We start from the raw sequence: 72089 nt of genomic DNA, 5'->3' as shown, positions 1-72089 counted from the left end.
TCTGTTATAAGATATATAGGATTTGTAAAGTCACAAATAACGTATGCGAAGTTGCTACAATTATGTTACAATATGAATGATGTGAGTATATTACTAAATTTGAGTTCAAAATTTTTACAGTAATGATACAAGTAAACTTCAATTATTAAGGTATAATACTATGACATGATCTAAATTACAAAAGAATGATCTGAAGTGTACTACTGTTGCAAAGGATATAAAGTATGTAAATTATTCGAGATATGCTAAAATATGTTATAGTTATAATGTTGTCACAACAATAATCTGAGTATACTACAATATGTTTGTGATTCAAGTCAGAGTATCTAGATATGATGCAAGTAAGCTTTGGGAATTATTTGATCCGAGCTACTACAGTATGTGATTCAAATTACTACTAGCATATAGTTGTTATATGTTGCAAGTTACTACAAGTATGCCACATTGATGTATGGACAATGATTTATGATAAAATGACAACAACTTGACAAAAATTGATATGTAGCCCTAAGACAATATGTTTGATAGCATCACAGGGGCTTCACTAAGGGAGAAATACTGTACCACGTGGGTTCATATTGGAGGATATTTATTGAGGAAAAAATGACATAATATATTGGGAGATATATAGGGGGTAGAGGTTTTTTATTTGGCAGGTATAAAAAATGGAGCCCAAAGTTGATGGAAAATATAAAGGGGTATTAAAAAATGTTAATGAAAAAATGGATACCTACAATATCTAGTGAAAGTAGGGGTTTTTGAAATGGGAAGGTGTATTTGGTTTATATTGGTAGGCGGTTAAATAATGTGATTTTTACAGGCATTTTCCAATATGTAGTCAAATTAAGGGTATTGTTTAATATGACACAAACGCGCGTGATATGTCAAAGGTTCATTGAGTGAAGCCTTCGTGGATAGCATAACAGTGATCCATGGATAACAATACCAATGGAAGAAACAAAGAAGGTCCTTTTGACACATGAGATTTCTCTTTCTATGTGAATATGAAATGTGACTGTGATACATAACAATGACATTGATGGTATTCTTGGCATATGACATAATACAAGTTTATGAGGTAGAATAACAATGACATATGATTTGACGAGACAATGATATATCCCTCCAAGACAATGATACCTTATGTCAGAATAACCTTGTTCTACGATTATGGCAGTGATATTTGAACAAGCAGTGATTGAAATGGACATCAACCTTGTGGTCTATATGACATCAAGACCATGATCTATTATGACAATTGATGTTGTATATGGCGGTAACTTTATATATTTGTGAACTTGTGATATATAACAAAACCCTCATGTCAATAGCTGGGCAATGATGATCGAGCAATGAAAATATTATAATTGTGATGTGTAGTAGTAACAAATCTAGCTGACAATAATATGGCTACAGTACCCGTGTGACATAATATGGCTATAAACCTTTGATGTATGGCAATTAAAATAATGATCCACATAACATGGAGTCAGTAACCATGACGATAATGAATCTATGATCCAAGTATCAGAGGCATGAATGTAATCTACATAATAGTAACTTGGAGAGTATAACCCTTTGTATGACAGAGATGGACTGTATAACGACCATGAGACTTCATTTATATACAATGGATCTCACCATGAAGCCAACTTGTTCGATTATGAAGCAATGAAGGACAAAGGATCTGCTCTTTGAGGTTTGATATCTAAAGGTGTGTGGTATCACGAGACATGACAATTTATCTTTGCATGGACAAGCTTGAATGATGAATAACTGAGGCACCTGTGTTAAAGAAAAACATCTCATGGAGAATAATGGCACTTGAAGAAATATCGGATCATGGCAAATAAAAAGATAAGGTAAGGTTGCAGAGGTATGTACAATTTTTATGTGCATTTCATGTTATGTGTCAAGTTTTGTAAATCGTGGTGATGTTCTGCAATAGATATAGATATAAAGGGTCAATAGGGTTTTGCAGTTGATCCTTTGCATGTTTGGAGACCTTGAGAATATAGGCTTTATAGGACTTGCAAATTTGTGAAGTCTTAAATACTCTTGATAGTTAGGGTTTTTCAACCCTAGGTTAGATTGGATTAACCCTAGGAGAAAAAAACCCTATTTAATCATGTTTAATGTTAAAGTAATACCTAACCCTTGATGTGAGAACAAGTTTGGTGAACACGTCTTCTCAAAATATAAGACTTATCTAAAGCTTGACTAACAAAAGGAAGAAGTGGAAGAATGTGGCAAAGTATGAAAATGAAGAAAGGAGCTATTTGAAGTTTTCATCAAATAAGTTTATTAAAGGGCAAGAAGTTCACCTACCTCAGATGGAGAGAGGGAGATATAATTTTTTTTATGAATATGCTATTAATTGAAGTATGTTATAAAGCCCATAGTAGCTTGTGATCAAAAGAAATGGTTATTGATCTAGGGCAATGTCCTTAGGAAGGTGAAAAGTTTTGATTTATTGATGATTAAAAACTGAAAATCATGAAGCATTACTCTAAAAAAGGAATGTTGACCTTAGAAGGAACAAGCAACAAAAATTTACATTGATTGAGCAATTCTAATGATGATTTTCTTGAGATATTATTTGGCTCCCTGATAAGACATATTGCAGAAGTATGTGAAGAAAGACATTTGTTTGATGACATTGTATCGACAATTGCTTGATTTGATTTGGAAGCACGTGGATTGAGTGGATGAAATTGATGATGGCATGAAAGAATGTGAAGACCAACTATTGTTATGCAAAAATGGAAGGCCTGTGCTATCATCTGTTTGGAAGTTTGGCTCCTTGAAGATGAAAGAAGAACCATTTGATGACAATGTTATTTGATTGAAAAGATCCAAAAAGCTCAATTTTTTTATGACGTGATATTGTTAGAGGAGCTGAGAAACCTTGTCATGAAGTTAAAATGTGAAAGAGTTTGGCTCCATAAAATGTTTTACATCCAAAAAGGTCGAATTTTAGATATGATATGATGATGAGAGATAGGAACCCTTGTAGTTACTACCATGATTTCCACAGAAGAACAAGGCAATGAAGAATGATACAAAGAATGAAGCATATGTTTGAACTCAACTAAGAATTGCAATGATGTCTCCCTAGTTGAGAGGGAGATATGATCTACTCCCTATTTGAAAGGGAATGAGAGTTACATCCTTGATGGAGAGGGAGTGATATGGGAAAAAATACTCTCCATGTGTCATGCCCCAGGTCAGGACTAACCACCATATGTCTAGTGTATGGCACTAGGAGGAGAATGGAGAATTGGATAAGCATCTGGGATGGTACTCCTTGAGGATTAGGAATCCAAGATAGGAAGTAGTCCCGTGGACCAACACTCTTTGAGGATTGGACATGGTATCCAAATAAAAGTGGTCGAATAGGACCGATATTATTTGAGGATTGGGAATCCAAGATAAGAATAGTCCTGGAAGGACATACCAGGTGAGCATCCGGATGGGGTATGTGCCTTGAGAGGCTATGGTGGTGTCCATATGTATGCCTTCCAGCATTGTGATCTAATCTTGTGGAGAGATAGAGCTTTTCAAGTCAAGGCCTTGCTATGTTGTAATTTGACAATGTTGGTTATGATGTTAAAAGTCTTATCAATCTGACCCTTCTTATGAGAATATTTCAATTTGAGAGTATCCTTGTACTGATTGTGGATTTACGAATACCTCCCTAGTTAAGAGGGAGTGTTGGAAAATGTAACTAGGTTCGATCTTCATAATTTTTATTGTACTTGTATTATTATGTAATTTATTGAAAAGCAAAACAAGAAAATAAAATTTATTTTCAAGCATGGATTTCATGCTCAAGTCAAGTCAAGCGTGTTCTTCATGCTTCTAGGTTTTGTTGAGTTAAAGATTCAAAGTCCTATTTTGATATTTGTAAAGAAAAACTTTTTTTTTTTAATTATATTTTGGATAAATTCATCTCAAGAAGCCAAGTCAGCCCTCCAGATGGACAGTTGCCCAGCCCAAGGGACATGACCCTTTGCATAGGTAGACAAGTATAAATTGGCATGCGTCCTCCACAAAAAGAACAAGAAATTTGGTACTTATGTGACAAGTTCTGAGGCAATATCTAAGAAGTTCATAGGTTGCTCCCTTGCTGATAGAGAGAATTACTCCCCTAGGGCTTTTTGGGTTGAAACCCTAGCAGACTGAAAGTTATCTATTCAAAGAAACATGCATTCATACAGCCATTATGCTATTGTAAGCAAATTCTATGATAAGGGTACGTACCTTTGGTCCTACGTTTGAGAAGGCCTTTAGGGTCCAAACCCTTCTTGGAGTTCCCTTCGTCTCTTTTGTCCTGCAAAACAACCAATTCAAAGAACACAGTAGTATATGGAAAAAACTTATAAAGAAACCATCTTCATGTTACAAAGAAAGGTAGTTAGTTATGAAATCCAAACAACCTTTTATATATGAATTCTAAGCATGAATATCATTAACATAAAGAAGATTCATTTCGGGAACCAAGACATGTGTTTCTTTTATTATAGACAAATAAAGTACATAAAAAGGAATATTTTCACCTGAGTCACCTTCAGCAGGCTCCAAGCAAAGCTTCCTTCCGGATCCGTTCCAGCCTCAAGCCTCTAGCAAACTCCTTCTATGACTCTCTCCATGATGTCATAAATGGTGGATGAACATCAACACACAAGGAAACAAAGGTTTCCTGTACAAAATGGGGGAAGTGCAGAAGGCACAAGGGACTTCAGACCTGGTCAACGGAAAAATCTCAGCATAACCTTTCTCTCTCTTCTCTCCCTCCTTTAGGCCTTCCCTTTGAGGTCTTTTTATACCATCTCCAAAGTAGTTTTTTAGTTAGGAGTTGGTTGGGAACAGTTGGGCCACGGGCACTAACAGGTGATCAGCAGGTAAAACCCGCGATCTCCGCCCAAAAATAAGGAGTTTTATATTTTTTTAAGTGTTTTAATACATACAAGCGGGTTGGATATACACATACCCGCGTATACACGCGTTTAACTCAGGGAAATGTCGCGTATAAGGGATAAAACACTGTTTTTTAAATTTTAGGACCAGGTCTAGAAGGAGGGGTTGCCCTAGGCCATGAGTACAGCATCACAAACCATAAGAGTGAGATTTGGAGCTATAACACTTGCCAAGATATGCGAGTTTTTATGAGGATATATGTTACCTACATATGTAAGTTCTTTCTAAGGTCAAGTGTCTACAATTAAATACGAACTAACTAAGATAGATATCTAATACATACAAATTTTAGAATTTATTTTCAAATGAATATTTGTGTGGGCTTAAGGTTGTAGGTTTGGAAAAGAAGTGCAAGCTTCCTGGGTTAGATATTACGTGAATTTCCTGGGGTAAAATTGATGGATTCCACATGATGAAACATATTTTGGAGGGCTTGACTTCGCTTCTTGGAGGATGAATTTAGGTCTTGGATTTCTCACTTTGATATGATTCTAAGAGAAGAATATATTTTTTGGGTTTTCCCCTTGGAGGGGTTTTACCCTGGCTTGGAGCCTATATCTTGTGTTCTTTGTCTTTTATGATCTTCGTGTTTCATGTTTTGGTAATTGCTCAATGAAAGAATAAAAACATAATAATAAAAGAGGCCAACAAATTCACAAGTAATTATCATGATAAGAGAAATATACACTAATTTCTTAAGCCTGTTGATTTCTCAACACTTGGTGCATTTTGCCAGGAGTTGTTTAGATTAGATGGTGCTAAGATGACTCCTAGTACTAGTTATCACACTTAAATGGATGGCCAAACAGAGACTGGCAACAAATGGGTTGAACAATATCTACATAACTCTGTGTTAGGATAACAAAAGGCTTGGATTAAGTGGTTGCATCTAGGAGAACATTGCTACAACACCACTTACGACATGTCCATTGGTATGACCCTGTTCCGAGCATTGTATGGCTATGATGCTCCTTCATTTGTGGATTTAGCGTTTGGGGATAACATGGCTCCCAAAGCCGAAGATTGGATACATGAAAGCAAACATATTCATAAGATCTTTAATGGAGACTTGCAGGATACCTAGAACCAATAGAAGATGTATGTAGACAGGCATAAGGCTAAGCACAATTTTGAGGTAGGAAACTTGGTTTTCTTGAGGTTGCATCCACACAGACAATCTTCTCTAAAGAAAATTGGTACAAAAAGTTGAAACCACACTCTATGGTCCCTATAAAGTAAGCAGGAGAGTTGGGGAAGTAGCCTATGAGCTTGAGCTACCAGAGAGAAGCAATGTTCATAATGTTTTTCATGTATCATGCCTCAAGAAGGCATTCAAACGTATTATTTCAACATAGTTACCCCCAATAGACGAGGAGGGTTAGCTAGTATTAATCCCTAAGGAGATTTTGGAAGTCGGGGAGTGGAAATTGAGGACTAGAGTGATCAAGGATTATCTCATCAGGTGGAAAGACTTGCCAATATATGACGTTATGTGGGAAGGATAACATATTTTACATCAACCTAGTTTATAGTTTCTTAAGGGAAAATAATCTTGGGAAGAGAGGACTGTAATGTCCCTCTGCTAGGATTAATGAATTTGGGGTGCTTACGATGAAACCATTGAGTGAATTAATTTTGTTGGTGAAACAAATCAACCCTAGCTGATCAAAAGGAAAGATCACTTAGATCGTTCACAGATATTTTTTTCTATAAAGATTCATCACATTTCCAGGTCATGGGTATAACCAAAGATCATGGGATTTTTGGGAGGTCATATTTTCCACCTATAGTTCGTGTAGAAAAAAGGGGGTTATTTCACTCATTTCCAGATCGTGGGATCACTCGAGGATGTCGTACCAATTATTATTACCAAGTTGAAAGATTTTTTGTGGGTAGTTTCAGCCTAGAATTTTGTTTCCCTATCCAATGCCATTATTTATTCTCAATAGTTTGAGCCACCATTTGTTGGGTTGTGGCATTAAAAAGTAGGGTTGAACCGGCCATCGAATCTACTCTAGTATAGTAATTTACAATAGTGTAAGGGGACATTTTAACACTTTCATCATCTCCTGTTTTCCTAGCGAGTCATGTCGTTAGCCATGGTTGTTTTCGAGCTTCCATAAATATATTTATGTAACTCAAAAGGCCGCTCCAACATGTAAATCTAGGTTAGATTAATACAAAAAATCAAAATATATTGGTTGTTTGTTTTGTTATTTTTTCTCGTGGTATGATGGTTGAGTTATTTGTGCAGCGAGAAGAAATTTTACATTGGTATTAATAAACAAATTTTTTATATTGGTTGAATTTATTTGTTGTCGTATTTTGTTTTTGGTATATTGGTTGAGTTGCTTGCCTAGTAAGAGGGGATTTTACATTTATCTACTAAAAAGTTGACTACCGTGTACCCTTATTGAGTCGAATGACATAATTAGGGCCTTGCATCCATGAACTTAAATTGTTTAACTATTTTCTAAAAAAGGGAAAGACTTTGCTAGAGTCCTAAAGGGACTCCAAAAAACCACCCCTTTCAACGTTATTTCTTTTCTAAGGCCATGTATTCTCAATAGTTGTCAATTTCCCCTAGAGCTTCAAAGCCTCCCTTTGACATTCTAAGGTCTTGTCCTAATGTTTCTCTTGCTTGCTTGTTCACAACAAGAGCTAATGATGTATGGTGGAGGACACTCCAAATTGAATAGAATTAAGAGTTATAAAAATAAACCTCTACGATAATAAAAAACTAGCAATGCTCTCAACTTACTTATGGATTCCCAGGTGGGAGATATATAATGTTAAACTTTATTCATTAATCATTAAACGAGGAAAATGTGAGTAATACCATTAACAAGGATGAAAAGGCTGAGAAATTCCATATGCCAAAGTCACGAGGAGAATTATGGGGCATAATTGTACTTAATGTCAAGTAAAGATCTTCAATAACTAATGATATGTATATACAAATACAAATGCATCAATACTCTATTCTAAAGAATTAACATTACATAATGGACCTTGGTAACAATGGTGTTGTCTAACTATTTTATGTTTTTTTTTTTGGGCTAGAATCCGGTGATACAATTGTGGGTGAGGTTGTGATCTTTGGTTGTTTAAAGTGCATTTTTGGTGGTATAAATGGATTCAATACCTTGAAAAATCTTTGGAGCACATGGATTGTATAACTTACACAACTCAAACTTGTGATCGTAACAAATATCTGCTATATTTTGAGCAAAATTGGCCAGAAAATATGTCCAAAAAACTCCAAAATCTATAAGAGATAGACTACAACAGTAATAATTTACATATTTCTAAATATTATACCAAAATTTCATAGAGAAATTGTTGATCTTCCATAGTATTTTTATGTGATAATCAAGACTCTTAGTTGTAGATGTGTGCAAACAAAGCTGCATAGCTAGCGTTCCTTGTAGCTTAATTTAATAAAATATTTTATTGACATGATGTGTATGTACTCCAAACAATAATAAAATTGTAAAATGGGTTATATGAATATTTGTTTAACCTTTTTTTATTAAATTTTTAAATATAATTAAACATTTTTTTGGTAGATAAACCTATATATATATATATATATATATATAATTGACATTGAAGAGAATGATAACAAGTTAATAATTATTTATTTAATATTGAATGATGACAATTTTTTAATTTAATGCTCATATTATAGTACACATGTCATGTCATTAGAGTATAGATTGATATAATGGGAGTTGTACAAATTGTACACATGTTATTTTTACATATATATTTTTCAAATTTATATTTTTTAATTTTTTTTTTGTAAATTAAAAAATAAAGCCCATTAAAATTGTCTATTCAATACTTTACACCAATGAGAAAATGGAATTTATAAATTTAATTACAAACCATTTGTGTTTATGGTACATAGTAATGAATATATAATGTTAATTATTTATATTTATTGTACATAGTAATTGTCAGGCCAGGGTAACTCCAGAATAGGCAGAAGAAAACTGATTGCTTAATTCATTAGCTAACTATCATTTATATACAGAGATAGGACGGATCAGTTCATCTTCTTGATGACTGATCGCGTTCCAGTTCACCCATCCGTTGAGCATTAGGTGTCAACATTCCCCCCCTTAATCTGAAGGGATGTTGGTGAGTCCAAGCATCGTTCTGAATCTTTCAAGCTTTTCTCTTCCAAGCGCTTTGGTGAAGATGTCTGCAATTTGCTCGTTTGTGGAACAATGACAGAGATGGATTGTTTTGGCCTCAACATGATGTCGGATCAGATGATATTTAGTATTGATGTGCTTAGCACGATCATGGAACTTTGGGTTCTTGGCCAACTTTATTGCAGAGGTGTTATCAATCATGAGTGGAGTTGATTGTATTTGTTTTACCTGCAAATCTTCAAGAATTTTCCTGAGCCACACAATTTCTTTCGTTGCTTCAGCTGCTGCCACATATTCTGCTTCTGTTGTGGAATTTGCTGGTACTGATTGTTTGCGTGATCTCCAGGAGACAGCTCCTGATCCAAGACTCATAGCATATCCTGAAGTAGATACCCCAGTTTCTTTGTCTCCATCGAAGTCTGAATCAGAGTATCCAATCAAGTTGAAGTCGTCCACCTGTGTATACTTGATTCCAAGGTCTTGAGTTCCCTTCAAGTACCTTAGAACTCTTTTTGCAGCAGACCAATGTCCCTCACAAGGCTTTTGCATAAACCTGGAGAGGATTCCAACAGCAAATGAAATGTCTGGTCTGGTAGTAGCGAGGTAGATGAGACTTCCTACAAGCTGTCTATACTTTGTTGCATCCTCAAATTCCTTTCCTTCAATAGATGTGAGCTTCAAGTTTTGTTCCATTGGAGTAGAAAGAGGATTGCACTCTGTCATGACAAATCTGTTTAACAAATCTCCAATGTATTTCTTTTGAGAAAGAAATATGGATTTTGGATGTTGGGTTACTTCAATGCCAAGATAGTAATGAACATAGCCCAAATCAGTCATTTCAAAAAAATTTCCTAATTCTTTCTTTATGGATGCAATATAGCTTTCATTGTTCCCTGTCATTAAAAGATCATCTACATATACCACAAGATATACAACTGTTTTGCCAACTTTCTTGACAAATAAAGTTGCATCATCAAGATCAAAATGATTGAAGTTGAGTTTCAGAAGATGCTCAGTTAGTTTTTCATACCAGGGTTGTGGTGCTTGTTTGAGGCCATACAAGGACTTCACAAGTTTGCATACTTTATGTTCATGTCCTTTCACAGCAAATCCTTCAGGCTGGGACATAAAAACATTCTCTTTTAGATCTCCATTCAAGAATGCAGTTTTTACATCCATTTGATGGACTTTCCAACCGTTCTGAGCAGCTAGTGCAAAGAGTGTCCGGATGGTGGCCCATTTTGCTGTGGGGACAAAAGTTTCCTCATAATCGACCCCTTCCTTCTGTGCAAAACCTTTTGCCACAAGCCTAGCTTTGTGCTTGTCAAGTGAGCCATCAGCTTTGTATTTGTTCTTGTAGACCCACTTGCAGCCAATTGGTTTGGTTCCAAATGGAGGATCAACCAGCTTCCAAGTGCCATTCTTTATGAGGGCATCATACTCCTTCTGCATCGCTTCTTTCCATTCATCATGAGAAGCATCTTCTTTGAAGGAAGTTGGTTCAAAATCTGTAGACAAGTTCAATTCACAATCATAAGTAACATCCATATCAACAGGTGAATTAGAGTTATCTACATCACCTCCATCTTGTCGGTTTGTATTTCTGGTTCCTGTTTTTCCAATTTCATCAGGATGAACACTTTCAAGTGTCTTTGTCAGCCATTTTGGGGGACCTTTCTGAGATGGTCCAGGCTGCTCTGTTGATTGAGTTGGGTCTGAATCAAGATTGAGTCTCCCAATTCTATCAATTACATCACTTAAAGCATCATCCGTTGTTGGAGTGTCATGCAGGGGAGACTGTTCTTCAGAAGAAGATTCCACATGTTGATCTAGTATAGGAATCCCCCCTTCAAGATGTGGAATCTGATTATCAAACTCTTGAAATGATTTTGGTTTTGTGAATCTATCCAAGCGATCAAGTTGCCGCTCAACAACACTGTCAGATTTGGATGATTCAAGAAAAATGACATCTCTAGATACAACAAACTTTTTATTTACTTCATCATAGAGACGGTATGCTTTAGATGTGTTTGAATACCCCAGGAAGATACACTTACGACTTCTAGCACCAAGTTTGTTTCTATGTACCTTTGGTATTAAAGCATAACAGGTGGAACCAAAGATCCTGAGATGTTTTACCGAAGGAACATGTCCGTACCACAATTCATAAGGAGTCTTGTTTCTTATAGCACTAGATGGACATCTATTCTTTATATATGCAGCACATAGAACAACATCAGCCCAAAACATTATCTTTACATTTTTGAAGAAAAGCATGGATCGTACCATATTCAAAATTGTTCTGTTCATTCTTTCAGCTACACCATTCTGTTGAGGATTATAAGGCACAGTTGTTTGATGTTTAATCCCATGTTGGCGAAGATAGTGTTCAAATTCATTTGATGTATATTCTTTTCCATTATCAGTGCGAATAGACCCAATATGAGATTGTGCATCATTTTCAATCCACTTATGAAAATTCTTGAATGTTTGAAAAGCATCAGATTTGTTCTTCAATAAATAAACCCAACACATTCTGGTGTAATCATCAATAAATGTCATGATATATTTATTTCCATTTGCAGAAGGAACAGGCATTGGACCACATAAATCTGAATGAATGAGTTCAAGCTTCCTATGTGCTCTTGAATGTGAATCATGAAAAGACTGTTTGCTATGCTTTCCTAGAATGCAAGCATCACATTGCTTATGTTTTCTAGGAATTGTAGGCAAACCAGCAACACCATTTTTCTTCAACAAGCGGAGACTATCATAGTTTAAATGTCCAAATCTAGCATGCCATAATAAACTTGACGGAAGTGTACCTTCTTCATGATGAGAAATATATGAGAAATGTTGTGCATGAGCAGAGGTTCCTTGCAGTTTAAGAAGTCTTTCTTCTTCTATACCCCTCATGACAAGTGAGTGGTCAGATGCCTTTCTTACCTCAAGCTTTCCATCAAACATGTGAATGGAGTGACCTTGCTGGCGGATGTGGACCAGGGACAGCAAGTTTCTCTTGAGTTGTGGGAGATATAGAACATGATCCAGAAGAAAGTCTGGAAGACCAGGCAGTTTAAGCCTGATTGTGCCAAGCCCTGATGGCTTGATTTTTGACTGATCTGCAAAGTATACTGCTCCATCAACATTGTCAGTGAAATCTTCAAAAAAATCTTTCCTATGAGTCATATGACAGGTTGCTCCTGAATCAAGCAACTAGTCATTTTTCGAAGAAGCAAGTGAAGCATTAAACAAATCTTCATTTACTCCAATGTTACATTGTGCCTCAATATAGTGAGCGGATTCAGGTGCTTTACCTTTGTCTGTGTCATCAGTTTTACCTTTCTGCTGGTTTCTTCTCTGCTCAATTTTGTCCCATGGTAGCTTGCATGTAGAAGCATCATGTGATCCATTTCGTTTGCAGCGAATGCAATGCAGATCTGCTTTTTCTGCTTGAGAATGTCTGCCCCCCCTGCCTCTGAAGTATCTTCCTCTTCCTCTTCGTCCACCTCTTCCTCTTGTAGAATCTTGAGCAGGATGCTTTTCTTTATGAGCAAGGCAAAGAGTCTCTTCAGAAGATTCAGGGACTGTCTTCTTTCCAAAGGCTTTCTCTCTTTCAGCAAACTTTTTCACAAGAGAGTCAAAGGTTATATCTTTAAGATTTCCATTTGCTTGTAATGACTCAAGATAATTGGAGTAGGTAGGATAGAGTGCTTTGAGAAAGGCAATAAGAGAGATATCCAGCTCAACCTTAGTGGATTTAATATCATGCATTATAGACTTTATTTCAGATGCAAGAGCAAGAGGGTCATTATTTTTCAGTTCAAGAGTGAAGAGTTTAATCATGAGCTGAACAACTTCAAGTGCAGAATGTGTATCATAGAGTTCTTTCAGCTTTTGTAGAGCTTCAAAGGCAGTGGAATAGGATGAAATATGACGACTTACTTCTTCATTTACAGATGTTGCGATCAATGCATAGGCTTTGTTGTTCTTGTTTTCCCAAATGGCGAGTTCTTTGTCTGATGTAGGCTGCACAGGGTCTTTTTCTTCTTCTCCGACACACACTCCCTTCCACAACTCATTGTAGATGAGGGTGTGTTTTACCATCCGAGACCATTCAGAATAGTTCTCCTTGCCAGTGAGAACTATTCCTACCATAGAAATGATTGAATGCATTCTGTAAAAAAATACTCTTGCTAAAAAAACTTCTGCTGATAAAAAAACTTTTACTGATGTACAGTGAAATTGTACTAAAAAAAAAGCAAATGCTTTACTGTTTCTTCAAAGCCCTCCAAAGATCCTCACCATATTACATATGTATAGACTTACGCATTCAAAACTCAAACGCTGGTTGATATATATATGTTGTTCAAAACACTGGCTGGTTAATATATATATGTCAAGGTACTTTCACAAATAATGCTTTTAGCCGCTAGTACTTTTTTTTTTTGTTACATGGCAATCAACTCAAATTTTCACAACTCAAGCTACACAAGTGGGAGTCTTTATTTATACCACTAAAGTTACTCTTCGTATTATTCATCGTACCAAATGTACCAAAAAGGGGCTGAAGTTTCATGCCACAGGCCACAGAAACTCTCTAAAAATCCACAGATCTGGTGCAAAAACTCGGGAAAGGGGCCCATATCAGATCATAATTTTCCACAGAAAATACCAGAATTTTTTCTAGGGTATGCCCAAAAGGACTTCTGCCCAGAACTCAGACTCACCTTAAAGATGCCACAAAATGCCTTCGTAAAAGTTTGCGTTAGAGTCCAGAGGCTCTATTAGAAATAGGACCAAAAAAGGCGCTCAGAAACACTGTTCAAACAAAACCCAACGGAAACCGTCCATCAAGAAAAAATAATTAAACCCAATATGTGCCTCAAATCTCGGCCCTCTTCAAGAAAAAAGAATTAAACCCAATCTGTCTCAAATCTCGGCCTACTTCTTCAGTTAAGCGTGACTGAACAGGGCCTCATACAAACTCAACATGCTATTTTGTGATCGAAAGATTGATACCATGAGTCGGTCGCAGAACCCCTCTCCAGCTGTCGGTCGCTCTCAGTGACGGGACGGAGGGAAGCACTTATTAGCGCAGTCACGACGGCGTCCGAGCACACGATGCAGTGACTCTGAGATCAACACACCACAACTAGAACCGCCACAGCATTTGGAACGAAGATACAACGTCTAATCGATAGACCAGCGTACTAAAAAAACGTTAATCTATTCAAAGTCAACAACATTCATTTTATGCAACAGCAATTACATTCACATACCTCTAAGATCACACTATTCACTGAATCTTCATTAATACCAATCTCGATATTTCCGCTGCTCGGCTTTGATTGTCATAGCTTTAATTACCTCCACCAACATATTCCCCAAACCCAGATTTAGTCTGTTCATAACGTCCAGCAGTTCTGGTCAATCCGTGACGCTGTCAAGAGCAAACCCCGCTGCCTTCAATGGGAATTGAGGCAAACCGTCTACCGCCTCAATGAGCGTTAGGTCCAACGCATCTCTGGGCAGCGACAGAGGTGGTGCAGTGCACCTTCATTTCTGGGCAGGCAAACGTTCAGGCAGAGGCGCCAGGCAAACGTTCAGGCAGAGGCATTATTAGAGGAGTTACAAGGAATCTGGGACCTGCGCTCTGATACCATGTCAGGCCAGGGTAACTCCAGAATAGGCAGAAGAAAACTGATTGCTTAATTCATTAGCTAACTATCATTTATATACAGAGATAGGACGGATCAGTTCATCTTCTTGATGACTGATCGCGTTCCAGTTCACCCATCCGTTGAGGATTAGGTGTCAACAGTAATTAGTGATATAGTACATACTAATTAATAATGGAGTACACAAAAGTCAATTCTTGTCATCATTACACAATAAGGGGGGAGACATTTCAACCAATCATATTTGAGATAAATAGAAATAAATTTTATTTAAAAATAATAAATTTAATTTCATAATGTTAAACTTTGGATAGATTTTAAATTTTTTAAGTCAAAGAAAAACTGAATACGTTATACCCTGTCAGCGGTAGGTATAATAATGTTAACTAAACATACACGACAGTGGTGTTGTCTAAACATTATATGTTTTGGAGTTTTTCGCCAAAATCGGACGAATTTTTTTGGGGCCAAATCTTGATCTTTATTGTTTAAAATCGATTTTGGCTTGTTGATTTTTCTACAAGATGCACATTAGAATACTATTTTCCACCAGATAATTACTTCCTAATGATTTTCACACAATATTCTTATGCCATCGATATCAATGAGCTATTACACTTTAGAAAATATCAATAATAAATACAACACAAACAATAAAGATCATAGAAAGACAACCATGCACAATAGAGACAATATTTTTACTTTGGGAAACCCAACCTTGGGAGAAAAACCCAAAAACTTTTCTTTAGGAGAAATTATTCTTCAGCAAGGTTTACAAGTCAACAATTTGTTTAGAAATATGTGTCAATAATCCAAGTCAAATACCAGTCAAATCTGGTCAAAACTCTAACAATTCAATGATGGTCAAACCAACCAAAAGTCAAATATGTGGTCAAACTTCAGCCTTGTCAAACTCGGCCCTGTGGTCAACAACCTATAGTCAACTTAGACCTACGATGAACTATGCCTTGTTCTACAGTCAAACTTGACCTATTTTTTGATCAACACTTAGTCAAATTACTCGGTCAAACAATTGATAAACTCGATCTTCTTTCTCAACATGTGAAACCAAGAGAGAGAAAGATAAAAATATAAAAGATAACCTCTAAAAATATATCTCATACTTGCTTTTCATTGATAAGAGAATGAGGCATCACATCATATATGTATACTTATCGAATGAGGATGAAATAACCCAAGGGACACACCCCTTCACGAGTCGCACTGACTTGATGCTCCAAAAATCAAATTTTGTTTTAATTTTTCATAATTCTTTTAGGTTGACTTAGGCATGTGGGAATACCTCCCAATGCTACATAAAAAAATCAACACTCCTTCTTAGCAAGGGAGGTATTCTCCTTAGCTGCAAACAAATTTCTCCTTAGCTGGAACTTCTCCTCCACGAGAAAATTTCATTAGCTTGCTATGTTGATGTATTTTATTTTCACATGCATGTTTATAAATCACTCCATGTTGGAGTAGGCAATGTGACTCCTCACATTCATGTTTATAGATCACTCCATCCTGGAGTAGACAATGTAAGTATCCTAAGCCAAGTACCCCTAGCCAAATCAACATGGCCCAACCAAAGTCCTTTATGCTTCTCAGGTAAATGTATCAATCTCCAATGGTCAAATCAACATGACCCAACCACGCTCTTTCATGCCTTCTCAAGAAAGGATCTGCCCCCGTACCATTCACCCTTAGCTAAATCAGCATAGCCCATCCAAAGTCATTTATGGATTCTCACGTGAATTACATCAATCTCCTAAAGTCAAATTAGCATGACCCAACCAAATTCCTTTGTGTCTTCTCAGGAGAAGATTTGTCCAATCCTGCAATTGCCCTGAGCCATTCACCCTAGTCAAATCAACATGACCTGATAAACATCCTCCATGGCTTCTCAAGTTAATGTATCCATCTCCCTTGGTCAAATCAACATGACCCACTGAAATCAACATGGCTTCTTAGGAGATGGTCTACCCCAAACCAATAAAGACATTAACACTCCATTTCAACAAGGGAGACATTATACATTACACTAAGTTGGTCTTTGAAGTATACAAATTTATCTCTAGGCAAAGGCTTGGTGACAATGTCCACAATCTGCTCGTCTGTGGATATCTAGTGGAGCTTCACTACTCCTCTCTACACCATGTATCAGATGAAATGATATTTGATCTAAATGTGCTTTGACCTATCATGAAAAACTGGATTCTTTGAAATCTTGACACAACTTTGATTATCACAAAATATTAAGGTCGTCTCAAACTCCTGATCAAGTAGCCTTGCAAGTAGCTTCCAAAGCCACACTGCTTCCTAACTTCTAGCATTAGCTGCAATATAATCTACCTCTTTTGTGCTGAGCATGACAGAGTTTTGCTTCTTGCTAAACCAGGATATCATAATTGATCCCAAGCTGAAGCAACACCCCAATATGCTCTTTCTGTCCTCTACACTCCCCACCCAATCTGAATGTATATATCACTACAACCTCACTTCACTACCTAAGACATATCTCAAACCATATCGAGTTGTACCACACAGGTACCTCAAATCATGCTTTGTTGCAACCCAATGTATTTGTCTTGACACAACCATATACTAGCTTAGGGTGTTCACTACAAAGAAAATATCAAGCATGGTGTTAACTAGGCACATCAAGGATCTAATCAACTGCTTGTACATCATGTCCACCAACTTTGAATCTGAAGTTGAATCACTCAACTTCTTCATATTAGTCATAATAGGTGTAGTTATGTATTGATAATCCATCATATTGAATCTCCTCAAAATCTATACAATGAACTTCCCATGTCTGAGGAAGATCTCATCAAATCTCTACCATACCTCTAATCCGAAGAAATAATGCATCAAGTCAATATACTTAATCTCAAACTCTAAGGCTAACTCCCTCTTGCACCCAACAATGAGTCTCTTTGCCCCTGTGATGAACAAATCATCAACATACAACACCATCATCAGAGGATCACCATCAACAACCATGTAGTAAAGGTTTGGATATGCAACACTCTTGGTGAAGCCCAAACTTGTCAAGTATCCATCAATTCTTGAATACCATGCCTTGGGTTCCTACTTGAGTCCATACAAAAACTTCTTCAATTTGCAAACATGGGACTCCTTCCCATGTACCTCAAATCCTTGAGGTTGCTCTATGTACACTTCCTCCTCAATTATACCATTAAGGAATGCAGTCTTTACATCCATTTGATGTATCTTCCAGCCCATAACAAAAGCAAGAGAAACAATAGTTATAATAGAAGTGTACCTGGTGACTCGAGTAAACGTCTCCTCATAGTCCACTTCCTCTTTATGGGAGAACCCTTTCACCAAGAACCTCGCTTTGTATTTCTCTGCTTTGCCATATGTTGCATGCTTGATCATATAGATCCACTTGGAAGTCACCACTGACTTCCCTTTTGGTATCGAAAGGATCTCCCACACATCATTCTTCATGATGGATTGATGCTCCTTCGTCATGGAATCCCTCCAAACTTTCTGACCTGCTACCTCCTCATAATTGGAAGGTTCAAAATCAATGATATGGCTCATCAATGTGACATAACTCGAGAACCTCTAAGGTGGTTTGCTTTCCCTAAAAATACCTATGGGAGGTGCATGCTCCTTTGCATCCTGTAAAGTGTCATGAAGGCACAATAACATCTTCCTCGTCATTACAACATCTCCAGGCATGTCCATTGGCTCTGTTGATTCTACTGACTCCTCCTGATAGTCCGAAGGATATTGACTGGAACAAAAGGACCTGTACCTGCATCCTTTGGAGCCTTCTGCCCGTCACTATAAATCTCCATGTGGGACTCTTTGGATTTCCTGAAGGCTATACCCTCATCAAAAATAACAACACGACTAACCTCAATCTGGTGTTATCTTGGAATGTAGATCTTGTAGGCCTTCGATGTCTTGTTGTATCAAATAAAAGTACCCTTCTTCCCAGAAGGTTCTAGCTTCTTCCTCTTCTCCTTGGGCACATGAACATATACTGGACACCAAAGATCCTTAAATGAATGACCTCTGGCTTCACTCTTGTGATTGCCTCCTCATTATTCTTGCCCTCCAATATCCAATGAGGATTATGGTTTTGAACATAAACAATTGTGCTGGCTACCTCTACCCATAAGAACATGGGTAGATCTTGATCATGAATCATCACCTTCATCGCTTCCACAATAGTCCTATTTTTCCTTTCAACAACTCCATTATATTGAGGGTTGTAAGGAACTATCCCTCTTGATCCCTGCCTCCTTGCAGAAATCACTGAAGTCTTTAGATGTATATTCTCCTCCATTGTTTGACCTCAAAACTTTGATCTTCCTTCCTGTCAAGTTCTCTGCCTGAGCCTGGAATTCCTGAAACTTGCTGAAGACCTCATCCTTGGTCTTAATAAAGTATATCTATGTCTTTTGGAATAAATCATCAATGAATGTTACATAGTACAAGTAGCCACCCAAGGAGGATGCAATCATAGCTCTGCATACATCGATTGAATGTACTAGATCCAATATCTCCTTAGATCTACTATCACAACTCAAAAATGATCCCTTGGCATTCTTACCAAGTGCACAACCCTTGCAAATGCCATCATGTTCTGCCTAGAGCTCTGAAAGACCTGTAACCATCTGCCTCAATGTAAGTAAAGCTTTGTAATGCAGATGAAGAAATCTTCGATGCAATAACTCACATAAACTCATATTATCATGTACCAATGATTGGGTTGGTCATCCTATTAATTTGTATAGGTCTTCCTCTTGAACACCAATTACTTCTGTTGAGTCCATGCTTGAGCCCTTAGGTCATATAAGAACTTGACCATCCATAAATGCAACTTGATAACCTCTATCTTCTAGTGCTAGGATAGATAGCATATACTTTTTCAATCATGGTACATGCAAAACATCTGTCATGTGTAGTGAATCTTTGGATTCCAGCTGAAACGAGTTTGACCCAACTCCTTTCACTGCATACTTTGCATTGTCTCCAAGTTGCACCTGTAATGTTGAATCCCTCTTTGTCAAATTAGTGAGAGAATCTTGAAAACCTGTTATGTGCTTAGAAGCACCACTATCCACCAACTAGATATCACTACTATTGGTAATAGTGCAGGAAAGAGCAGAAACAAAGACTCTCCTCAGCTCCCTCTGGTTTTGGAATAACTTCCTTCTTAAGATTGGTAACACTCTTCAAACTATCTTCCATTCTAAGGCTTGGCATCATTTGGAAAGAGATCAAAAAATCTAGTCAAACTGCTAAACACTTGTCTCTTAGGCTAACTTCAATGGTTGCTCTTTCAACAAAGCTTTGATACCATGTTGAAATTTCTACATGTTGTATACTAGAATACTATTTTCTGCTAGATAATTACTTCCTAATGATTTTCACACAATATTCTTATGCCATTAATATCATTGAACAATTACACTTTAGAAAATATCTATAGTAAATGCAACATAAACATAAAAATCATAGAAAGACAACCATGCACAATAGAGACAATATTTTTACTGTGGGAAACCCAAACTTGGGAGGAAAACCCAACAACTTTTCATTAAGAGAAATTATTCTTTAGCAAGATTTACAAATCAACAATTTGTTTAGAGATTTGTGCCAATAATCCAAATCAAATACCAGTCAAATTTGGTCAAAAATCTAGGAAGTCAACGCTGGGCAAACTAGCCAAAAGTCAAATGTGTGGTCAAACTTGACCTTATGATCAACAACCTGCGGTCAACTCGGACCTGCAATCAAACCTATGATCAACTCTACCCTATTTTTGTGATCAAACTCAACTTGTTATGTGGTCAACACCTTCAAATCACTTAGTCAAACAATTGACAAACTCAACCTTCTTTCTCCACAAGTGCAACCAAGAGAGAAAGAGATAAAAGTAGAAAAGATAGCGTCTGAAAACAGATCTCAAAATTGCTTTTCGTTGGTAAGAGAATGAGGCATCACATCATATATTTATACTTGTCAAATGAGGTGAAATAAGCCAAGGGACACACCCCTTCATACACTGGGCCGATTTGATGCTCAAAAAATCAAATTTTATTTTAATTTTTCATAATTCTTCTAGGTTGACTTAGGCATGCAGGAATAAATCCCAATACTTCACAAAAAAATCAACATTCAACACCCTAAAAAACCCACAATACACTTAGCTTATTAGCTTATAGAGAATTCACAACTCAAACTTATAATTCCAAAATATCTTTATGAACTTCTAGACTAATTAATCTAGAAAATATGTTAAAAACCCTTCAAAATATATAACAAAAATATGTGGAAAAACCCTTCAAAACTTATAACCAATAGTGATAGACTACGAAATAGTGTTGGCGAATAGGAATTTGAATGCGGAAGCGCGAGCGCTGAAGAGTCAAGGTCGCGCTCGGTCCCCTTTAAACGCAATTCCTTGTTCTTATGAAAGCTAAGTAAGAGGGATAATTACGATTAATTAAATTAATTACCCCTCGTCTATGCTTCCTTTCCACATTTCAGGTCAAAGTCTGAGGACGAGGGATTCCAGCTCTGATGACACGTGGATGCTCTGGAATGGTCACAAAATCCTTCACTGCTCCTGATTGGTTAGGATTTAAACTTCCACGTCGTAGGAAATGTGGCACGCCTTTAACTTTATAAACGCCCCCCCTCCATTCCTCTCGGCAAGGATTATGCAGTCTACCACAGCGTTAATCGACGGAGACACAGACCAGGCAGCCTAAACTACAAGGAATACAATAGCTTGATCATATATTCCGTCAATTAACAGAGGTTTTGAATCCGAAACCCCCAATGAGGCTCGCGAGGGGTCTTCTCCTGCTGTTTCTCTTCGCAGTCTCATACGTAGACAGATCCTTTGCTGGGTATGTGCATCTAAATCTAAAGCCTTAGTTTGGTATCTGATACTGACTCTCCGAGAGTCGGACAGAGAACCCATAATGTTGATGTTTGGTATTCTGTTTTTGTTGCAGGAAGAATTTCTACGATGTCTTACAAGTTCCGAGAGGTGCTTCGGAAGATCAGATGAAGAAGGCATATAGGAAACTGGCCTTGAAATATCACCCAGACAAGAACCCTGGAAACGAAGAAGCAACAAAGCGCTTTGCAGAAATTAACAATGGTATGCATGTTTCTGTGACTTAATTTGCCCCTAAAAAATAAATTTGATCTCATTAGGGTCTAGAATTTTGTGGATCAAACCCATTGAAATCTTAGTTTCTGTCTATTGATGGAAAATAACATATGACTGGGAATTAAATCCACTGGCATTATGCTATCTGACAATTGCCAGAAAATGACATCGTGTTGTGTTCTAATCGAATATTTCTGTCAAAGAATCTATTAAAAACCCTCATTACTAATCAATTTTGATCAGTGTTACCAGATTACTGGATTTGCATATTAGTAGGCTATTGAAGTGATAATTATTTTTTCTCGACGATCTTTTCGCCTATTTACTATTTGTCGGGCGAATATTTCCTCTTTTATTATCCGTTTTTGCCTTTATAGGGTCTCTTGATCTAGAGAGATCCTCTGGACCAAGTAGCTCTCAAAAGTTGTTAAAAGATAAACATTGAGCATTAAACACATGTACCTCCAATCCTATTATTTTCAGATCTGTGTAAATTTTCAGATCATGGTTTTTTAGCTTGAACGCTTTTGTTTTGAAAACAAGAACAACGGGTTACAACAACTGTAAACATAGTCTCATCATTGTTTAATGCAGCACTTCATTGGGCAGGGCATGTCCACTGGGATTTGAACCCAGGTCATTGAACTATCACTAGACTGCAGCCTAATGGATCCGGGAAATTGATTGTGGCAACTATTCATAGCAGACAGTGTTGTCATTTGATACAATTGTCAGTTAGATAGACTGCACCGGAAATAGATAATAAGGAAAAATATAGATATCTTTGCAGGAAATTGTGAAGGTTGATGAGAACAAAGGTGGCAGGGTTTTGTTTCTGACAAGAGATAATTTCAAATTAAATGAATGTATTATTGTTTTTTGGAAGTTGGTTCAAGAAATACATTCCAAACTTGGGAGCTGCACTGCGTAACATATACTTTCTTTGACATTGCTTCCAGATTTGAGGGGTATCTTGTCCGCCAAAATTGCCTGAGACTTGAACCTGGCCTTTTCCAATTTGGAGATGCTATTCAGGTGGGGAAGACTACAACAAGAATAGAACTGTGGGGCACATCATATCAAAGGAATGATTCAGGGTAGGCTCCACAAACAAACAAGCCATCTTAGACAAGTCTAAGCCCAAAATGTCCCAGGACTCCCCATATTTTGGGGTTAACTTGATATTATAGGAAGCTTACCAAGGGGCAAGTCTATTAAGTTATTAACAAAAAAGTCATTCATATGGGATGGGTAAGTGAGCTAGGCATTTGAACAACTCAAGCTTTCAATGTCCACAATTCTAGTTCTATCCACCCTTAATTTTAAAAACTCTCTATAATAGATTGTGATGCATTTGGTCAAGTCATTGAGGCAATACTTATGTAAGAAGGAAGATCCCGCAAATTTGAAAGCAAAAACTGAATAATGTGGAGCAATCCAAGTATACCTACAAGAAGGAGACTTGGCGATTCAACGTGCTCCATGAAAATGACATCAACACTTGTTGTTGCATCATTTAAGGGTTAAAATTGATTGCAATAGTCTTAGATGCTTCTTAGATCAACAAACGCATATGGAGAACACAAAAGTGGGTTGCCAAAGTCCAAGGTTATGATTCTGAAATCATTTACAAAAAGTGGAAGGAAAATCTTCTTAGTCTGTGCCCTATTGCAAATGGAAGAAGATGCATTTGTAACTCTAAGTAGTGTTATCAAGACCGGACCAGCCGGTTCGGTACTGAACCAACCATTTTCACCGCTCTGGCCGGTTTGATATCGATTCAGTAAAGCCGCATAGAAAGCAACAAGAGGGGCTTGTTTTGCTTTTTTTCCTTTTAATTTTTGACTTGGTTGGGCACTAGCTCACAACAAGTGCCTAATATACAAGTCTATGGCCCTACTATTGCTATGCAATTCATGACAATGTTAAATTCTTAAAGTTTACTTAAATTTTTAACATTACCATGAAATGACTCAGGATGTTTGAGAGTGGTTTCGACCTTGTTGGATTTCATATGGAGAAAGTAGAACTTTAGATCTCACTCAAAATCCAACAAACTTTCAAAATCTAGCAAACTTGACAATTTTTCAGGATTTCAGTATTGGGGGGATTGCAATGTTTCCATTGGATTTTGTCGTGTTACATGTATGAGGTTATCGAACTAGCATTTAATCAAGGGCCCAATCCCTTTGTGTACGTTGATGTTAGTGGCATTGTTTGGTGAACTCCTCTATCATGATCCTACTAAAATGTACCCTTCACACAAACAAAATCTTGAATTAACATGCTAAGCATTTTTATTTCTTTTAATGCTTAGAGGGTGATATTGATGATGAAGATCCCAATATAGGCAAAGATTTTGACAATATGTAGGTATTTGTTGTAGCATTTTTTTTAAATTTTTTTTATTTAATGCTAGAGGCCATTTAGGTGTTGTTTTTTGATGTATTTTCGGTTCAAATATGGATTGCACTCGGTGTTATTTTGGTTATATCCACCCTTACATGCTCTATAAATGAGAAATTTTGCTTATTTGTGTATAAACGGTTTGGATTCATATGGATGCACATGAATATATGTGGTTTTCTTTAAAACTTGATTATTTTATGTGTTTTTGTTTACTGGATTCCGTCTGATTTTGACCAGTTCCCAATCCGTGGGGTCTCTCGGTTCGATGGCCGGTTCGGTTCCGATAACTATGACTCTATGGTAGTTCGTACTTGAATGGTTGAAGCTTGAGAGGAATGGTAACAATGCCCTATAATAGAACAATGCATATGAAATGGACATTGAGAGTTGAGAAATTTTGCTCTAAAAGTTAACACTTTGTGCTACTAAGTTTGGATTTGCTTAAAGGTTTTAATTCCAAAATGAAGGTGATTCTCCAAGAAGCACATTTTCTTCTCTTGGTACTCTGACTTTCTCAAAAGCTTCCATTATGTAAAGTAGTTCTTTTGTTGTGAAGGGATGGAGAAAGATAATTAGAATTATGTTGCAGGATGGGAAGTATGTTGTTGAAGTAAAGGAGAAATTTTCAAAACCCTATGATTTCTACAATTGCTACCCATTCTCAATTAGAGGTAGAAGGAGATCTCTATAGTTGGCATCATCCCTTTTTCTAAATTGAAAGGGAAGGGGGCCATATTGGTGGTGGTCGACATGCTAACCAAATAGGCATACTTTTGTAGCATTCATTCAACATATGATGTCTTAATCAAAGTAATATAAAAGTAAAAGTTGCAAGCCATGCCCAAGGTGATTGTTAGTGTTTGTGACTAGTTTCACTAGTAATTTTTGGAAGGAATTTTATTAACTGTTGGGTACCACCAAATTTACCATGTGCCAATGTCTAGACTCTAGACAAAGGTTGTCAATAAATGCTAGAACTCCCACTAGTTTTACTTTGTTATTGATGAGCAATGGCAATGGTACAAATGGATTTTGTTGGTTGAATGGTGGTATGATACTACCTATGACATGACCACCAAGATGACCCCATTTTAGGCCTTATGGGCATGGGCCTTCTAACATCGAAAGCTACCTATTGATTAGTTCCAATGCATAGGTAGTTTTAGATCATATACAGCAAAATCAAAAGATCCTTGAATTTTTCAAGGAAACCTTATAGACAAAACAAAACACAATGAAGTAAGAATCTAACAAGAGACGTAACACATGGTAATTCCAACATGGTCACAAGTGTATATTTTGTGTATAACCATACACGTAAACATCCCTCAAAAATAAGGGGAAGACAATCTAGCGCATAGGTTCTATGAACCATATAAGTTGTTGAATAGAATTGGGGAAGTTGTCAATTCTTTCAAATTATAGAGTGCCTCCAAGTCTCATATTTTCCATTTCTCACTTGAAAGTAGTAGTTAGACAAATTATTATCATTTAAAGTTACAAATTGAGTTACTTGAATTAGATGAAGGGTGGTTGCACCTTGAGCTAGAAGTAATCATTGAAATTTGCTCTAGACCCATCATTGGATATCTTGCTAAGTGGAAGAAACTATCATTAGAAGATAACACATGGTAGAATGAACAATTTATACAACACCCAAATTTACACAAGCTTTGAGAGAATTTTGGTGAGGGGTGGACAAGGACTTGTTATGAACTCACCTACCTCTTTTGAAATATTACACATATAGTAGTTAGAACTAGTCTTAGTGGATATCTTCTTTAAGTAAAGAGGAGGTACATGATACATCCTCCAAGATCATCAATAAGTACTGATGTTGCAAGTGAGCACTTCTTGGGGTGATACCTTTGTTGTTAAACTACATTTTCATGCAATAGTGTTGTAAGGTTTCTCTCTTGAAATGATCCTAATCGACATTTTCATTTGAGATGATTGGTTGTGCTCCTTGAAGTATTCTTGGGAGCATGGTCCCTAGAGAATAAATGGAGTGATTCTCAAGGTGTTTTTGTGCACTCTAGGTTGTGCTCTTGGATGCTCTTAAGGTTGTACTTGGGCACTCTCAATTGAGAAAATGTGATGAAAAACTTGTGTACAAATGCAAGTTGAGTGTGTGGGGGTGTTCAAAAATTAGGAGTGGATGCACAATGTTGTTTGATGTAAGTGTAAGTTAGTTAAGCATGAAGTTTCTAGGTGAAAAAATATGTGACAGTGCACTAAAATGCATATGTTGACATGCTAGTGTGTTGGGATTCAATCACAACATGTTGTTTTAGATTAAATCGTTAAGTAGTTATGGCATGGTCCAAATTAAATAGTGATCAAGTCAAATATTAGGGAGCTAACATACCCAACCTTGAAGGTAAACTCAAATTCAAGGAATTGTTATTGAAGATGATCAATGACCCATTTGGATTTGAGCACCAAATTATCTGTCTATTTATGGAATATGACATTTCAATTTTTAGGTTTGATGTTGACAATTATTATATTAAGTGATGTGACAAGATTGTATCATGATTCATAATGAGATAGACTAGAGAAATTATATCTTGCAAGCATTTGAATTTGTTTCTTGTGAGTAAAAGAAAGCTATTAGTTGTTTATGTGAGGGCCTCGATCCATATAGTTTTAGATTGGAATGTTAAATGATAATTTGTATGTAACTGTATTGTACATTTGTATTTTTCCAATAAACAAAGTTGACTTTTCTACATATCTAATTGAGATCTAGTTGATTATTGTTAGTTTTCTTAAAACTTATCTAATCTGTGAATTTTTTCTAAGCAAAGAGCTAAAACTGTACTTTAATTTTAACCCACAAATATATTGTGTTTACTAACTACCATGCAACAAAAATAAAGAACAAATGAAGACAAGCACACCATAAAACCAGACACAACAAATTTACCTAGGAAACCCCAACTTAGGAAAACATGTAATCTTGATGTTTTTATTATTGGACTCAACAAATCTTCAGAAAAATGATTATGACTGTAAGGGAAAACTTCCCTTTTCCTTTGCTAATCCTCTGTGCTAGAGATCTGTGCACTTCATACCAACTCGGTCTCCCTTCTGCACAAGGGAGACAACTTCCATATGATATTGAATTAGTAAAGTTTGAAGCTTGTGATGAGGATGCACAATACATTATAAATTTACTATTTGTCTAATCATAATTGTCCATAGATCATGAGATTGATAGTTCTCACATGAGATTTGGAGTTTGGACTACCTTGTAGTTGTATGAAATCTTCAACAAAGGAGGATATTTTTTTTTAAGGAATTGGTTGTATGCCTTCAAGGCGACTAAGGTGAGAATGCCACTAATTATTTGACACACATGAGAAATGTATGTTATCAACTTGGTAGTTGGTGGCAATATATATGCTAAGACCTTATAGTGTTATCCATCAATGGATTGACTAAAGTATATTATCCTTTCCTGACTAATTTGAATGCCATTGGCAAGGTTGTGAGATTGACACTCATTGAGTTCAATGGCATGTTGCTATAGGAGGAACAATGCATAAACACATTCAAACAACAAAGTTCATATCAAGGGTTACTACCAAAACATGTAAGAACACATGTGTAGGCTAGGACTAATTGAAGCATGTAGAAACCTTAGGGGAAAGATTACATTTGTTATTATTCTAACAAGAAAAGACATTATGTACATGATTGTTTTAAGTGCAAGTGTGATCAATCACAAGAAATGGAGCATTCGAATAATGTTATAAAGAAAATATCCAAGAAATGGAAGGAGAAAGGCACACTTATTATTCACTTGTAGCCATTGAAATTGTTAAAGATTCTTGTCATATGGACTCTAAGACAATTAAATACATGGCTAGAAGATGAGATTGGTTTAGGAAGCTTGAACTTGAAACTCTTGGATCATCAAGTTTGGCAATGACAAAACATTAGAATCTTTAAGTGAAGGTGATGTACTTGAGTACAAGGGATACACTAGACTTGAAAGAAGTTTATTGTATCCTTGGTGCTTAGAAGATTTTCTTTTTGTGAATTAGATGTTGAAGTTGAATTCGACGGTGGAAAATGATTCATAAGAGACTAGATGAAGAATCATGAGAGAATAGTGTACGGCTATGGAGAAGATGCCCTATTTCAATTGGATACCAAGATGGGGAATGCATGATGGAAGCAACACTTGATTAAATTAGACAAGGGAACTTGAGGTATGGACAACTGAATTTTCATATTTTGAATTTGTTGCACGAGCTTAATATGGTTTGTTGGTTACCACAAATGCAATTTTTTAGTGTTTTGCGAAGCTTATATCTTGGGCAAGCAAATGTATGAGTGATTTCCTAAGGATAAGGCATGGTGCTCTAAGTTACTCTTGGAGGTGGTTACTTGTATAGTTATGTGAGTAAAACTTTGAAGGATGCAAGTTGTATTTCCTAACATTCATTGACAATTACAATAGAAAGGTATGGATTTCCTTTCCAGGGCATAGACAAGGTTTTTAAGTATTTCTTAGAATTTAAAGCACTTGTGGAGAAACATATTGGGAAGTCACTAGAAATTGTTAGATCTAATGGTGGTGGAGGGCACAAGTCAAATGAGTTTGAGAATTATTGAAGGAAGGGGGCATTAAAAGGTAGTTTGCAACCTCTTTTAACTTTAGTAGATGTTGAAGTATAAGAATTTAAATTTGGAACTTTGGGTAGAAGCTTGTAATTGGGCAATCTATTCAACTAATAGGAGCTTGACCAAAGCACTGTGGACATCATACTAGAGGAAGCATGGAGAAGCATGGAGTGGGCGTAAGTCTATAATTGAAACATTTGCAGATATATGGAAGTACACTTTATGTGCACACTCTAAAGGAGTAGTCATTAGGGTATTTACTGTTTTCTTAAAGGCATATCAATTATGGAACCTAATAGATGAGAACTTGGAAAGAAGTGTCTTGTTATATTTGATGAAGGATGTGTAGTTATGAAAGAATCAAAGAATTATCATAGCATCTATGAACATGTTTCCTCAAAAATTAGAACCAGTTGAAGATCTGGAGAAAAATGAATAAGAGTTTGAAGTTGATCACCCTAGTACAATGTACAAAATGCCTGTGGTTAGTGAAGTCACTTCAAGACTTAGGCTCATAACTGAGAGTTTTGATAGTGTGAGATCATAAGACAAAAATAGTTGGAGAACATGCAAAAGGGAAAAACGAAGTGCAAAATTTGATGGTATTCTAGATAAGTATAAAGTATTGTTGGTCGTCAAAGGATATATGTAAAAGGAATTGCTTATGAGTATCACCTCTGTCCCAATAGTGAAGATTGTGAAAATTCCAATACCAGAATCCTATTGCAGCAACTAGTATTATTTCTCCAAACTGATAAATTAATTATTTAGTTTATTGCTACGAAAACATCAAAACAAACACACTGCAACCTTGACAAATAAAATTGCAGAAAATAAATAGTGTTGGAACTGAGAAAATACTAGCACACACACATAAAAATAACACCGTTATTTTTGGACAAGTCCCTAGAAAAGCCCAACTTGGGAAAACTCGTGTAGCAACGAGGGTTTTTATTATTATGCAGCAGTGAAAATTTGAGTACAATTTATGGATGCCCAACTGGCAATCCAATCAACAGGTATTCGATAGAAACAATTAGAGAAAAAAATTCTCGCCCCACAAGCAATCCTGGCACTAGCTTCTATAGAAAACTGGTCGCCCAAACCACAGCATGAGCCCTTCTGCACTGTCTCTCACACGTGTGGCTCGATATTGCCTCTGAGCAAGCTGTCTAGCCTGTCTTTGCTGTTGGAAGTGACTCTCCGACCCTCTAGAAGACTTTCTCGACCTTTGGAAACTGAATCGACCTCCTCCTCAACTAAATCCAACTACTCTGCGTCAGCCTCTGCGCAGTCTCTCTGCTGCTTCTGCGTGGATCACTTCTGTCACTTGCTACTACCTCTTCGGATTTGTAAAAGCTCCTCCGGTCTCACTGTCCCTGCCCCTCACTCACTGCTTCGATCTCTGGCTCTCACAACTGACTGTTGCTACCTTGGAAATCGATCTGCCAAGGAAATCGAATTTCTGGTGCTCTCACACAACACTCTGTCTCTGTATCGTTTATGTTACGCTACGGATGTCGCGCTACTGCTGCCCACCAACTATTACGCAACTCTGATGCTGCGTTTGTGGTGCTGTTGACACTGCCATACCGTTGGCAACACTGCATTTGCACTGTAATTACCTCTCATTTGTTGTTGCTGCAATTGCAACATCTGCAACTGAAAAGCATCCAAAATATTGAATCAACTGTGTTCAGTATAATGCATCTGTCTCTCGAGTCCCTGCTACTAGCCTTTGCACTGTCTCTGAATAATTTGCGTTGTTTCTGACTCTGCACTGTGCCACTCTGCACTGTTGCCAACTCTGCAGTGAGCTCTTCAGCATCTGAATGCAACTAGTTTGCAACTGTCACTCTGGAACTGACTGCATCAACTGCCACTGATCCATCCTGCTACTGTATATTGTGGGCCCCTGTAGCAAGGTACTGATCCATGAGGTGGACGACTCAAGGACCATGCCCAATCTCTGTAGTTCTTTGGGACTACAATACCAAATATCCCCACCTCACTCATGGAGGTATATCTGTGAACATCGCGAAGTCTTCCTCCAACCTGGAGGTCAAATTGTTGATCTTGGCTGATGCTGCCTACTAGTCTCGCTTCTTCGACTTGTCCTTCTTCCTGAGAGGACATTGCGTGTTGTAGTGACTGAGCTACCACACTTGAAGCACTTGACCTTTGACATGTCCTTCTTCTTTCTCTGCTCACGTTGCCCTTGACTGAGACCCTTTGATGGGAGGGCCACATTCTCCTCCTCCTTCCCACCTTCGGTTCGTTGCTACTGCTGCCACTGATGGAGCTCTTTAGCAAAGCTCGCCCCAACTCCTCCTGCTGCAAATTGGCCCACATCCTATCCTAATGTGGTAGCTTGTCTCTAATACTTCGGACAAAAACTTGCCACTCCTTAGTGCCAATCTCACTAGCTCTGTTGGTTGAGGCGGTGCCCCAACAACTGCAAGCTGGTCTCGAACTTCTTGAATCTTGGTGAGGAAGGGATCTCTGCCTTCCCCCTTCTGCATCTTTATGCATCTTAGCTTTTCTTCCAGAAACATCTTCCGCTGCTTGTAAGTGCCCTGATATAGCGTGGAGAGAGCATCCCACATCTCTTTGGTAGTATCCTTCCTAGCTATGTGTGAGACTATATGGTCCCGGACTCCATCTAGGATCAATCGCTTTGCCCGCGCCATCGCCTTCTTGTATTCCTTTAGCTGATCCGCATCCTGGGGAGCTGCCACAACATTGTCTATGTAGAGCTTCAGGCCGTATTCATCCACAGGAAGGACATCTTAGCCTTCCAGATGACATAGTTGGAGGAGCTATCCATCCTATCCTGCTCTCTAAGTCCTACTGTGGCCATCTTTGAAGTTGTCGAAAACTCCCTCTTTCCCTGTGCTCGGGTGCTGCTCTGCTATTCACACTCCCTTCTGGAATGCATGGATCTACTAGCTGCTACTGCCAATCTGCAACTGGAAAGTCGAACTCCCAAGACTCAAAGTTCCCCGAGGAAAATTTTCCCCCTTTGTGTGCTTTTCTCTTCCACCCGATGCTGATTCTGCTGTTGCAAAACCCTCTACGTCCAACCAGAAATCTGCTCAGCGAAAATTTGAGTTGTTGTTGCTCCCTCTGACTGTTGGAATCACTGAATTTGGCAAGTCGAATTTTTCTGCAACCTTGCAACTGAAAATCGAACTCTTGCCCTGCAATTTGAATTGCCAATCTAGGTACTACGCAACCTTCGATAATTTCGGCCTGCTACTCCCACTGAATGCCGAAATTCCCTTCTCCGGTTTTGAGCTTCTTGACTGATCACTCATGCTCTAATACCATGTGAAAATTCCAATACGGGAATCCTATTGTAGTAAGCGGTATTATTTCTCTTAATTGATAAATTAATTATTCAGTTTATTGCTACGATAACATCGAAATAAACACACTGCAACCTTCACAAATAAAATTGCGAAAATAAATAGCGTTGGAACTGAGAAAATACTAGCGCACACACATAAAAATAACACTGTTGTTTCTGGACAAGATTCCCCGTAAAAACCCAACTTGGGAAAACTAGTGCAACAGTGGGGGTTTTTATTATTATGTAGCAGTGAAAATATGAGTACAATCAATGGATGCCCAAATGGCAATCCAATCAACAAGTATTTGACATAAACAATTAGAGAGAAAAATTCTCTCACCCCACAAGTAATCCCAGCACTGGCTTCTACAAAAAACTGGCCATCCAAACTCCAACATGAGCCCTTCTATGCTGTCTTTCACATGTGTAGCTTGATACTGCCTTTGAGCAAGCTGTCCAGCTTGTCTCTGCTGCTGGAAGTGACTCCCCGACCCTTTGGAAGACTTTCCCGGCCTCTCGAAACTGAATCGACCTCCTCCTTATCTAAATCGAACTAGTCTGCATCAACCTCTGTGCAGTCTCTATGTTGCTTCTACATGGATCACTTCTGTCACTTGCTGTTGCCTCTTCGGATTTGGCAAATCTCCTCCAGACTCACTGTCCTTTCCCCTCACTCACTGCTTTGATCTCTGGCTCTTTGACAGTTGACTGTTGCTACTCTGGAAATCAATTTGCCAAGGAAATCAAATTTCTGGTGCTCTCAAGTGTATTCTCAAAGTGCCCATCGACTTCCTCTTACACTCCACTGTTGGAACTCCAACGACCAAGATTAAAACTTAATCAATGGCTAGGATCATCTTGGAATCGATCTACGTGAGTTTCTAGATGATTTTCACCTTGACTTAATTAATACTGATTAATTAACTAGTTTTCCTAAGTTTAGACTTAGGAAACATAAAAAAATTGGTTAATAATCTAATTAAGTCACTTCTAGGTGGAATTTCCAGAAACGATTTCTGGGTCTTGGAGATCTCATGTATTCTAGCCTCTCCACCAAATTTCGTGGCTAGAACACATTCGATGCTACAAAAACTAACAAACATGACTACCATTAGGATAATGGTAGCATTGGTGACTCAGTATGGATGGACAATTCATTAAATGTATGTGAAATGTTCTTTTTGAGTGGTTGGATTGCAGAAGTATAGGTGGAATAGCCTCTTAGATTTGTGTCCATTGTCTAGGAGAAATTGGTCTGTATATTGCATACGTATTATGGATTGAGGTAAGCATTGAGAGATAATTATGCGATGCTTCAAGTAAGCGATGTTCAGGAGAAATGACTTATATTTGCTACTGCTTATTGAGCATGTTGATGATTTGATTTTTGTAGGTAGGAAAAATCAAAGTAGTTGAGCATGACCTACCACATGCTTTTAAGATGAGATTGCTAACTTTTAATACAAGGTCTAATTTATTTTTCTCCCACAATTATTTTATACCCAAAAATTATTTTTGCTCAAATGAAATTGTGAAAACTATTAATAATAAATAAACTGATATTTTTAACTTTCAGAAATAAATTGCAGCAGAAATCAAATATGAAAATCAACAAAAATTTATGCCCAAACAAACCTTCCTTCACTTTATTAAATCTGGAAAATTAGGGCCTTGACCCACAGAGAAATACCTAGAAAATGCAACACTCTTTGACCCTGGAATTTGGCCCATTGGACTTTTGGCCTTTGGAATTTCAGCCCGCTGGAAAATGCTCGACCATGGTAAATCTTGGATTCCACCTATAAAACATAGCCTCCCTTCCTCCACGTGGACTTGGTTGGAAACTTGGCCTCTCCTCACAATTTCAGCTTGCACAGTAAATTCAACCTCTCTCTCCAAATTCTCGGCCTCCACAAATTTATCTTTGGAAAACCCTTGCTAGGCACCTTTTCCTTCTCTTAAGTCGTTGAGCATCTCACTCCCTGAGAAAATCTCTTTCTCAATCACATGTCTTTCACTTCCCCCTTAGGCTTATTTTATAACTTCATCTTGAGTTGAATCCTTGAACCCCAATCTTCAAAGTGATAGATCACTAGGACTAATTCCTAACCCACATAGATCAAAAATAGATTAGATTTAAGTCACTTAAATAATTAAATTATTTATCCTTAGAAACTTAGCCCAATAACCAACATTAATTAATTAAATTAATTAATGTGATTTTCCCAAGTTAAACTTAAGAAAGAAATCATAATAATCACTTACTCCTCAAGCAAGTACCTAAAGAGGGAATTTGAGATCTTATGCATGCTAGACACCAAGCCTATGTAGAAGTACCTGTCTGAGCTAATAACATCAACACTCCCTCCTAGCGAGGAAGGTTTTTTGCACTACCCCCCATCTTATCTCGGTAATACACAAACTTGCCCTTCACTAGGGGCTTGGTGAGAATGTTTGCCACCTGCTCCTACGTGGAGATGTACTAAAGCTTCACAACTCCCCTTTGGATCTTGTCTTTAATGAAGTGATACCTGATCTCTATGTGATTGGACCTATTATGAAACATTGGATTCTCCGAGAGCTTGATGCAACCCTGATTGTTACAGTGAATTACCCTCGGGTCCAACTCAAGACCAAACAACCCTATGAGAATCTTGCAAATCCAAGTGGCCTCACAACCACAAAACTCAGCCATGCACTCAACCTTTGTTGAACAGAGGACTACTGAAATGGGTGGAACGAAAGTTCAATCAGTGTGGTTGGGTGCGTGGTTGGGTTCTTCCCAAGTATCTATTATATGTCTCTAAGCCTTGATCAGCCATAGCCTAATCTCTTTGCTTCCTGCTAAACCATTAAATCACTGTTGATCCCTAGCTAAAGCAACACCCTGAGGTGCTTTTCCTATGTACAACATTCCCAACTCAATTTGAGTTTGTATAGCCCATTAATTGCACTCCATCACTCATGACATACCTAAGTCCATACTCCATTGTACCTTGAAGATACCCGAGCATATGCTTCGTTGCCACCCAATGAACCCTCCTCGAATCCACCCTAAATTGGCTCAATGTATTCACAACAAAGCAAATATTTGGTCTAGTGTTGACCATATACATTAAAGAACCTATCATCTGCTTGTACAATGTGAGATCCAACAACTTTGACTGAGAAGCATCCATCTTCTGAGGGTGTCGATAGGCTTGCAATCTTCCATCTAGAATATCTTCAGGATCATTGCACACTTCCCTTGTCCAAGGGAGATCTCATGTGTCTATTGCCACACCTCCAATCCCAAAAAGTAGTGTAGCATGCTGATGTCCTTTATCTCAAACTTTCTTGCAAGATCTCGCTTGCACATCTCTATGAGCTTCTCCAACAATATAAGGAAGAGGTATTCCATATACAACATTAGATTGAGTGGATCATCTCCAACAAGTATGTAATATAAGTTGGGATCCGCCTCACTCTTGATGAATCCCATATCTAACAGATACCCATCAATCCTCAAGTACCATGCTTGAAGTGCCTATTCTTCCCAAACAAATATGCCTTAACTTTATTAAATTTGGAAAATTATGGCTTCGACCCACGGAGAAATACACAAAAAACACAACACTCTTTGAACCTGGATGATTTTTGGCCTCTAGAGAAATTCGACCTTTGGAAATTTGGCCCTCCTAGAAAATACTTGGCCTTTGGATTCCACTTGTAAAATTCAGCCTCAACCTATATGATCCCTGCGCATTGTGAAAAACTTGGCCACCCTTCTTCCACGCAAACTTTATTGGTAACTCGACCTCTCCTCACAGTTTCGGCCTACATAGAAAACTTGGCATCTCCCCAAAATCTTGGCCTCCGCAAATTTCTCTTTTGAAAAACCCTTGCTGCACACCTTTCCCTTCTTTGCAGTCGTTGAGCATCTCACTCGAGAAAATCGCTCTCTCAATCACAATGGGTCTTTAACTTCTCCCGTAGGCTTATTTTATAATTTCATCTCCATAGGGATAGATGGCTAGGATTAATTCCTAACTAACTTAGATCAACAGTATAGATAAGATCTAAGTCGCTTAGATCTAGATCCTTAGAAACTTAGCCCAATAGCCAAAATTAGTTAATTAAATTAATTAATGTGCTTTTCCCAAGTTCAAATTAGGAAAGAAATCATAACAATCAGTTACTCCCCTCAAGCAAGTACCCAAAAAGGAAATCTAACATCTTCTACATGCTAGATAATAAGACTATGCAGAAGTCCCTGTTCGAGCTAATGACATCAACAAACAAAACATGGTTTATTACACTTCTATATTGGAATGGAAGTATGTAGATAAGATAAGACAATATTATCAATGTCTAACAAGTGACCACTAAAGTAGGTCAAAGGGATTGTTGAGTACATTGATGTCAATACAAAGTGGGAGTGTGGAAGCAATTGCTATAAAAATAGAATGTAGAAAGCAAGAATGTGAATCTAATCTAAAGCATGTTTAAACAATGTCTAGAATCCATAACTAGGGCTCACTTTGAGAGAAAGATGTACAATATAGGACTTTGGGAGGGACTTTCCTATCTTCGACCAAGGATGTCAATGACCCAATCAAGAAGTTTAAAATTTCTAATTGCAAGGAATGTGACACTCTAATGGATAAACTTGATAAATATGAAATGGGTAAAGATAATGTGACCCCCCATATAGACAATTGGTAGAGAGTCTTATATATTTGAGGTGATATTTGTTATGCAGTTGGCCTAGTATAAAGGTACATGTTAGAACCCAAAGAAAGTCATTGAAAGGCAACACAAAATAATACAAAGATATATTAAAGGCACATTGCACTAGGGAATACAATTTTCTCAACATGATGGTGGTTTGGTTTTTGGTATTTAGTTTAGCATTTGTTAACTAGAGTAGTGAGAAGTAATGCAAGTTGCTTTATCTTCAATAAAGCTTCAGTACAAAAGTGCATTGAATGGATCATGCAAAGGAGTTTGGCTTAAGAAGATTGTTAGCAATTATTGGTTTAACGCATGAGATAATATAAAGATAAGAGTAATTTTTTTTATTTATGTCCAATGAATGACCACAAAAGTAGGTCAATGTGATTTCTAAGTACAATTGTGATGATACAGTATATGAGTACAAATCCAACTCCTATGTAAAGCAAGATGTAGAATATAAAACTAATCTAAGCTAAGACTTGGACACTAAACACTAATAATAGAGATCATATTTGGAGGAAATTGTACAAGGAGATTGGATTCAAAATCTGAGATACAAATAATTTAAGGATATCAGGGTCCTACTAGAACTAGCTCCCCTGACATTTGAGGCCAAATGGAGGAACTATGAATAGAAGACTATCTCAAAGGGTAGATGGAAGAAATTTTGCCTTACATATAGTGTTGCTACTTGGAACAGGCAACTTGTTGATGAGGCCCGAATGAGCTCATAACACTATTTGTGTAAGATCTAGAACAACAATGTCAATAGGGTCTTTGAGAAGTAGAGATAGTACCTGGCCTTCTCACTAATTTGAAATTGGAAGCAAGGTTGCTACTAGTCTATTTGTTGGTACCTTTGGTTGATGAGAGCACCACAAAAAAGGAAGTGATTGTCCTAATGGAGATTGGTTTATGGGGTGGCCAAATAATTTGGGAATGGAGTCCCATGACCTCCTTCGTGTATAAAACTAGGCATATTTGGCTGGGATACCAAAAGAAAAGCGAGGCATCTTTGGTCAAGATTCTAGGAGAAATTGGATAGGATAAATGGGGTAATGGAATATGAAGTTATCCTCTATGTCAACTTCTTGAAGGTCATAGTGCACACAACTTGTAGATTTTGTCCAAAGTAGTCTTCAAAATTGATTAGTTCAAGACAAAATTGGTTATTTTGACCCACTCAAAATACAAAATACAACCCCCCTAAAAAAAGATACAAAATACAAAAACCTTACAATTATCATACAACATAATTTTGGTCTACATAGTGATGCCCCCTTTAATTGCATGGGCTTGCAACTACTTCCACTGCCATAGGATACATCAATTGGTATTTGAGCTTTAGGGGCATCGAGTCAAGATGTTGAGCATACCCATGCAAAGTTGTAAAAGATCTAGATTAAAAGGATTGTGTAGTTTGATTTGATTGTGGGCTGTAGTTTGATTCTTTTTGGACTTTTAAGCCCATTTAGAGCCTTAATGTTTATGCATTTTTGTAAAGATATGTATTGAAGTTGGTGCCATTTTACTATAATCACCTTCACATGCTATAAACATGAGAAAAACTTTGCCGAATTGGTGTCTAATAGCTTGGATCTACATTGATGTGCAAGAATATTTGTTTTGTTTATCAAAATTTCAATCTTTTATGGTCTATTATTTCTTTTTTTTGGGCCTTTCCTTTAGTTTCAGTCTAGTTCATGATTTTGGGGAGAACTAGTTCTATTCTAGTGTTGGTTCTAATAACATTTGTGCTATATAATTGAGGAAGAATGTTTTTCTTTTGGTGTGCCAAACATATTGAAATTAATATTCACTATTTGATATTGTAAGGCCAAATTTATTTGAGGTATTGCAAGACATGAACAATTTATAGATATGTTCACTAAAACCTTGAGGAAATATTATTTTGAAAGGTTTAGAACAATGTTACCTATGAAATAAAACAATTTTTACTCGAATAAGAGTGTTAGTAAATGTTGTAAAAAATCCATGTGCACAAAGGCAAGTTTAGCGTGGTGTCGGTGTTGAGTGTTGTTTAGGGTAGTCCTAGGTAGCCAAATGCAGAGTTGTTAGGCACAATTAGACATGAAGTGCGTTGAGGTGCATATTGTGACATGCTATTCTATTGAGATTTAAGTATGATATGCTAATTTGGATTAGTAAATTAGAGTGGCTATGGTGCGGTCTTAATTTATCATTGGTCATATCAAATTTGATCACCAAATTGTAGTGAGACAATCTAGCCAACCTTAAAGACTTGGACCCGAATTGATCATTGGTCACGTCGAATTTGATCACCAAAGTTTAGTGAGACTTGATGTAACCAACCTTAAAGACTTAAAACCCAAACTCAAGGCATTGTTATGGAAGATGGTCAATAATCCAATTAGATTTGATCATTGAACTATCTACCTATTTAGGGTACACAATTGCTTATAGTTTAGGCCAATGTTGATGATCATAATGGCAAGTGATGTGACAAGATTGTATCAGAAGTAGGTATATTTGAGAAATTATATTGTGTCTTAGCTTGTGAAATGTGAGTTTCTTGTAAGCTAGAGAGTTGTTAGTTGTTTGTTTGAGGGCTTTGAGCCATACAACCTAAGATTTGAAGCTATGTTCCGCCAAGTTTTTGGGACAGGGGAGCGTGAGAGTGGGAGATTCACATGGTGGACATGTGGAAGCACCCCCAGATTTTAGGCAAATTAATTGGCGATAGGCGGACATTGGGGTCCCTAGCATAGGGTTTCCTGTCTCTAAAATTATAATAATAATGATAATAATAATAATAATGAAAATACCCCAACAATAACAATTCATCCCATGAAAATTCGTCATTGTGCAATCTAGTGGACTGTAAATGGTTTAATCTTGCCAATCCTAAAAGCCTAAAAACTGTCAGCTCTGCTGAATTTTGAATGGGATATGAAATTCTACTCTCCATATGAAGTCTGATGAGGTTGGAACTTGGAACCACTCTCAAACATCCTAAAACTATTAACGGTAATGTTAAAAATTTAAGTGATGGCTATCTACAATATTGTGACTATCTATGTTATTGAATAGGGATTGTTTTGGTAGGATCACTTTGTGCTTCTACTATTTTGCCTTGCTTGAATTTAAGTGATGGCTATCTACAATATTGTGACTATCTATGTTATTGAATAGGGATTGTTTTGGTAGGATCAGTTTGTGCTTCTACTATGTTGTTTGCTTGAATTTAAGTGATGGCTATCTACAATATTGTGACTATCCATGTTATTGAATAGGGATTGTTTTGGTAGGATCACTTTGTGCTTCTACTATTTTGCCTTGCTTTGGGTGTCAAGCAACACAGGGAACTGTTTTTTAGTATTAAATGCAGAGAGTGCCCTTCTTGAATAAGGCATTTGTTATCTATCTATTTTTCTTTTCTTCTCATCACTATCCACATTGTTACCTCCAAGATTTGCACAAGAGATAAGTCTGATCACCAAGCCTAAACGCTAGGGAAATGTGAGGGCACCACCCACTATTACCTTAGCTGTCGTCCTTGTCACTTTAGGCCGATTCTTCTTTGGCACAAGGGGGGTTCTCTAATAAGACTACAAATCTTCCCTTGCAATGCTTGATATAGAAATTGGATTTGTAGAGTGAAGATACTTTTTCATTTAGGTAATACAGTGATGATGGACTACTAAAGCTCATGTTTGTCCATTGGGTGATTGAGTCAAATCAGAGAGCAAAAAGGCTTGAGTATGATGGAGAAGATTTAATTAAGTCATGCATTTATGTGCTACAATTAGTCGAAAATGGATTTTCAGATTTGTGGAAGAATAAGTGAGGACCCTTATGCAATATGCATCGTCACAACCATGAGATTACTGCCAAGTAACAATGTGCAACCATGAACAATAGAGAAGCCACTGCATATGAAAACCTAGATGAACTGGATAGTATATGATAGCAGTCTAATTGAATGATCAGCCAACGACATCTATCTTCAAATATGATTTCTCCGTGAGATCAAGGAGCTATAACATACCACACTTAATGTTCCTTCTTAGATGAGGGAGCTATAACATACCACACTTAATCTTCTTCCTTAGATTAAGGAGCTATAATATACCATAATACCACACACAATCTTCTTTCTTATTTACAACAGACTTAAAACACTGAATGAACAACTATAGCCAGAAAATTCCAGCAGAAAAATTCTTCAATTATCCAAGGTTACATCAAGAGCTAGGTAGGATTTTACCTCAGCCCCAGTGTCCTCTCATTGGAGCAATAATGCCCTTCTGCAAAGATTATTTCAGTAGAAGAGTACGATGGCAATTCTTACAAAGCCCTAGTCATCCATGCAAGAGAAAGGAGAAATGGACAAACCTTACCTTGAGCTTGACCCTTAACTTCTTCCTCCCAAGTCATCTTCAACTAGGCTTATAGGGGAAATCCCATTCATCCAACCATGCCTTTGCAAATGAGAGCTCTCTTCCTTTTATGGTGCTTCTCCTCCAAACATTTTGCCATAAAACATTATTGAGCAATTTTGAGATCCATAAACCTTATAGCAAAAATAATATTAAAATGCATAAAGAAGGTATAGAAGTCTCCTTCAAGCCAAGTGTTCCTCTTTAAGGGTGAAAAGATGCACAAAGTAGGGCTTGATTTAGTCTTTGCTGCCACATGTGTTACCTTTCTAGCTTGTGTTCTCTCCAAGGATAACCATCTAGTAGCTTCCTCTTCCCAAAATAGCAATAAAACTCAAGAAAAGGCGGAGCATTCCAATAGAAATGGTCAAATGCAGCTATAATTTTGAGGCTGAAAATTTGAAATTCCCATAACTCGCTTAATATTTATTGGAATCTCTATTTAATATTATGATCACAATTCAGAAATGCTGCAGCCACTCTGCATCTACCAGCATTGGTTTGGTGGCAATCTGAACACTGTTGAAAGATACATGCTCTTCTTTGGAAACAGGACAATAATGAGCTGTTCTAGATGTTTCTAAATGGAGCTCTCCTAAAAAATGTCCTCATTTATGCCATGTGGGACACGAATGCCAAGCATCATCTTCTTGACCTGGGTGTTCCTCTTCTTTTGTACATGTGAGCCTTGATTTCATGAAAACCCCCATATATCCCTCAAAATGATGGGCATTCCTTCCTTGAAGTATCATTGACCACTATGAGAGGGTTTCTAGGCTATGTTGCAAGAAATGTAGGGCAGGAGGGCGTTTCCGTATGGAAACGAGTACGAAATGCTGAAACGCGTGTGGTGTTTCACGGCCGTACGACTCGCGTTTCAGCATTTTACTTGTGTTTTTTTTTAATTTGTTTTCTAATTTATTTTTAGGTTATCCTAGTGACTTCTAGTTGCTTCTAGATGCCTGTCTAAAGTTATAAAAGTGAACTTTTGCCCTAGTGTTGATATGCAGTTCATCAGGAAGTTTGAGGCATATGCAGTTCATGGTAATGTTAAATTCTTAAAGTAAAAGGATGAAAATGAAAAATAAAGGATTTCATCCTTTTACTTAAATTTTTAACATTGCCATGAAATGACTCGGCATGTTTGAGAGTGGTTTCGCCCTCATTGGATTTCATATGGAGAAAGTAGAATTTTAGATCTCACTCAAAATCCAACAGACTTATCTGTTTTTCAGGATTTCAGGATTGGGGGGATTGCAATGTTTCCATTGGATTTTATCATGTACTAGGGTATGGAACTTGTATTTAATCAAGAGAACCAAGCCCTCTATGCAGGGGAGACTCCCAATAATCAAGAGCATGTAGGGTACTAAGGTATGAAACTTGTATTTAATCAAGAGCACTAAGGTCGTTCGACTATGTAGGAGGAGACTCCCAATCAAGCACGAGACAAGAAATTAGAAATTTCTCGTGGCTGATTTTGGATATTTCTATTTTCATTATGTGATCATTCATGAGTAAATGTGATGTAAATTTAGAGACTTATAGTTTATGCATTGACAATTGACAATTTTATCATAATGTAATAAATTAGAATGTATCATATATGCTTTATGATTGCACATATTTCTTAAATGTCCTATATATATATATATATATATATATATATATATATATATTCGCGTTTCCCCGTTTCCAAAATCTGGGGAGGTCGCGTTTCATATCGGTTCCCATTTCGGAAACTCGTACCCGTTTCCCCGTTTCGTGCAACCTTGTTTCTAGGTGGCATTTGTCAATCTTAATGAGGGGCATTTTCTAGAAACCTCTTTGTTGCCTTGTAGATGATGTCCAAAGTCCACAAGAATGATGAGTCATGCCTCAACATATGTAGAAATGCTTCATGTGATGTGACATGAACCCAAGTGGGGAGAAATGCCTTCAAATATATAACTTCTGCCCTGAAAACTTTGAAAACACCCCAAAAGTGCCTTCCAATGGAGAACTATGCATGAAAAATTGAAAAATTGTAGATAAGTGTGCCAAAAGGTGTTTGCTACATGTGCAACCTTGACTCCAAATATGTGAACTTGACAACAAAAACCTGCCTCAAAATATTGCAAGTAGTCTTAGCATGTGAAGCAAAAGGCAAACACATGAATCTTCATCACCACATCTCAAATGACTAATAGCATGCTCCAAAGTTCATATATGCTGGTGCAATGCTGCTGAAAAGAATGCCTCTGAAAATGCAACTTGGACTTGCATTTTCAGGCAATAGCACGCACAATTGTGACTACATATGGTATTGAATACATCTTGTGGGATCATGGATATCTTCTATCTATTTCAGCTATTTGGGTCTATTCATGAGAAGTGACTATTATTAGTAGATTCCTAACACTGTTGCTAGCCACATGAATACATCGAAGTTGATGGAATTGAGCTCTTATCGTTTGCTCATATAATTTGGATTGCGGTATCTATTTAAGAATGCTCATATAGATGGAGTAATGTTTCTCAGACCTGTTATTACTTTACAATGTTCTAAGTTTGTTATGGTCTTCTTTTGTAGGAGACCTTGTAGGTTTTTATAAATTTAAATCATCTCATTTCGTTTTCTTGAAAATCTTTCTATTCAAGAGACTTGAGTAGTGCATATCGTCCCTTTTCTTGTTTTTGTGTTTGTCGGCGATGCTAGATCATATGATTTAAGTGTTATGTCTGTATTTACTATTGATACAAGGACAGTTTTCTCTAGACCCTCGTGGTTTCTTGCTTTTGTCACGTTTCTTTTAATTTGCTCCATGAATGATGGCCTGTTTGAAAAAGTCAAATTGCACATTTCCCTTGACTTTTCTTCTTTGATCAGACCATGTTGTCTTGGGTATCTCAAGGTGATGTGCCTTTATTAATGACAATCTTCCCTTTTTACAGCGTATGAAGTGCTCACTGATCGTGAAAAGAGAGAAATTTATGATAGATATGGGGAAGAAGGTCTAAAGCAACATGCTGCTAATGGTGGTGGAAGAGGAGGAGGTGGCATGAACTTTCAAGATATTTTTAGCAGGTAAATATCATATTTATAGAATAAAATCTGTGTTGCATGAACACAGTAGTGTTATTATGCAGATTGATGCAACTCTGATGCCTCTTTACTGTAAGTCTTTCATCGATACTATATAGGTTATTCGTTACATTTGAAATTATAACAAAATGTAGCAAGAATGACAACAAAGGACACTGCAAAAGTAATAAAAGAACTAGTCACTTCTCACAAATGAATTTAAAACATTTGTAGTCTCCACGATAGGAGACCATCTATAAGTAAATAGCATATTGAGAAATTGACTTGACTGCCAAACGTTTCCTTGTGACTGTCTTTTTCATTTTGAATAATGGAACTTGAAAAGATATATTTCTTTTGTAAAATTCTCTGAACTTACCAGCGTCAATGCATTGTGCTGTATTTGTCACTTTTGAAGAAAATAACTTGTCGTTACGCACAATAGAATTAAAACATATGCACTGTCTACGGCAGGTGACCATCTAATGATAAGTTGTACATTGGAGTATTAACTTGTCTGCCAAGCATTCCAGATGACTTTCTCTTTTGCATTTGAGTAATGGAGCTTGACAAGATATAATTTGTTTTGAAACATTGTGTGCACATGCCAGCATCATTTATCTTTTCATGTCATATATCCATTTCGTTTAATCATATCTCTAACAAAACATGCCTTAGGTGTGAGTGCGTAAGTTTTTTTTCATTCAATGTGTATATTAGGTCTGTAGTTCACTTGACATCTCGGCTCAGCTAATGGTAAAGGACAATTACAATTGTGTTTTGCTTTACTGTGACTTTTCCTAATAGGTCACTTTGCTTTTACAGTCAAAAGAAGTGTTGTCAACTGGGTTTATTTCGGTGTTGGGAGGAATGATTGTTATCCTCCCTATGCAGGTTCAATTCCTGCAAGTGACATGTTGAGCTCATAACAAGTATATTGTTGTAATGGCTTTGAGCCTTGTTAACTGGCCTTGTCCCCTGAAGATTCTAGGGTTTACCCTGGGTACCATCCTCGAAATGAGGGGAATTACTTGGGGGTTTTCCCCGGGCTTTTTAACCTAGAAACAAAATGGAAAAAAGGTCAAAAGAAGAAATGTAAATCCTAACACAATTATGTGGGACTCAATAAAGTGTTGCATCAATAATATGCGGCCTAATGTGTGCAAACTGGTAACAGAGTAGCAATTATCGTTTCTGTAGTGTTCATGAACTAGTTGGCTTTTTCCCTTGGTATGAAATACAAAACCTTCTAGCGACTACTAATAGAAAAAATAATGAAGGAATTATATCAGAGGTGGTTTGGGCTCAAGGAGTTGATTTTCTAGGCCAGTTTATCTTTGTCTCTTGGTATTCTTGTCCTAGACACAAGTCATTGTTTCATTTGTTGCTCATTTTTCATTGTTTCTTATTATTATGGTAGCTTCTTTGGTGGTGGTGGACAAGGCGATGAAGAGGAGGAGAAGACTCCGAAAGGCCATGATGTCATAGTTGACTTGCATGCGACTTTGGAGGATCTTTATATGGGGAGTTCATTAAAGGTATAAGCTGATCTGAATTTGTATATTAAATCTAATTCGTATTAGATTGTTATTCGAAACTTAAGTTTGTTCTTATTCTGAAGAACTTACTAGTTACAAAGAGACTCGCAACATACAATTGTTTTTTCTGTCATTTTTTGCACGTTAATTCTTTTTTTCAGAAGAGGTTGTGACCTAGAAGTAGATTTGAATTAGATGATTGAGCATTTTTCATATGGTTAGCAGTCATTCATATTAATTCCTTGAACAAGCCTCTATAATGTGTTCTTCTACCATTCTCTCTGAGAAGTGAATATCATTTAGGGAGTTTAATGGATCATTATTACATTCTAATCAAATGGGTATTTGGTACAATACATCTAGAATACGTTGCACTCGAAGATTGTCAAGATTGTCAGGATAGAGTTATCACCCAAAGCTCAAGTCGAGAGGAAAATTAAAATGCTCAAATTTGATGTGTGCTGTTCATATGAAAATCCTATGAAAACTCAAGATACTTCATGTTTCCTTGCTAATATTGCAGGTCTGGAGGGAAAAGAATGTCGTGAAGCCAGCTCCTGGTAAAAGACAATGTAATTGCAGAAATGAGGTTTATCACAAGCAGATCGGCCCTGGAATGTTTCAGCAAATCACACAACAGGTAGAGGGCTTCTTGCTATGCCTCTTATCCCCTTTTTATAAAATGATAAGTTTTCTGCCCTGTATTCCTTCATTACCTACCTTATTAATTAGTTCTACAGAATCCAGATGATAGACTTTGGAAGAACTCATGGAGAAGTTTGGCAACATTTTAAGTTATACAACCTAGTATTTGAAGTTTTCGTTACATTTGGACATGACCTGGTGTTGTATTTTTTCAAAAAAAAAAAGGTTTATAATGTGTGTACTATGATGAGTTTAGGAATTTGATTATTGGTTTTTTACTGATTTGTGTAAACTTTGTGATTGCAAAATCTTGGCCAAAGTTTCTGTGTCAGTTTAAAATTTAAATCTCTATTAATTTACTTTCAGGAATATGCCCATTCTTAGTTGTGGCAGTTTTCATGGGAACATGGAATACATGCTCAGGACCATGTAACAAGTTACAACAAATGGATCACTCAATACTTGAATAATCTTTATTTAGGAATTACAATCTCGTAGCCAGAGATGGATCATTCAATATAAGAATAATATTTATGTAGGAATTAGCACCGTGTAACCACAAATGGATCAAGATATAATATCCTTATTTAGAAGGCACAGGAGAAATAACGTTCTGAATTCCTCAATGCTAATTAAAGCTCTTGCTCGGCACAGTTCCTAAGTTGGAAAAAGTTTTGCAGGTGTGTGAGGAGTGCCCTAATGTCAAGTATGAACGAGAAGGCGAGTTTATTACTGTTGATATAGAAAAAGGCATGCGAGATGGACAGGTATGCAAGGGGATTCTGTTTACCAGCATAACTTCTTGTTTTTAAATATTTTACAGGTAGTTGATTCTGTTGCCTAATGGCTATTTTTGTAATTTATGAACAGACAAATATAACTTTTAATTCAGTTAGTTGTTCTACCTTTGGTTCCTATGTGCATTGTTTCAGGACTTTAAATGTTTGTGAGTAGTTTCAACTTTCAATCTAATTACATGCATTTGCTCACACCTTATTACTTTTTATATTTCTCTGCTGTCTCTTCTTGTTGTTATATCTTAGCAATCAGAGACGAGAGTTGCATTGATAAAGATGGCATCTTTGTAAATCGAGCACAGATGCATCATAACCTTGTATTTTTGTTTGAATCCTCTGCACATGTCTGTCACTGTACATTATGTAAGTTTTAAACCTTATTGCGTCGAGAGGCATATCAAACAGATGTTGTAATGTCCTGTTATGTTATGTAAGGTAAACATTTTGAATCAGTCAAAAGAAATTTATTTAAAATAAAATTAAAATTAAAAATAATGCTGATAAATATTGTTAGGGTGGTTCAGGTAAATTGAGGTCATAGAGTCAATTTACTGTTGACAATTTTTGGGCTCCAAGTTTTGAGAACCCATGATTTTGCTGATAGTATTTTTATGTAACACACGCAGATATATATATATATATATATTTTGGTTAAACCAGTCTAGATCCATCTTAACTCTGGATCTATCAAGTGTTGAGAGGGATTAAATCTCTCTAGGTGCAAAACTTTCCTCAAGTTTTGCACTCAAAAAGGAGGTTTGCACCTTGAGAGATTTGATCCCTCGATCTTGATAGATCCTGAGTTAAGATGGATCTAGGCTGGCATAGTAATGCAAATGTATACATGGATTCTTAATAAACGGAAAAGTAAAACAATTGTAGTCACAAATTACACAGAAATTTATCCTGGAAACCCCACAAACTGTTTAGATCTGCACCTCTAATTTTTATCATCAATCAACTTTATTGTTTACAATACAATATATATGATCCCATGGCATTCAAACCCCTAATCCATTAACCTGGATTAGATTACAACCTTAGTTCCTTAACCGGAATTAGATAACCATGGGTTGAATCACCATATGCCACAAAACCTCCAAAAGCAAAACGTTTGTGTCAAAAATTGCCAAAAATGGATGCAAAAATCTACCCCTTTTATTGTTATCTAATGCATATGGTGGGTGGGTGGGTAGGTGGAAGGGGAAGGGGCTATTGTTCCCTTGCAACCCACTTCTTGTGCCTGATGTAATGAGTTGCCTGTGGGTTAGTCATGCAAATAATATAACATATACCCAACATATTATACATGCAATCTGTTTTAGAATAATCACACGTCCCTTATGGTACTTCATGTAAGTGATTAAATGATCCTCAGGGTGGTTAAAACCTAGATTGTTTTGATATCTGCAAATGATAAAGAATGTCCATTGTTCAAACCCAATGAAGAGCAAAAGTGTTTCACTTGTCCAATTTTTAGAGTATATACTGTTATTTTCTGTTATGTTGGATGGTTGTTGTGCATTGATTGATTGGTGTTACTTCTGTGGTGGTTTTTTTGCAGGAGATAGTATTTTTTGAGGATGGGGAACCTACTGTAGATGGAGAAGCTGGTGATCTAAAGGTTTGATATTTGCTAAGAATTTGCTTGTAAATATTGAAGTTGCATTGAAACTAAAATAAATTGAGACAATGTTTCTGCAGTTTAAAATTTATACGGCACCACATGAAAGGTTCAGAAGGGACGGCAATGACCTACACACTACAGTTACAATTTCGCTGGTTAGTACGAATTTTTACATTATGTCAGTTGTCTCCCAAGATTTGAAACCTAAATTATATGGGTTACAACAATTTGCTAGGCTTTTTCTTGTCCTTGAAATCAGTTTTCAAGTCATTCCATGTATCTGACTGAGAGCACTTGTAATGCAGCGGGATTCTCTTGTTGGTTTTGAGAAGAGTATCCCTCACCTTGACGGCCATTTAGTGGCTGTAGGGTCCAAAGTAAGAATGCAATCTTGCCTTACCTTTTTTATGTCTTTGTTTCTTCAGTTCATTATTTTGTTTTCTTGGTTTGGCTCTATAGCGTCTCTCCTATTTGTCCCAATAATTCTCTTTCTTAGCTGAAAGAATATATCAGATTGATATTTTGTCTTTCTTAGCTGAAAGAATAGATCAGATTGATATTTTGTCTGGCAGTATAAGATGAAAAAGTTTTCAGTACCTAGTAACCTCGATAATGATTTATTTGATTGGTGTGCTTAGTTTTTCTCAGGCACCTTCATTTATTCAGCCTGTTCATCCCGATCCAAAGTTATTCATTGTCAGATTTTATAAGAAAATGTAATGTTTGTCTGTAGGGAATCACCAAACCTAAAGAGGTCAGGCGCATTCGAGGAGAGGGCATGCCCGTACATCTGAGTACAAATAAAGGGAACTTATTGGTGACATATGAGGTTTTGTTCCCAAGTAGTCTCACAGAAGAACAGAAAAGAAAAATCAAAGAAGTCTTTGCGCAATGATTGCATATTAGAGAAACAAAAGTTTTGTCAGATTGTTAGAGATTCATATTCAAATGAGATCTCCTTTGTATTCAACTACAGTTACATTGTATTTTTTTCACCCAGGGTCCCACTTTCTGGAGTCCAGTAAGGATTTTGTACAATGTGGTAGCAAGCTAATATCAGTTTACATTTCTTTACATACGAAGGAGGTGATGCGAAGTAGTAGCTAGCATCGGCTTGAATATTCAGTGTTATGAATTTCTATAACACACTAAATAACCCATTATCATTAAAAGCGCTGCAAATGCCCCAGGTCAACTGCACAAATATATATAGTAGTACTTACAATACTGTATGTGTAGTTTAACAGATCTTAAGAGTTTAAGAGGGTTGTGCAACCATAATACATGCCATGAAGATTTGTTGCCATCCAAAATTCTCTGGAATGAAGAGTTGTTGCCATCCAAAATTCTCTGGAATCCTGTCACCATTTCTTTTGCTGTCTTTACCCGGTTCCAGAACTAACTACTAATCAGTTAGACAACTTGCTTTATTCAAGAACAAGTGTGTTTCATACTTACAGAAGTTTTGGTTACAAACAAGTCCATAAAACCTTTGTACCTATTCACGTAAATTTATCTTCATGAAGAATTGACATCTAATAATTTGTGTTTCCTGATGGCAAGATAATAAATTAACGATGATTGTAAAACAGGGTTTTGTTTTATGTGCAAATCTTACCCAAGATGATAATGTTTTTTATTCTTTAATATCTGGAATAAAGGGGAAATATTGTTAGGCTATACCTTTACATGTAGTTAAGTGTGGAAAGGGATTAGATTGTTCCTATTTATTTTTTTTTTTTTTTTTTTTTTTGAGTGAAAACGTTTATATATCAAGAGATTTGATTCTTCTTCACACTTGGTACATTCAAAGTTAATAATTCTATGTTAATTTTTAATAACATTGTTTATAGTTATATAAATTTTATATATTTGTATATAGAAATATGATTTTTATTAAAATCTCGATAATACATATAGTTACAATATATGAATTTGGCCATATATATAGTTACATTCATAGATAGATAGCTAATTTAGAAAAAAAAATATAGTAAATATTAAATTTGTATATGGTTATTAATTAAATTGAATATTATTGTTTATTTTAATGTGATGTGCATAATATGATTTTTTGCTTAGATATCTCGGAGGAATTCTGCATTTTCTGTGAGAGATTCCCGATAGGCAAGAGACAACTCCACAAACTGACATGGGCAAGAGACAACTCCACAAATTGAGTTTGAGTTAGAGGTTAGGAGTAGCGGTTGGTAGGAAGTAAAGCCTTACTGACTTCTTCAGCTAGTAGAGGAATAGGAAAATTGTAATAAAAACAAATTTTTAATATAATAAATTGAATTGAATCGATTTATTCGTAATTTTTTTTTAATTGAGTAGACTTTATGTTTTATTATTATTATTTTTTGTTTATGATTTCATTTTGCAACCACTACAATATTTTCCTATGCCAAGTTTTAGAGCACCTCATGCAACTAGTATGTGTTGCTTTTTATGTTGCAAGCTTAGTGAAAAATAAATTGATATATGGGTGACATCTTTTTGATGAGGTTGAGAATTTTGTATTTTGTTCCATATTAATGACTTATCTATTACTTTTACTTTGGGTTGTGGTTTATATATTTGGGCGAATTTTCATTTTATTTATTTTTTATTTATAAGAATTGTATATGTGAATTCTAATAGCAATAAATAAAACAATAGAAAAATTGGAATTTCTATTGAATTTGCTTAATGTTTTAGATATCTTTTTTTTTTTCAATTTAAACTTTTAATAATTTTTAATTATTAGACCTTTTTGTTTGTGGGACAAGAGACCCACCTCCCCGCAACACTTCTTATGAGGAAACACACTTCTTAGGAGGACACACTTTTTAGGAGGAAACACACGTTCTTAACCATTAGGCCCACTCAAGCTATATAACCATTGGAATACTTATTATTCAAATAATAATTCAAAAACATTTAATTTTATATTTCCTTTTTTTGATCATGGAAACAATTAATAATATAGTATAAATATTATGTATATTTTTAGATTTCTAATGTACACATTTTTTTATTAAATTATTATTATTATTAATGTTTAATCTTTAATAACATGATGCAAATAAAAATATACAATAATTGTCAGGCCAGGCAGTAACTCCACCAAATCAATTCATATCTTATTCTTTCAGGGTGGTCTTTATTATATACACGAGGGAGTTACTGTTCACTTCATCTTTCGATGACTGTTCATATTTCTTATTATTTATTTACATCAATTACATTTATTTTCCCAATCCTGATGATTAAGTGTCAACATTCCCCCCCTTAATCTGAAGGGATGTTGGTGAGTCCAAGCATCATTTTGAATCATTCAAGCTTTTCTCTTCCAAGCACTTTGGTGAAGATGTTTGCAATTTGCTCATTAGTGGAACAATGACGGAGATGGATTGTTTTGGCCTCAACATGATGTCCAATCAGATGATATTTAGTATTGATGTGCTTCGTTTGATCATGGAACTTTGGGTTCTTGGCCAACTTTATTGCAGAGGTATTGTTAATCATGAGTGGAGTTGGTTGTATTTGTTTTACTTGCAAATCTTCAAGAATATTCTTAAGCCACACAATTTCTTTGGTTGCCTCAACTGCTGCTACGTATTCTACTTTTGTTGTGGAATATGCTGGAACTGATTGTTTGCGTGATCTCCAGGAGACAACGCCTGATCCAAGACTCATAGCATATCTTGAAGTAGATACCCCAGTTTCTTTGTCTCCATCGAAGTCTGAATCATAGTATCCAATCAAGCTGAAGTCGTCCACCTGTGTATATTTGATTCCAAAGTCTTGAGTTTCCTTCAAGTATCTTAGAACTCTTTGAACTCTTTTTGCAGCAGACCAATGTCCCTCACAAGGCTTTTGCATAAACCTGAAGAGGATTCCAACAACAAACAAAATGTTAGGTATGGTAGTAGTTAGGTAGTTGAGACTTCCTACAAGCTATCTATACTTTGTTGCATCCTCAAATTCTTTTCCTTCACTAGATGTGAGCTTTAAGTTTTGTTCCATTGGAGTAGTAAGAGGATTGCATTCTGTCATGCCAAACCTGTTCAATAGATATCCAATGTACTTCTTTTGAGAAAGAAATATGGACTTCGGATGTTGAGTTACTTCAGTACCAAGATAGTAATGAACATAGCCCAAATCAGTCATTTCAAAACTTTTCCCCAATCCTTCTTTATGGATCCAATGTAGCTTTCATTGTTCCCTGTCATCAAAAGATCATCTACATATACCACAAGATATACAACTGTTTTGCCAACTTTCTTGACAAATAAAGTTGCATCATCAAGATCATAATGTTTGAAATTGAGTTTTAGATGATGCTTAGTTAGTTTTTCATACCAGGTTCACGGTGCTTGTTTGAGGCCATACAAGGATTTCACAAGTTTGCATACTTTATGTTCATGTCCTTTCACAGCAAATCCTCCAAGCTGGGACATAAAAACATTCTCTTTTAGATCTCCATTCAAGAAAGCAGTTTTTACATCCATTTGATGGACTTTCCAACCGTTCTGAGCTGCTAGGGCAATGAGTGTCCGGATGGTAGCCCATTTTGTTGTGGGGGCAAAAGTCTCCTCATAATCGACCCCTTCCTTCTGTGCAAAACCTTTTGCCACAAGCCCGATTTTGTGCTTGTCAAGTGAGCCATCAACTTTATACTTGTTCTTGTAGACCCACTTGAAGCCAATTAGTTTGGTTCCTAATGGAGGATCAACCAGCGTCCAAGTGCCATTCTTTATGAGGGCATCTTACTCCTTTTGCATCGCTTCTTTCCATTCATCATGAGAATCAGCTTCTTTGAAGGAAGTTGGTTCAAAATCTGTAGACAAATTCAATTCACAATCATAAGAAACATCCATCTCAACATGTGAATTAGAGTCATCTACATTACCACCATTTTGCCGGTTTGAATTTCTAATTCTTGTCTTTCCAACCTCATCAAGATGAACACTTTCAAGTGTCTTTGTCAGCCACTTTGGGGGACTTTTCTCAGATGGTCTAGGCTGCTTCGTTGATTGAGTTGGGACTGAATCAAGATTGAGTCTCCCAATTCTATCAATCACATCACTTAAAGCATCGTCCGTTGTTGGAGTTTCATGCGGGGGAGAGTTCTTCAGAAGAAGATTCCACATGTTGATCTAGTATAGGAATACCCCCTTTAAGATGTGGAATCTGATTATCAAATTCTTGAAATGATTTTGCATTTGCGAATCTATCCAAGCGATCAAGTTGCTGCTCAACAACATTATTAGTTTTGGATGATTCAAGAAAGATTACATCTCTAGATACAACAAACTTTTTATTGAATTCATCATAGAGACAGTGTGCTTTGGAGATGTTTGAATACCCCAGGAGGATACACTTACGACTTCTTGCACCAAGTTTGTTTTTATGTACCTTTGGTATCAAGGCATAACAGGTGGAACCAAAGACCCTGAGATGCTTTACTGAAGGAATGTGTCCATACCACATTTCATATGGAGTCTTGTTTCTAATAGCATTAGATGAACATCTATTCTTTATATATGCAGCACATAGAAAAACATCAGCCCAAAACATTATTTTTACATTTTTGAAGAAGAGCATGGAGCGTACCATATTTAAGATTGTCCTATTCATTCTTTCAGCTACACCATTCTGTTGGGGATTATAAGGCACAGTTGTTTGATGTTTGATCTCATGTTGGCGAAGATAGTTTTCAAATTCATTTGATGTCTATTTTTTTCCATTATCAGTGCGAATAGACCCAATATGAGATTGTGCATCATTTTCAATCTATTTATGAAAGTTCTTGAATGTTTGAAAAGCATTAGATTTGTTCTTCAATAAATAAACCCAACACATTCTGGGGTAGTCATCAATAAATGTCATCATATATTTATTTCCATTTGCAAAAGGAACAGGCATTGGACCACATAAATTTGTGGGAGATATAGAACATGATGCAGAAGAAAGTTTGGAAGACCAGACAATTTGAGCATGATTGTGCCAAGCCCTGATGGCTTGATTTTTTATTGGTCTGCAAAGTACACTGCTCCATCAACATTGTCAGTGAATTCTTCAAAAAAATCTTTTCTATGAGTCATGTGGCAAGTTGCTCCTGAATCAAGCAACCAATCATTTTTCCAAGAAGCAAGTGAAGCATGAAATGAGTCTTCATTTACTCTAATATAGTGTGCCACAACATAATGAGCGGATTCAGGGGCTTTACCTTTGTCTATGTCATTAGTTTTACCTTTGGGTTGATTTCTTTGTTGCTCAATTTTGTTCCAAGGTATTTTGCATGTAGAGGCATCATGTGATCCATTTCTTTTGCAGCGTATGCAGTCAAATCTGACTTTTCTCCTTGAGAGTGTTTGCCGCCCTTGCCTTTGAAATATCTTTCTCTTCCTCTTTGACCACCTCTTCCTCTGGAAGAATCTTGAGCATGATTCTTTTCTTTATGAGCAAGGCACACAGCCTCTTCAAAAGATTCAGGGGTTGTCTTTTTTCCAAAAGATTTTTCTCTTTCAGCAATTTTTTTCACAAAAGAGTCAAAAGTAATATCTTTGAGATTTCCATTTGCTTGTAATGACTCAAGATAATTGGAGTAAGTAGGATAAAGTGCCTTGAGAAAAGTGATAAGAGGAATATTTAATTCAACCTTAGTGGCTTTGATATCATGCATTATAGATTTTACTTCAGATGCAAGAGCAAGAGGATCATTATTTTGCAATTCAAGAGTGAAAAGTTTAATCATGAGTTGAACAACTTCAAGTGCAGAATGTGAGTCATAGAGTTATTTCAGATTTTGTAAGGCTTCGAAAGCAATGGAAAATGGCGAAATATGGCGACTCACCTCTTCACTTACAGATGTTGCAATTAATGCATAGGCTTCGCTGTTCGTATTTTCCCAAATGGCGAATTCTTTTTCAGAGGGAGGCTATTTTGGTTCTTTGTCTCGGTCTCCAACACATACTCCTTTCCACAACTCATTGAAAATGAAGGTATGTTGTATCTTCCTGGACCACTTAGAATAGTTCTCATTTCCACTGAGAACTACTCCCACAATAGATATAATGCATTGAAAAATTTGTCAATGATTGACCAAAATCGACAATACTGGAAGAACTATAATTCCAAGATAGTGAGATAATAAAACAATGTGGCTTTACATGTACCAAAACAGTGGCTTTATATACCAAAAACAATGACTTTACATGTACCAAAACAGTGGCTTTATATACCAAAAACAGTGGCTTTACATGTACCAAAACAATGGCTTTATATACCAAAAACAGTGGCTTTACATGTACCAAAACAGTGGCTTGGAATCCTTTATATATATATATATATATATATATATATATATACCAAAAAAAGATATTAAATATACCAAAGAAAACACTGCAACGCCAGCGATTTTGGTTGATTAACGCATATCACAATCAATAAACAAGCATGCACCGCGAGCTCTACAAAGTTCCATCACAGATTTGGAGAAGCAGCGGCATTACAATGGAAACTGAGCCTGCATTCGTTTTGTTGTTGGAGCAGCAGCGACATCACAATGAGGCCCACACTCACCGTTCTGTTTCAATCACTAGCATACCATGCACCAGGAGATATATCAACGCACGGGCTCCGGGCTCCATTCACTTCGCTTGGCTTTCCAATAGTTAAGGCATCATGGTTACGCTATCTTCCTCAGCAACAACGCCTTGTCATTCTCCTCTCCTTGGCATAGTCTGCAAACCACCACTCAACAGCGTACCAAACGATGCAACATCAAACTTATAATCCAGTCTGAGAATGAAATTTGTCATGGGGAGAGGGTGTAGCAGAGGGATACTGAGGCCAAATATAAGGAAGTAAAGGGAACTTTACAATTTTTCTTGCCAAGATAACAGTAAGGACAAAATATTCATGAGAAGAATGACATCCCACGAAAATTTTAGGTATGAAAAAAAATGACAAGAAAAACCGAAGAGGGAGAGTGAGCAAGGAAATACAAAGAAATCAGTGCACATCCCGGGAATCAAAGACCCTGTTAGAGATTTGTTAGACCACCATTATGGAACGTAGCAATGCTAATGATAATAATAACAACGGAGTCACTGAATAGTACAACAGAGAGACGTTTCTTTGGCCGTGGCACTATCGATTGCAAGAGTTGTGAATGTGGTTGCGAAGGCGAAAGAGTCAAAGCACGCAGAGGCAGAGGCGAAGAATAATGTTAGAGATTATGCGAATGACAGTATATAATGGGCATCGTTTAAACAGTGGTAGCATTTAATGGGCAACGACTGTGGAGGGGGCAATGGACAGATTGCAAAAAAATGGCAGAAGGGAGTTACAAGACTAGAAGGAGATGCCAAAAATGGCGCTGGATCTCATACCATGTCAGGCTAGGCAGTAACTCCACCAAATCAATTCATATTTTATTCCTTCAAGTTGGTCTTTATTATATACATGAGGGAGAGACTATTCACTTCATCTCCCGATGACTGTTCATATTTCTTAATATTTATTTACATCAATTACATTTATTCACTCAATCCTGATAATTAGATGTCAACAATAATATATAAATAATTTAAAAAATATTATCTAAATCATTTAAAATTTTTATTTTTAATAAAATTAGTTTTGAAACAATACTATTCAAAAATAATTTGAACTCTTGAATTTTTAAAATATTTTTTAAAATTTTATCGAAGAAAAACTTAATTACTAACTTTTTAAATTAGATGAATGAAACTTCCATTTAAAAAAGAGTTAGCCACATAACTTGCATTTCTCATCCCTATGCCTTTTCCAAATCATCCAATATAAATAACTTTGATCTAGTTACTTTAACTCATCTCTCTCACCGAGAAATCTCGGTCATTACGACCATTATTTTAGGTTTAAATATTAAATATCGCATCGTTTAATTAAATAGTGAAATTAGACTTGGAGCTTAGGTATTGTGAATGAGGTAGTCTAGTTAAAATATAGGCTCAAGGAAAAATAATATTGACTTAAATTAGAAGTTTTTTGCTTAATATCCTTTTTTTATTGAGTTAAATAATATTTTATATTAGGGGATTTTAGCTTAAAAATTGTGTTCATTTAGATTGTAATTTTGATTATAAATTTAGAATTGTATGATGTTAAATTTCATTTTAAATTTGGATTTTGAGTTAGGATTATGAATAAAGTAATATGATAGTTTCTATTTAGGAGTAAGTAGAATTGAGATTTAAGTAAAAAAATAATATTAAGTTTAGTAAAATAATTTTAGAATAAAGATTTTTATAGTTTATAATTAAGTTAAAGAATATTTTTAGAGATAATTGTGTAAAAATTTATGAAACTTTATAATATTTCAGGTGAATATTTATTTGTGAATATTTTACTTATTATCTGGGACACAAAGCTACAATAAAAGTAAAAGGAGTGTGAGATAAAGCTTATGCAAAGGAATAACTAATTTGTTAAGTGAGAGACAAATGATTATTAGAAAGAAAAGGGGAGAATTCCAGGTTCCCAAATGTTCTTGAAATCAATTTCAAATGAGCTAGTTTGGCATTTTCGCAATAACACTTTTTCTGTGAAGTTTCAGATAGTGAAACTTGGACCGTATTAAGGTGAATTCTTGGGAAGCATATGCTTCAATTTTTATAATCCGGTTTGCTATACTTTTAGAGTGATACCTTGTGTAAGTTAGGATTTGTGAACAGTTCTAAAATAAATTTTAAACAAGTCAACATGCTATTTTTGCTATATCTCCATGTTTGGGATTTTTAAATTGTGAAATTTTCAAGGATTTGAGGAGACATATAGAAGTACCTTAGGTACAAATTTAATAATTATATTTGAAAAATTGGTCACATGGCATGCTATACAATTTTGCTCATAGGAAGAGACTAAAAAATCAACAAGTTTTAGGCAAGTTACGATAACTTTCACTATATATATATATATATATATATATATATATATATATATATTGTCACTGAAAGTTGTGATAAAGAGGAGTATTATTATTATCTTTCAATATATCTCCAAAGAAAGTTATTATGCCAATTAAACCTATTGAAGGCTCATCGTTGACTCATGGAGAATGTGAAAACTTAGAATTGAGGTTACCTCAATTAGAGAATAAAGTTAATGAAATAGATGGTAGTATGTTGAAAAAAGTGGAGTTATCATATTCTCAAGAAAAGGTTAAAAGAGAAATGGAAAAGAAGATAAATGAAAACAAGGAAGAAATGCAAAATGTCAAATACAATATACAAAAATCCGTTAGGGAATAAATAAAAGAATTACAAAACATTCTATTCAAAGATCTCCCTAAAAGGGATGTACAAGGGAAATAAAAAACATAATGAAAAACATGTCGTTGAGAATCAATCTCATATGGGGAATATGTTATCACAATTGGAGGGCACAAATATTCAATCACATAACCATAATCTTGGATTCTCAATCCAAGATCCACATTTCTAGGGCTTCAACTTAGCACCAAAGAACTACTATATTCCAAAGATTGATATAAGGATGTTTGATCTAATATGAGTTTCACCTTTTTGAACCTAAATATTTAGAGATTGCTTTCAGTCTAACAGGGAAAGTTGAAAGTAAAAATATGGCCACTAGAAAACCAACCACTAATAACTATAGCGAAGATCATGCTCCCTCTCCTAAATTGACAAGGTTGAGTCCCCAACAAATGGATGGAAGAAGAGCAAAGGGACTATGTTTCAATTGTGACAACAAGTATATTAAGGGGCATAAATGCAGTGAGAATAAAATTATTCTACATTAACCATGAAGAGGAAGAAGATCAAGAATTTGTACCATCACAAGATCTAGAGCTAGAAGATACTAATCCAACAATAACCCTTCATGCATTGGTCAGCGTCAATACTCCACAAACCCTTAAGGTAGAAGGATATATTAAAAATAAAATGGGAACAATGTTGATTAATTCAACAAGTACCCATAACTTCATCAATTACAAATTAGCAACAATTTTCAATTGTTTCATATATCCAACACCAAAGTCTCAACTAATAATTGTAGATGGAGGCACCATTAATTGTTTAGGGAAGTTCCATAGTATCAAGCTCAATAATAGGGAGTACTTTTTTTACCATAGAAAAATCGTAACCTTTTATTAAGATTTATAAAAAGTTACATAAGTACATGTTGGAGGCATTCAATGTAATTTTGTCATACAACATAAGCATTTCAAAAAAAAAAAATTGGGCTTTTAAGGAACAATTCAACCCGCAGTATCCAAATATACATCCCATAACTATAACCTATCAGATAAGCACAACTAGCCAGGAAGTCATATGTCTAATCCTGCATAATATAAAATGCAAGATCGATCATCCACAAAAGAAACAAATGTGATCCATCAAAAAATGAAATTAGAGCATATATGGAAAAAGATCTATAGTGCCAGGTAGGACTGATCCTGACGAAAAAGGTTTGCACCCTTTACTGAGTCGCTGACTTGCCATATGCCCTGATCCTGTCTAGCACCTGCCTTAGATAATGTGTCTTCTTTAGCATTTCGTTCCTTGTATATGTGACAACAAGTGACAATATCAAAAGATGATTTTAACTAAACAATTTCTTCATAAATAGGCAACAATGTTATGTTGTTGCATCACTTGACAATATTGAACCAATTGACGACATTTAGAGAGTCTCTGGAAATTTGCAATGATTTGCAACCTAGTTCCAGATCCCAGCACAACAAAAGATCTAAAGTGAAGAGCTCAACGAAATTGTTTGTTCCTCTTCCTAGGTTGATCGTGAATTTCAGAAAATGATGGCTATTAAGGAACATGACAATACTGCCTCCACAGATCCCCTGTTCATTGCATGCCCCATCGAAAAAATCCCGTGTAACTTGTTGGTTAATTTCCTCAACTTCAATTCTCCAAACCACTGGGGCTAAGACTTTTGAGGGTGTTAATACTCCGTAATTTCCTTAGGCTGTAGGAAGGAAACCCAGAGGTAACCACAAACCACTTGCAAGCTAGAATCTAGTCCTTCTAGCTTTAGAGAGGGCTCTTTCTATATGATTTCAATCAATAATTTGGTTGAGTAATGTTGTCCTCTGAGATGAATTTAGGTCAGTTACTTATGCCAGAGCATCTAAAATGTTTTGTTTATTTTTAAATTTTTTGGATGGCCGATGTGTGAATAATTTGAAAACAGGTGCTTAAGCCTTAACAGTTACTAAGTTGGATGAAAGGGTTGCTATTTGTCTAAAAATTGTTAGGATATTCCGACACATAGGAAATAGTTAAGTATAACTTGGTCTAGTGTAGAGTTAGGTAATGTGTGTTTCTTTACTATGTACTTTTGTAACTTACAATCCGACGGTCAAGATATGTTCTAGACATGAAGTGATCCGACGATTCATTCTCTCCTCGGTATTACCGACACTTGATTCGTGGCTTAACACCTGATTGGCCCATAATCTCTATTTAAGGAGCATGGAGGGTCATTTGTAGGGTGACCGTTCATGAGAGAAGCTTATGTAATTTTTCATTCTTTTATTAATAAATTGCCTGAAGTGGCCACGTTGGCTTAGGTTGTGGACTGTTTCCCTCTTTGAGGGTTTTAACCACGTCAAGAATACTGGTGTATTGATCTATGATATATTTGTGAGCAGTGTCCTTTGGTGTTCTATCTAAGGAACTTACCCTGTAAATTCCTACATGGTATCAGAGCTATTTGAGGGCCGCATCTGTTGGTGATCCAAACCCGAAGTCGGTGCCACTGCATCTAACTGTCGTTTCCTAGATCTTTTGTTTCTGACTGCTTTCAGGCCGAGAGGACTGCTCTATTGTGTTAGGAGAATCTGTTCCAGTGAGGAACCCATTTTGTTTCACGCGAGAAGGTTTCTGGTAGCCCTAGCTATGTCATTTTTAAGATCTGGAGGAATACAATATTTATTTGCAGTTTTAGTTATTCATCTCTCTGCTTATTTCAGTTTATTTAGATTTTTGTTTTTTATTATCAGATCTATACCTTTCATTTCTGCGTATGCTCTTTGCCCCGCGACTCTGTGCGATCTGGGCATATCAGAAACAAAAAGGAAGGATTTTTCTCATGCGTATGCTCTTTTCCACTGTGCCTTAGTGTGATATTGGACAATCAGAAACATTGAGGAAAATATTTAGTTTCCGACGAAAGTCAACTTGAAGCCATAAGGTGTGGTTTATTTTGTGTCCATGTTGGGTTGTGTGGTTTTTTGTTTTGCAGGCAAAAAGAGTTTTTTCAAGTAAGCACACACCCCAAAAATTACTAACCTTTTAAACTAGCTCACTGGGTCCAAAGTTACTTTATGAGAATAGAGGTCTTGAGTTCAAGTCTTTCTTTTTCTTGACTTACTTTTTCAAAAAGCACATGTAACTTATGTTTTAAAGTTACTTTATCTAGAAGTGTTCTTACCCATTATAAAAAGTGAGTCACTTATAATACTAAAGTCTTTTTATCTTTTATTTAAGTTACAATTTAGTGGATAACTCATAACATACCATTGTAAAAGTGACTTTCACTTATTTATAAAAGTGGGTCACATATTTTTCTTTTTTTAAAGTGAACTAATTAGATTAAGTTTGGAAAGGGGAGGGAGGGGGATTTTTTAAAAATATAACATTATCATTCACTTCCGCACATTCACGTACTTCGTCGACATCTTCAACAACTTTTTTTCAAAAAGCCATAACTTCTTCATCCGGAAGCCGTTTTTTTTATCGGCCTAATTTTTCAAGATATTTCCATTGGAACACTTAGTTTCAACGTCTATAGCTTCAGTTTCTGTTAAAATGAAAAGTCCATGCCAAGTTATTCTTAACAACACCAACTACTTCCAATGGTGGTCCTACATTGTGGATTTACTTAGAAGTAAAGGTCTTTACCGAATAGCCTTAGGCCAAGAAACTAAACCTAAAGATGAAGATAAGGCAGCGAAATGGGAAAATAGGCAAGATCAAGCACATGAGTTGATAGGGATGTCTATTTCTCTAGACCTTAGATTCCATATCACAGAACTTGATACCCCTAATGAAGCAATGAAACAACTCACTAAAGTTTTTGGAATAAAAAATGAAATTAGATCCCATCAATTCGAAAATGAGTTGCTTACGTTGGACCCCAATAATTTTTCTTCCATTGAAGATTTTTTGTCCAAGTTCAAGACCCTTAGACTTTTCTTGGAAGGTGTTAAGGTTAAGAAATAAGATGGTAGCCTTATCTATTCCATTCTTACTAAGTTGGGACCAGCCTACTCTGTGTTTGTTTCCACCTTCCATTCTACTAGAGAAGCCTTTATTTATCAAGGACAAGACTACAAGTCCCCTCTTTTGATGCATTTTGTGATTCTTTAATAAGAGAACAAGAAAAACCCTTACATCTTGGTCTTCTTAATCTTGTAAACTCTTCGAAGAAAGCATTAGCCGCCCAACAACAACCAAATTCAAAGAATCCTAAGAAGAAATATCCTAAAAATAATGGTCCTAAACCAAACAAGGGTCCTGAGCAATTTTAGTCTCAAAATGAAAATCAATTCAACAAAATGATAAGGCAAATAAAAATAGAGGGAAGAAGACTGATAGACATTGCAACTTTTGTAATCAAGATGGCCACTTAGAATCCAAATGATTTAAGAAGATGGAAGCCTTGGAAGCAGCAATGAAGAAGCATAACATCCATTATGAGCACTCTTCAACTTCAACTTCATATTTAGGAATAACACTTTTTGCATGTGGTTGTCAAGCATCTCAGTTTGGTTATGCACTTAATGTATCTTCTTCTCATTCTCATGAGTGGTTCATTGATTCTGGAGCTTCTTATCACATGGCAAAAAACAAAGCCATGTTTTCTTCGTTAAATGATTGTAACACCGAAAATATATATGTTGGTGATGATAGATCTCTTAGTGTTGTAGGGACTGGAACTATTCATCTAGACAATGGTCAATTTAATGATGTATTATGTGTTCCAACCTTATCCTGCAACCTTTTATCTATATATTAGATAACTTATTCAGGGGAAGGTAAAATCGTTGAATTTTCACCTCACGATGTTGTAATTAAGGACCTAAGAGATCCTAGACATATTTTAGCTACTAGAATTGTTGATGATTCTACAAGGTTGTATAAGTTTTAGAAGTTTGGGTCATCAACACTTCCCTCGGTATTTGTTGCTCATAATGATGAAGTGAGCAAACTTTGGCACGAGTGATTTGGTCACTTAAACTATCACTCCCTTCAAAATCTATGTAAAGAAAATATGGTGACATGTCTTCCTATGGTATCTTGTAGAGATGGTGTTTGTTCCGGATGTGTACTCGAAAAACATCATCGGGATAGTTTTGAAAACTGTGCCTCTTGGCATGCCTTAGCCCCTTATAGCTTGTGCAGAGTGATTTATGTGATCCACTTCGAGTTATTCATTATCTGGCTACAAGTATTTCTTAACTTTCATTGATGATTTCTCCAGATGCACTTGCGTATACTTCTTAAAACTCAAGAGTGAAGTCTTTAACATGTTCTTGGCCTTTAAGGCCTTTGTTGAGAAACAATTTGGACATTAGATTCTTAAGCTAAGATTTGATAATGCGGGAGAATATGTTAAAAAAAAATTCATCAACTTTTGCACTGAGCATGGAATTCAAATGCAACATACTATTCCATATACTACACAACAAAATGGTGTCGCTGAAAGGAAGAATCACACCTTAAAGGAAATGGTTAATTGTATGCTTCAATCTAAAGGACTTAGTCTTAGTTTTTAGGCAGAAGCAATTAACTGTGCAAGTTACATAGTAAATCACACTCCTACTAAGGTCTTAAAGAATATCACTCCAGAAGAAGCATGGAGCTCAATTAAACCAGATGTAAGTCACTTTCGTGTTTTTGGAAGTGAAGCATGGACCCATATTCCAGATGACAAACATAAAGCTTTAGAACCTAAGAGTGAAAAATGTATTTTTGTTGGATATTCTGAAGATGTAAAAGGATATAGACTTATTCCACTTAAGTCCAAAAATATTATCATTAGAAGAGATGTAAAGTTTGCTGAAAATATATCGGCCTACGAGCCTAGTTCGGCGGATGTGCCACCTCTCTCTATCTCTTCTACTTTTGAAAATATTTATTATTCAGATGATGAAATCGAGGATGATAATCCTCCCCCACCTTCTTAGGATCCTCCTTCAGCTCCTCAGCTTCCAAAATGGGTCCATGCTACTTGGGATGCAGCAGGTGATCTTGCCGGTGATCCTACAGATCGGCGACGTACACGTTCTCAGTTCGATAGAGCCTCTTATTTACTGGCTCAAGCTTCAGCGAATTATGATCCTGACACCTTATCATTTTTTATCTTTTGAACTTTCAGATTCTTAAATTTCTTGTGAAACCTTTCATTTTCTTATTTCTGGTGAGTCAACTCCTGTAAGAGTTTGTTCAAATCTCCTGTTGTTGATGCAGATTCTGTTGTGGCTGATGTCAATTCCCCTGTTGTTCTGGACACTATAATAGGAATAGTGTGATGGGATATATGGCTAATTGAGCAGATTGCTCTTTTTACTTAAGCAATTTCTCAATTTTATCCTCCATGGTCTTTATCTTTACATTTTGATCAATGATCAGTTTGAGCTTTTCTTCCTTGTGTTGTTCACTTTCTGCTATCTCCTTGGTCTGAGGGTCCTCTGTAGAAGGCAGTTTGAGTTGTTTTCTCATTGCTGTAATATATGCATTTTTATTTTTGATAATATATTTTACGGCTTTAACATCAGTAGGGTCATATCCAATTTTAATCACTTAGTCTTCTAATGACTTCACCCTATTATCCTTTGCTAAAGATGATATACTTTCAATCTTCAATTATGACTGCACATTTGACAGAGTAGTTCTGAGTTTTGACAATGCCATAGCAGTATTGGTCATGGTAGATAAAAGCATCTCACCAGACTGCCTATGCATGTCCATTTGACCAATTGGGTGTATCTGATTTGCATCAAAAGAAAATACAATCTTCTTGTAATAAGAAGAAGCCTTAGGAAAAGGGACTTGAGCATGTAGAAATTCCATTTGCATTCTACCCTTTTCGTTGTCAAAAGCTTTCAACAACCTGTGCTGTGAAGTAGAAGTCTGCTTCCAAAACTATGCATAAACATTTGCTTTTAAAGCTTCATTCTTCTACTTAATTTCAAGGAAATTAGTGAAGATGTTTGGCTCCTCTGTTTCACTTGCTCCTGTAGATTGGGTGATCTCTAACAAATTCTGTGAAGCTGAAGAAGAAGATGGAGTAGTGATTACAGATTCTTCTGTCCCTATAGAAACCTGTGAATCATCCAAATTGATGATGATAGGCTCCTTTTGACCCTAAGTAGTAGTAGTGCCTTTGCAGTCACTCCTTGATTTCTTCTAATAATGAATGAATTCCTTTTCTCCAACAGCTTATGTGTAATATTCCTAACCCATAATATTCCTCAAACCCCAGAAAAAACTCCAACCAAATATGTGCAAATGATATATTAACCCAAAAGTGATAAAATAACAATGGAACAACATATAATAATGTAAACTGGAAATATAAGCAGATACGCAAGAAATGCAGTGAGAAATGCTAAGCCATTTTATTATATTGAGAAATAAATGAGTACAAGAGGTGATTAGATAGATGGCACCTCAACTTGCACAAGGCAAGTGAAGAAATACTCTCAGAATGACAAGAATGGCCTCTCTGCGTGGATGTTGCTACTGTGCTGTTACTGCTACTAGAAAAAAAATGATGATTTGGGGCTGCTCCCCTCCTCAGAAAAATCTGAAACTCTAGATTTGGGCTCTACTCAAGAAACCCAGAAAAACCTAGAAAGCTTTCCTGGAATGGCCTCACACTGATCTACGTCCCAGTTGCTGGGAAACTGCTGTGCTACTGCTGCTGCTAGAAATCGAATGAGGATTTGGGGTTGCTCCCCTCCTCAGAAAAGGCTGAAACTCTAGAATCAGACTCTACTCAAAAAACCCAGAAATATTTTCTGAAATGGCGAACCCCCGAAAATCACCCCCTTGGGGAACTGCGCAATTCCTCAAAGGGGATGAAACTGCTGCTGAAATGCTGATGAAATGACTGCTGAAATGCTGATGAATCTACTGCTGGAATGCCAATGGAAATACCTTGCCTGAGTAGGCACTCGAAGTCCCCCGGGGCTAAGGGTGAGATCTCCGAACGGAGACACTCAATGCACTAAATAGTGTCGTAGACTAGCTAAACAACCAGCGTGCTCTAAGTTGAAATGACTATCACAAATGCTCATAACTAGAATGATCCCAAATGAGGGGGTTCCTCTCTATTTTATAGCCTCTGCCTCTCACAATCCCTAGGCTCACTTTCTCTTGCGTGATCCCCTTCCTGCCATGTGTTGCTTCTCTCCTGCGCAGTCCCTCCATGTGTCTGCGTGGGCCCCATTTCTGTGTCCCCTTTTGGCCCCCTTGGCTCCCCTTTAAGTCACATCTTTGTGCTACTAGGAAGTGACTTTTTATTCTAAAAGTGAGTTATGTCCCCCTTCCTCACTTTTTATTTACAAATAACTATAGAAGGCAAAAATCGAACAAAATCGAATATTCCAATTAGCCATGGCTAATTAGGAATATTACAGTCTCCCCCGGAAAAATGTTGCTTGTCCTAAAGAAACTGAAGTGATGGATGTTGTAAGATCTGCTAACTTTCCTAAGTGGCATCCTCTTCTGGCAAATTCTTCCACCTCACCAAGAATTCCCGGACCGTCCTGCTTCGCAATCGTCTCTCCCTAGAGTCAATGATAGCCTCTGGCTGCAATACCAAATTCCCCTCATCATCCATGGGTGGTAGCTCATCCGTCACGGTCACCTGCTTCCCCAATGCCTTCTTCAGGCATGATACATGAAAAATGTTATGCATCTTGCTGTCTTGGGGCAGCTCCAACTCATATGCAACCTGACCAATCCTGCGTATCACCCTGTATGGCCCATAAAAGCGGGGCTTGAGCTTCTCAACCCCCTTCTGCTTCAGCGATGACTGTCGGTATGGCTGTAATCGTAGGTAGACCATGTCCCCTACCTCAACCTGCCTCTCCACCCTACCCCTGTTGGCATACAACTTCTGCTGGTTCTGCGCTATAGCCATTTTATCCTTGAGAGCTCGGAGGATATCCTGACTCTCTTGGATCCAAATCTTGGCTCTAGGAGCCCTGCTATCACCAAACATCACGTCGACAAAAGATAAAGGATGATACCCATATAAGGCATATAATGGTGACATACCAATGGACATGTGATGTGAAGTATTGTAGCAGTACTCCCCCAGATGCAGCAATTTCAGCCATGCTCACTGCTGCCCACTGACATAGTTACGCAAGTAGCCCTCCAGCCACTTGTTAACTATCTCTGTCTGCCCGTCCGTTTGTGGGTGAGAACTGGTACTCAGTGTCAACTCCGTCCCCACCAACTGGAAAAAATCCTGCCAAAACCCGCCCATGAAATGGTTGTCCCTGTCACTGACGATGGTCTTAGGAAGACCGTGTAGCTTGAAGATCTCTTTGAAGAACAACTCGGCCACCTGTGCTGTTGTATAGTGTGCGGATATGGAAAAAAAATGTGCGTACTTTGTCAGTCGATCAACAATGACAAAGATACAATCCTTGCCCTGTACCATGGGCAACCCTGTGATGAAGTCCATCGAAATACTCTCCCATTTCCCCTCCGAAATGGGAAGAGGCTGCAATAAACCCACGGGATGGCTCATCTCTCCCTTGTTCCTCTGGAAAACATCGCACTCCCGGATGTGCTGGAGTACGTCCTCCTTGAGGCCCTTCCATGAGAACCTCTCTCTAATGGCCCTATAGGTTTTGGTAAACCCCTGATGTCCTACCAAAGGTGAATCATGTGATGCTTGGAGTATCTTCTTCTTGAGCTGAGACCCCTCAGTCAAGAAGATCTGGTCCCTGTAATATATGATCTCATCGACCACCCTGTACCTGTCATCTGCCACCTACCCATCCAGAACCTCACATGTAAACCTATCCTTGGAGTACTCTACTAAGAGTCGAGCCCTCCAATATGTATCCAAGCTCATAAGAGAAAACGTGGCTGGTCTACGTGAAAGGGCATCTGTTACCACGTTGTTCTTACCCTTGACATACTCAATGTCAAAGTCATTCGCTTGGATCTTGTTGATCCACTTCTGCTGCCTCTCCTATAACCTGTTTCTGCTCCAAAAAGAACTTGAGGCTGTTGTGACCAGTCCTCACCCTGAACCTGTTACCCACCAGATACTGCTGGTACTTAGCCAAGGCATGCATGATGGCCAACATCTCCTAGATAGCCCACTCAATCTCGTCCCGATAGGCCTTAGGGTGCCTATAGGGGGTGGTGATCACTGCCTGGATGCCCTGCTCAAGCTCGATAGTGTGCTCAAACCCCCGATTCGGTAGCTGTCTCGGTGGAATATCTCCAAACACTATGGCATACTGATCAAGGATGGACTGGATCTCTGGATGTACCGTCTGCCCTGTAGCCCCTGCCTCTGATGCACGCAGCTCCACTGCCCACTCTATGTCTCCCTTTCGGAAGACTGCTTCCATCCGATGAGCCGAAACAGTCTGAGGCAGATATGTGTGTTGTCCCCATATCTTCTCATGCGTTCCTGTCTTCTCATCATCCCACTCCGTCTCCAGGGTCTTCCAATCTGTCGTGACCTTCCCTAGAGTGATAAGCCACTGAACACCGAGTATCATGTTGGTATCCGAAATATCGACCACAAAAAAGTGGTCAGTCAATGTGTAGGTGCCCATCTTCACTGAAAGCTCTGGAACATAACGAGCACACGTCATGGTCTAATCTCCTGGGACCAAGATTGAAAACCCATCGAAGCTCTCTATCTGTATACCTCTCCGCTCAACCATCTGGGCATTGATGAAGTTTTGGGTTGCCCCACTGTCAACCAAAACTGATACTCTCTGGCCACGTACTGTCCCTCGTATGCGTAGCATCAGATACTTGGGAACTCCTCGCAATGCTGCAAGGGCCCCTCCGGTGGGTGCAAAAGATGCACCACTTGCTGCTGGCAGTGGTGGTGGAAAAGGACCCTGTACGACATGGCTATCTCCTGCCTGCACATCATCCTCATCATCCTCCTCTCCACTGCTCTCAGAGAAGACCTCAATAAAATGTGCTTTACCAGTAGCACATTTATGTCCTGGTGCCCATAGCTCCTGACAGGTGAATCACAACCGCTTCCTCTTCAGCTCCCTCCTGGCATCATCGTCAAGCTGTACTCGTCCTGGATTCCCCTTTGGAGGTGGAATCCTCACATCCTTCCCCTTAGACTGGAAAGTCTATCTCTAGGGGTAAGGTGTCCGGGTCCTGGGTAAGACATCCTGTAAGTCCCGGGTCCTGCTGATAGCATCCTGGAGTGTGGTTGGTCTAGTGGATCGGACTAAACCCTGAAGTGGCTCTGCTAACCCCTCAACATACATATAAACCCTCTGTGTCGTGGATAGGTCTGGCACCATCACAGAGACCCTCAAGAAATCTACAATGTAGGTCTCTGGGCTCACTGTCTGTTTGAGCCTTGTCAGCTCAACAAAAATGTAGCTCTGGATCCCTCCGATCAAATCGCTCCATTAGTCTCCTGGTAAACTCGGCATATGTCGTCACTATGGAGTGTCCTAGTGTAACCATCCCATGAAACCACCAATCCTGGGCCTCACCATCCAAATGTAATGTTGCCACCTTGATGGCCTCTGTCTCTGACATCTGGTTAAGCTGGAAATAAATGTCCATCTTCTCCACCCAAGACTTTGCCGAACTGTTTGATGAACCATCAAACATAGGCAAGTTGAATCTACTCACTACACGGTGGGTGTCACCATCATGGTAATGCCAGTACCCTCTGTGATGGTCGCGGGGTCTGCTATCCCGCTGGAGCTGAACAAAATCTTTGAATGAGAGGGCTTCCTTGAACTCCTGCCCATAGGCCTGGTACTCTGAAAAATAATCGCCCATATGTTCGAGCTCTGCCTCCGGCTGGGCTACGGCCCTCGTGTCTGCTCCTAAGAAAGTGGGCATGGTAGAGCGTGTAGGGGCATGTGAGGCCACCTGCTGCGCAATATCACACCGCTCTGGAAAGTGATGGGATGCACCTGATCCCTCACCAATCTGAAAAACTCATGGGCTCTCACGTTGTCTGGCCTCTACTACCGTGAATCTCTGCCCCGTCACCTCAATCTGCCTCGACAAATCCTGCACTGATTTGAGGAGCATATCCACAAATATCTTCCCATCCTCGTCGGCCATTTGTTCTACATCCACTACTAGCTCTCTCTATTCTGTGTCTATCATAGGTCCTCCTGTTCTGCGTCCACCATAGGAACACAGTCTCCCTCTCTATAAGTGTTCTCCAACCTACGCCCAGTGTCTTTGTATCTCTGACCTCTGTAACAGATATTGGGTTTTTCCCCTGGTGTCATAGATTGCTAGCTCCACAGGCTGAGCCAGATCTATGCTCTGATACCACTGTAATATTCCTAACCTAGAATATTCCTCAAACCCCAGCAAAAACTCCAACCAAATATGTGCAAATGATATAATAACCCAGAAGTGATAAAATAACAGTGGAACATCATATAATAATGTAAACTAGAAATATAAGCAGATAAACAAGAAATGCAGCGAGAAATGATAAGCCATTTTATTATACTGAGCAATAAATGAGTACAAGAGGTGATTAGACAGATGGCACCTCGACTTGCCCAAGGCAAGTGAAGAAATACTCTCAGAATGACAAGAATGGCCTCTCTGTGTGGATGTTGCTGCTGTGCTGCTGCTGCTGCTAGAAAACAAATGA

The 72089-nt window shown here is 37.2% G+C and overlaps 1 protein-coding gene across 1 annotated transcript; it reads left to right on the top strand.

The window, feature by feature from the left end:
- The first annotated feature begins 21514 nt into the window (after positions 1–21514).
- ATERDJ3B (DNAJ heat shock family protein) lies at positions 21515–50275 on the top strand. The gene is made up of 10 exons (XM_089419153.1): positions 21515–21726; positions 21835–21983; positions 44463–44595; positions 46013–46130; positions 46654–46770; positions 47456–47542; positions 49137–49196; positions 49277–49354; positions 49505–49576; positions 49933–50275. Exons 1-10 carry the CDS (start codon positions 21656–21658, stop codon positions 50092–50094), a joined length of 1047 nt encoding a protein of 348 aa, XP_089275279.1. The 5' UTR covers positions 21515–21655; the 3' UTR covers positions 50095–50275.
- The last annotated feature ends 21814 nt before the right edge of the window (positions 50276–72089 follow it).

This window comes from Pinus tabuliformis, chromosome 4_1 (genome assembly GCF_031772625.1).
Source record: "Pinus tabuliformis cultivar Carrire ecotype Pingquan chromosome 4_1, CPIR1, whole genome shotgun sequence".
Lineage (NCBI taxonomy): Eukaryota > Viridiplantae > Streptophyta > Pinopsida > Pinales > Pinaceae > Pinus > Pinus tabuliformis.
This window is presented reverse-complemented; position numbering and strand designations above follow the sequence as displayed.

Excerpts from the sequence above, each read along its gene's own strand:
- ATERDJ3B (XM_089419153.1), top strand. The coding sequence starts at position 21,656 with ATGAGGCTCGCGAGGGGTCTTCTCCTGCTGTTTCTCTTCGCAGTCTCA. Across the intron at positions 44,596-46,012 it reads TTTCAAGATATTTTTAGCAG|CTTCTTTGGTGGTGGTGGAC; the intron begins GTAAATATCATA and ends TTATTATGGTAG. Across the intron at positions 46,771-47,455 it reads TTCAGCAAATCACACAACAG|GTGTGTGAGGAGTGCCCTAA; the intron begins GTAGAGGGCTTC and ends AAAGTTTTGCAG.